Source organism: Prunus mume, linkage group LG2 (assembly GCF_029339155.1).
Source record: "Prunus mume cultivar Tortuosa linkage group LG2, ASM2933915v1, whole genome shotgun sequence".
NCBI classification, from domain to species: domain Eukaryota; kingdom Viridiplantae; phylum Streptophyta; class Magnoliopsida; order Rosales; family Rosaceae; genus Prunus; species Prunus mume.
In genome coordinates this window covers 39,009,642-39,071,677 of record NC_142699.1, presented here as the reverse complement: position 1 = coordinate 39,071,677, position 62,036 = coordinate 39,009,642, and the positions used below count along the sequence as shown (strand labels likewise).

The 62,036-nt window shown below is 35.5% G+C and overlaps 4 protein-coding genes, 1 long non-coding RNA gene and 2 pseudogenes across 6 annotated transcripts; 5 read left to right on the top strand and 2 right to left on the bottom strand.

The window, feature by feature from the left end:
• Positions 1-11,826: 11,826 nt before the first annotated feature.
• GAE6 (UDP-D-glucuronate 4-epimerase 6) lies at positions 11,827-13,872 on the top strand. The gene is given in 2 exon segments (XM_089046483.1): positions 11,827-13,114; positions 13,116-13,872. Coding segments are annotated over 2 exon segments (1,386 nt in total). The 5' UTR covers positions 11,827-12,067; the 3' UTR covers positions 13,455-13,872.
• Positions 13,873-22,978: 9,106 nt separating this feature from the next.
• Positions 22,979-25,990, bottom strand: GRP4 (glycine-rich RNA-binding protein 4). Its single transcript, XM_008224592.3, has 5 exons — positions 25,859-25,990; positions 24,678-24,833; positions 24,517-24,585; positions 23,589-23,695; positions 22,979-23,386 (listed from the first exon to the last, which is right to left on the bottom strand). The coding sequence occupies exons 2-5, from the start codon at positions 24,796-24,798 to the stop codon at positions 23,261-23,263; spliced, it is 423 nt and encodes a 140-aa protein (XP_008222814.2). The 5' UTR covers positions 24,799-24,833; positions 25,859-25,990; the 3' UTR covers positions 22,979-23,260.
• Positions 25,991-34,972: 8,982 nt separating this feature from the next.
• LOC103322711 (uncharacterized) lies at positions 34,973-44,294 on the top strand. The gene is given in 5 exon segments (XM_089045761.1): positions 34,973-35,339; positions 35,630-36,575; positions 41,812-41,839; positions 41,842-42,993; positions 43,288-44,294. Coding segments are annotated over 4 exon segments (1,746 nt in total). The 5' UTR covers positions 34,973-35,339; positions 35,630-36,497; the 3' UTR covers positions 43,776-44,294.
• Positions 44,295-47,814: 3,520 nt separating this feature from the next.
• Positions 47,815-48,633, bottom strand: LOC148920298 (peptidyl-prolyl cis-trans isomerase FKBP65-like). The gene is made up of 4 exons (XM_089044587.1): positions 48,570-48,633; positions 48,403-48,486; positions 48,211-48,276; positions 47,815-48,116 (listed from the first exon to the last, which is right to left on the bottom strand). The coding sequence occupies exons 1-4, from the start codon at positions 48,631-48,633 to the stop codon at positions 47,860-47,862; spliced, it is 471 nt and encodes a 156-aa protein (XP_088900713.1). The 3' UTR covers positions 47,815-47,859.
• A 1,383-nt stretch (positions 48,634-50,016) lies between these two features.
• LOC103322712 (putative disease resistance protein RGA3) lies at positions 50,017-54,333 on the top strand (annotated as a pseudogene). The gene is made up of 3 exons (XR_016124287.1): positions 50,017-50,168; positions 50,256-51,362; positions 52,508-54,333. The product of XR_016124287.1 is annotated as a putative disease resistance protein RGA3 (transcript).
• A 22-nt stretch (positions 54,334-54,355) lies between these two features.
• LOC148920297 (protein SUPPRESSOR OF npr1-1, CONSTITUTIVE 1-like) lies at positions 54,356-55,190 on the top strand (annotated as a pseudogene).
• A 15-nt stretch (positions 55,191-55,205) lies between these two features.
• LOC103322762 (uncharacterized) lies at positions 55,206-56,071 on the top strand. The gene is made up of 3 exons (XR_016124288.1): positions 55,206-55,399; positions 55,693-55,758; positions 55,873-56,071. It is a non-coding gene; the product is annotated as an uncharacterized LOC103322762 (long non-coding RNA).
• Positions 56,072-62,036: the final 5,965 nt, after the last annotated feature.

The window sequence follows — 62,036 nt, the reverse complement described above, 5'->3', positions numbered from 1 at the left end:
TTATGAGGCCTTAATCTACTTCAATAATTTTCCAAACGAAGTAACTATCCTCAAGTGTAAGGATTCTCTGCACCCAATGGATGATCCCCAAATATGCAAAAAGGTTGTCATGAATTCATCACAAAAGTAATCTTGTGTGTACTATCTCAAGGCCAAGATATATTTTTAAAGTGATTCACCTTCAAACGATCTAGCTCTAGAAATGTCCAACGAGTTCACTAGTCTACTACTTCTATGATTCTTCTACTGGCTGATTGGGTTTATCTATCTGGGATCAAGAAAGCTCTTCCTATCTCCTACAAAAGAAGCTATCGAGACGAAGATCCTAATTTGATTAGTCGTATATGTGTAGGTGGCTGTTAGCCGTTGATGTTATATAAGTGAGCTATTCTCTTTAGCATCGCTCGTAAATTCTATGAATTCAACCACAATAGATAAGAGGTATGCCAAAGTAGTAAACAAAAAGCAGGGCCCTATCTCTACGCGTACTAGCCTGTAGTTAAGGGAATTATAATAACCCCTCATGAGAGGCAATGGACTTAATATTGGACATAGAGGATGCTTGTTATTGGGTCACTGTTGGATGCCGTGACCTGGTATCACGACCAAAGCTGGCTTGACCGTGATGGGTTAAAATTTGTCCAAAACTAAAACTTGTGTGAAGTGAAAAAAAGTTCGAGCTTCCCCTCTTCAGCATCATTAATTGTTGCAAATTAAAGATGAGAGCTGACTGGAATTGCTCAGTTAGGCACATCTTTCGTGAACAGAACTGTGCTGCGAATGCCTTGGCTGCTAAGAGTTTTGAGTTTGATCCTGGTCTGCAGATTTTTTACAAGGTGCCAGCCTTCCTTGTGGATACTCTCGCTGCTGATGCCTGTGGTGTTTCCAGGCCCCGTTTATTTAGTGCTTAGGTGTTTTCTTTTTGTGTTTGGGCGTTAGCCCCCTTTGTTATCAAAAAATATATATCTGTTCGAGCTTAAGTCTGCTCTAGTCTATAGCTTTCTGTATAGCTTCGCTCTTGCTTACAGTATGTTTGTAAAAGAGAAAATCTAACACGCATCCGAGTGTACTATCTTTTCTTTCTATAACACTTATCACGTGACCTCGTCGTCATGTAACAAAGTACTCTAAGAAAGGAGAGATATACATACACCTCGGATATTTTTCCCTATTGATTTCTCGTAGTTGGATGTCTTGGGGTGATGACATGGCATCATCCGTTGAAAGGTGAGGAAAAAATTCATCTTGACAGTGCCCATGGAACATGTATGTCAATCAAGGAAATGAAATATTTATATATTTGTGGTTGCATAACAATAAAAAAATAAATTATCACGTGGACGGATAAGAAAAACTTTTGAAATAATAGGGCAAATAATTGAAACGTTCATAAAAAAAGGTTATAGTCTAAGAACTTCATTTTACTTTATATGTTATAGAAGAAGAAAAAAATTAATCATGTTATATCTCGGTCATGTAATAATAGTAACTCCCGTTTTTATAAAATGAGTGGACGATGAACTTATATTTTAGGATATAATATTAATAAACAAAACACGTATTATAACGTAGTAAATCAGTAACAAGACAGCCACACAAAAAGAATTAAGTCTTAATCATTCTTTTTCTTTCTGGCACTTGAATCTTAATCATTGTAAGTATATGACAGGACGCCTGATAGTAATCACGCTTACTAACCAAGACGTGTGCGAAAGTGATTAGTAACCCCAATTATATAAAGATACATACTTCCAACCGAGTGATCCAAATAGTAAACTTTGTCATCTGGTTAGATTTGTCCCCTCAAAAACACGTACACCATGTTCTTATGTGGAAATTTTCAATGTGCTCTGGTGGTGGCCCCGTGCTTTATCGTCTGAAGCTCACTAATTTCCAATTTGAATGGAAGAAAGATACAAAGTGATGAGCCTCCATGCATGTGCTGCGTGGGCCTAACCCTTTCATTTCATGGCACCTCTCTCTCTCTCTCTCTCTCTCTCTCTCTCTCAACACCATGCATGCCATGTGCCAATGTGGCTAGCTACCAACGGTGACATGTACTGAATCGTAAAGTGCAAGGGACGGTGACAAATTGAGAAAACCTAGAGATTATAAAAGCTGACACAAATTGTACGAAAGATATATTATAGGGAATATGGTTTGGTTTGTGCCTAGTTAGGTTTACCTTTCTTGTTGCAAACGAATTATAACGTTTCTGTCGTTTTTTGTTTTTTTTGAGGGTTGGGGGGTGAAAAAGTAGTATATGCGTTGTCAATTTGATTATTATTGCTTGCATTGTAAACTGATTCGTGTCATAACAAGATATTTGTGATAAATTAGTAAATCTTCTTGTTGGATTATCTCATTATTTAAGAACTATACTCGAAACATATAAAAATTTCTCATTTAATTGCAAGTTTTCTTTGTTTTGGTTACAACAAGACTATAATGCACATATATAAGTCTCATTGGACTTCATAGAAATTAGATGATAATTGGATTACATATATTTTGTGATGGCCAAAAAATGCAGTTAGAGTGATCACTCTTGGGAGCTTGTTTTTTCGTTTTTGATAAATAATGAAAATATTCACGATAATAACTAAATTTCTAAATAACTCTCGATTTTGATGAATTTTTGTATTTATATTCTTGATTGAGGATCTAAAAAGAAAAATTAGATTCGTGAAAATACATTATTTTTTTAAGAGAGAAAGTACGCTGTTAAGTGGGTTAAAATGGTTGGTTAATGAGTGCTTGAACCCATATTGTGCCTATAAATGGGACATTGTGGCAAAGCTTTTGTTTTTTTTCTTCAAAAATACAAAGGAAAAACTTACAAAGAAGATCCTCGATGGATCTTAAAACCAAAATGATCAAACCGTAATAAATGTAGAACATAATAAAGGAAGTGACTAAACCAAATACATATACAATGAAGAGTATGTTCTAAATTTACTAAAGAATCTGCGACCGTATTGGTTTCTCAAAAATTATGTCTAACGCGAACCATTTGAAAGTTGTGAAAAAGTGTCATTGAGCTCATGTATTATCTGGTCTAGCGATAAATATAAATTTCTTTAATTAAAATCTCAGATAGAGCACCGTCATTGACCAGCGGCCCCTGCCCTCCAACAAGTATTTTATTTAACCACATAATTAAACTGAGATTAAGGCCTTAACATAACAGAAGCATCAAATTAATGCAGACATGTTACCACCATGAATAATATGCATCTATATTCATTATTATTATTGTTTATTTCTTTTTCCAGTATGTCCTGAAAGTCGTACTCTAGACAAAATGATTTTTTTGTCTCGAGACAAAATGGGGAAAAAAATAATTTTGTCGGCAGCAGAGGTCGGTGTGGTAGTAGTGCTATGTATATTCAGCGGATGATAAGGAAGAAAGCATGAATAAAAAAACAAACGAGTGTAGGGCCTTTGTAGTTTTACTCCCTAAAAAACAAACAACTCTGACACAATAGATTCTAGGCTTAGAATCAACCGTGACAACTGCATAAACTTGGACTGGATGCAGGAATTATTGCACTTCCTTTTCGTAAGTAAATCTTCTCTATTTAATTCTTCTTTTGTGTAGGATGTTTTCGGAGGTGTGTCGGTTGAGATTTTAATAGATTTTAATTGAGGATTTTCATAGATTTCACTCCACATATTCTTCGGCGTAAATTCTATATGAATTTTAATGGAGTTTGTTAGATTTTTATTATCATAGACTTTAATGAATTTAAATAGACTTCCGTGGATTTTCACGAAATTTTTAATGGTCTATTTTCTTGGACACGGTGTGGGCCTTGCTGCAGGTACAATTATAACTTTCTTACTAATGGTGTTGTTGACTAGCTTTTGGCATGCAAATTCCAGAACGCTTAAGAGCTAACGCATGAGTTGGTCATCTAGCTCAAGCAATGATAACACATAGGTCCAGCTTATTTCGTTAGTGGTAGTGACCATGAACAAAGGCGACACAACCAAAGACTAAGAGCTAATTTGACACAGCATGCAAATCAAATGTTTGCCAAGAACCATATAATAGGGTTATGGGAGTCAAGTACACAATTCAGGATCCGATTAACCAAAGTAAACTGTAGATAACAAAAGCTTTGCCCTACATATATTGACGAACAGAAGTAGTATCCAGAAGCAATAAGCGAGCAACATCAAGCAGTTGGTGATGAGTGAGAGGTGTACAAGTTTGATGCATTATTCCTTGTTCCCAAAAAAAAAATTTGAGACAAGCTATGAATGACATACTCTCTGCCATTGTCAAAATGAAGAATTTTAATCTGCCCTGGAATTAGGTTTGATAACATAGAATGAAAGTCACACTACAATAGTCACCAAAAAGAGGCATTTTCGGTGACTGACTGTTGTCACTTTTTTCTGTAGTGTCACGAGCACTGGCAAAAACATCACTCTTTTGAGCCATTAAATAAACCCAAGTCATCTAGGTGTACAATTATCAATCCAAAAAAAAAACCACTTATTCCCACTAGTAGCAACTTTAGTAGGCTCCCAAAGTCACAATGAACTAGATCAAAAGGCAAGCCAACTTTTATGATTACTCAAATTGAACGAATAGCTAGCACACAATTCTCACAATAGAAGTTTGGTGTAGCGCCAGGGGTAAATAATGCAGGAAACAAATATCTGAAACAACTGAAAGACGGATGTCCTCAACGGCAATGCTATAACCTTTTTTTTTTTTTTTTTTTTTTTTTTTCAGTTTGTCTGATATTATCGCTCTGGACTTGGTAGTGTAGTAGTTGTTGGTAAAGTCAGGTCATATAACCCCTCTCCTTTTGCCTCTTGTCTTGAGATCTTGAAAAAAACACAGTAGGAAGGGTAGAAAGAAAGTGATAAACAAAGTAATGGGTCAAGAAGTTTACTAACAGATAAAATGCTAAAACAAAGGGAATGGACAAGCAATGCATTAGACAAGGACAGTACGTACCATTAGTGCTTGTGATGTAGAGTTTCGAATCTTACCACAGAGAGTATTACATATATGTTAGGGTTAAGTCATATAATCAATTGTGTTTGTATCAATGATCCGGCTGCAAGCGGAGTGAAAAGTAATGCATATAACATTAAGGTTACCAGGCTGAGCTTCATCATTATTATTGGCCATTTCTCATCTTCACTTCATTTTTTTTTTCAATTGAACTATTAGAAGAATTAAAAAAAAGTAAAGACATTATCACAACGAATTATATAAAGATATTCCAAAAATATGTTACTTAAGAAACATGTTCTATGTTTTGCCCATATCCATCGCCAAGCAAATGAGGTTGCTCACCGTATTTCTCGTTTTGCTTTACAAATTGGTTTTCTACTATTTCTTGGTTTGAGGAACTTCCTGACTTTTTATTTGTGATCTTTTATTTGAGGATTGTAATATGTAATTTTTTTACGAGTGTGATCTTAGGGGGACCAGAGGGGTACTCTATATGTGGTTAGGTTCCTGCTCTCGTTTTGCGGTTGAGCAGGTAAGGCTACTCAGTTAGTCCGACGACCAAGCCCGTATGCATATAGAAATTCACCTAATCCCTGAAGACATGACCCCATTTTCTGGGTACTATTACTTTTTCCCTATATCAATAATACTATCGCTCTTTTCTCAAAAAATGAAAATCAAACAAATGAAGAAACTAAGCATGAAATGTTGGGAGAAAATAAAATGGCGAAATAGTCTGATGAATAGGAATATATATAATGAATTGCAGTTTATTATTCTAACATTATATTGCAAACGGCTCAAAGTCCCACTACGGATATTAATAATATTGCAGTTTTTTATTTTATTTTTTAGCATTAGTAATGAATTTGATCATTTGTCAAGTAGTCTGTTATTATTTGATTCATCCAAAAGGATAAAAAGAGAACTCTGATATGACAAGTTTAGCTAGAGGAGAAGACAAGCTTTTTGTGAGAATGACAAAGCCTTAGCCAACCACAAAGCAACTCTATTGCGTTTTAGTACTTTTTTTTTTTTTTCCCTTTGGTTTAATAACAAATTTCTTTTTCTGGTAAGGAAGCACATACAGTCTTTTTAATGTTCCTTTTGAGAGATTAACTTATATTAATTACCTTGGAGTCTCTATCCATTCATGCTATTTTAGTTAATTAAAAGGACTCAAGAATGGATTAAGTCATATATTATATATAAAAAGTTTAAAGCTAGTGGAATATATATATATAGAGAGAGAGAGAGAGGAGAGGACGCACATTATACATCGATGGATTTAAGCACTTTGGAAGGCTGAGATTGCGTCCCACTTTCACATTTATTTTCTCTTTTCAATTCAATCATTTAATAACTCTCGAAAATATTAATAAATTTATTTGAGGAATCCGCCACGAGGTTCTCACTTGACATCACTGTAGTATTAGACTATTTGTCTACCGACAATATATGGAAAACAGACCAGCAGTCTCCACAATATCCAGAGAAGCCCCATTGCCAGTCCCTTTCCACTTGCTTCACCACTTTCAGTTGACTGATTGAAAAACGACTTTTGTCACCCCTTGAAAATGCCCTCACTCTCCAATTCACATGCTATGCTTTTCCTTCCCTTTTTTTGTTTTATTTTTTTATTTCCCAACTGTAAGAAATGTATTTTTGTTTTATTTTTAGGGTAAGCAATGCTGAAGATCAATTTAAATCGCCCAATCGTGAAAGGATGAAAGCATTGCAGGAGCAAGCGAGGATTTGAAATAATCTTGCGGCTGGATATCTTCTGAGCTCAGTGGGAATAAACTAATAAGGAACAAATGAGTTGATGTCGGTGGTGAAATGATTTGCCTTGAATGATATTGTCCATAATTTTGCAGCTGGGAACATTCCTTGTTGTAAGTCCTAGAGCCGGACATTTATATATATTTTTAAATGTATATTTTTTTTTATTAATAAAAGAGCGAGTATTCGAACTTGAGACTTCTTTCGTTAAGATCATGCAACTTAACCATTAAAACTATTGTAGCATTTTTAGCACGGATCCTTTATTATTTGGGCACATATATTTGTGCATTTTGAGCATTTTTTACAATGTGATTGAAAAGTCCCTCAAGCACGGTATTTTCTTTTTCCTTTCATTTACAAACAAGTGCATATCGAGTGCTCTTCAATCTGCTAGCATATTTGCCAATTTTTCCAAAACTATGCGCACCCCACTTTTCATTATATTGGGTACTTAGCAAACCCTAGATAGTGCTCAAACGCCCTCTCCAAAAAATTGCCAACATGACTATGCGGATAAGGGTAGGACTCCACAAGCACTCGAGTTGAGGATACGCCTAACATAAAAATTATTGAGGATACATCTACGAGAAAAGTTTTTCTGATACGGTGGAATGCACAATTATCTCTGTCTCACTTCTCACTTCTTAACCAAATATATTAGCAAAAATTAATTGAATTAGAAATTTGACCATAAGACACGAGTGGATGTTTTCAAAGGAAAACTGAAATAAAATCTTAATTAATATTTTTATATTGACAAAATATCAAGAAAGCCTCATCTCTGATTTTGCCTTACCTATATATATGCTTATTATTTAGTGTCGGTCGTCCACCTATGATTTGAGGAAAGGGGGGGTGGGAATAAAAATGAGAGGATAATCTATTTATGGATGTTATGTAGTTATTTAATTATTGACGTCGACTTGCATATGCTTTCAAATCATTAATTAATCAAGACAATTCCATCTTTCCTCGAAAACTTTACAAAACTTGTGAAAGTAAAACTCTAACATTGCCTGACTTTCCCCTGAAAAGGTCACATTGGAAAAGAATTTTATCATTTCTTTCACGCAATAGTGTAGTATGTACTTGTGTCAGATCAGCATTTCAGTTCCTATGTCTGCAAGTTTCAAATCCATGTGCACCATTGGGCAAGACCTAATTTTTATTTATTTATATAAGAAGTTTGTAGTTAAGCGGTTAAAAGTGTTTATCCTGCATCCGAATGTTCTATGTTCGATTTCCCGTCCTTAATATCGCTTGTATAAGAAAATGAATTACCAAATTGGTTGCAAAGTATCATTCCATAAATTTAAGTCTGGTTTGCCCGTCCATATATCAACATGAGGCCTTCAAAATGATTTCAATGCGTAATAAATATGCACTCTCTTTCCCTCTCTTGCCCCATGTGTTAAAGGGAGAGACTGACTTCTACCCTAGCAATAATGCCAGAGAGACCCTCCATTCCATTCCAAGGTACCCTACGAACCTTCCCTTATATCTTCCTACCCGGCATGTCTTCTCTAATAGAAAAGGACATTAGGAGGGTCCCAATGGTAGACGAACCTTACATCATGCCTTTGTAGTTATTTCGTATAATTAATGGGATATTATCCAATTCATTAATTTTTCACTTCATTTTTTTTATTGAGAATGACATAAATTTTTGACTTGGATGATGAACATACAGAGCTGATCGAGCATGCAGCAGCTGGATTTTCTGAGCTCAGTGGGAAAAAACTGTAAGTTAGTGATTGGCTTTGTCTTTATGCCACATTCGCTACAATTTGGCCAACAAGTCTTGGTTATTTACATAATGAACCACACTATTTTCATTTCCTTTAGAATTTCATGTATTATGGTTCTTCGTTGGCGAGCTTAAGGAGAAACATGTGAATACTTCCCTCCTTCCCTGCATTTCTGTTAATGGTAGTTTGATATGTGTATAAAAGTTTTTTCTTTTGTATTTTTTATGAAGTATTTTTGCACATTTGTCAAACCATGACTTGCAGGAAAGAGGAATATCTCCTTCTAGAAAAAGGAAGCAAGCAATATCCCACACCAAATTATTTTCAGAATGACTAAACACTTAAATTAGTTTTGCAAAACACATGTTAGGTCATTCTTCAGGAAGCACTTTCTTGATGCTTCTTTAGGAATCACTTCTAATTGCTTTTCCAATGAGCAATTGAATTTTTAATAAGAATTTTGATGTCCATTTAATAAAAATGCTCATGAGGAGAAATCTTACTGAAACAATCTCAAACCGGCCCTAAGCTAATAAGATTTTTTAGAAAATAAAAAAGAAGATAATTTGCAAAGTTAGGGTTTGTAAGTAACTTGTTGGCGATGGAAGGTTAAATACCTACCTCTTTTAGCCCTTATTTTATCTTTTTCACCGACTCAATCATTGTGTTTTCAATTTAGTCAAGGTCATAGAGTTTGTGTATATTAACCAATGCAAGATATTCTGTTGCATAGGCAAAATCATTTTTTGGGATACAACAAAGGACATCATTAGCTGCCAACCATATATTAACCTGCCATCCATTACACCCAACCGCCAACCCCAGTTTTGCATATGGGGTGGCAAAGGTTGGGTTAGGTCGGTTTTGTTCCTAATTTGTAATCAAACTTATACATAGCAGTTTATGATTTTTTGGGTCTAATACCCGCTTATTATTAGGCAAACTTGAAGGAAGTAGAGGTTCCATCTCAAAACTAATTGGCAATACAGGGAGTACCCCAAATCCTTATAAACCCAAGCTAAGTCCCTTAACATTTTAATGTGGGACAAACACTCTCAACACGTCCCCACACGTGTGGCGAACTTTCAGCCTAACACGTGAACACCATGTATTGGGTAAGGAGTAAGGGTAAAACATTCAAGCCCAATACGTGAACACCACATGTTGAGTAAGGGATAATGGTAAAGGCCCGAATTCAGTGCTTAGACAATAAACCCGCTCTGATATCATGTTAAATTGACAGGTCATTGGCCCACTATTAACAACACTGATATTGTCCCCAACTTAACCACCTACAAAGCTCGGTGGGTATGAAGTTTTATCACAAAAGGCCTCAGTAATATTAGTAATGGAACCATTCATTATATATTTTATTTTATTTAGTCAAGTTTCCAATGTGGGACTTACATTCTTCAACACGCCTCATGTGGGACCACCATATAGTGGGTCACACGTGGAGCCAAGTCCACATCAAAGTCAATTATTTAAGCCCAACACGTGAACACTAGTTATTGGGTAAGGAGTAGGGATAAATATTCAAGTCTAACATGTGAACATCACATATTGAGTAAGGATAAAAGCCAAATGATGTATATTATTATTATAATATACCACAGTATATATATGTATATACACAAATATATAATATATGTAGTATACATATATATATATATGTATATATATATATATATGTATATATATACTTTGAAAAATAAAAAAATCTAGTCCTAGTCCAAGCATACACCAAACTCAAAGTAAGTATTATTCAATTTAGACTAAGTCAAGTCAAAATAATCTCTAAGTATAGTCCATGTCAAGACAGTCCTGTGTAGCAAACGACTCCCAAGAATACAATTTTTTCACCATATGGGCCATCTTAAAACAACCGTGTAATCACATCACAAGGAAGGTCAATTTGATTTGGTGTTCTTGTATTTGGCCCTTTGTGGATGAAACTTGATGGTTTATCAAAATAAAATAAAATAAAATTTTGTCTTTCATTACAAAAAGAAGAAAATTTTAATAGGCAAAAACTAAAGATCCACATAACAATTACTTATCTCCCGACATGATAGCTATTAGAAAATAAGATTAAAGTCAGAGATTACATTTGAAATGAGTACTGAATTCATGATTGAGACATCTTAATCTTGAGATCACATGAGTAATCAATGGTCCTGCAATTTGATCATGAGACTAAGATTCCTTAAACGGTACTTTTTTATAAATAAATAAATTTTTTAAAAAGAAAGGGTTATTAAGGAATTGCCCAAACTCATTTTCCATATCACTCTCCCATAATTTTGACAACAATAAATATTAAAATCCCCTCTCAGTATTTATTTGGATTTTTTTATCACTTTCATTTCATGGATTAATTTCCATGCCATTGGTTTCTTCTCTTCCCATCAGTCCTATCCTACATGGAGGAAAATGTATAAGCGAAGATGCTGGGGAAGTGTCGCATATCCTTTGTAAATTGAATAGAGACTTGATTCCAGCTCACCAATAGAAAAAGCCATGACTTGATTATATTGAGACCACCGACTAGGACTCGTTTCCCCTATCTTTTGTCATCTCTTGTTGGCTTTGACTTCCATGGTAAATACTGAATATTACAGCACACAAAAATCCAACGTTAATTCCTGAAAATAGTTTTACTGTTAAAATAAGATCACCGTCAAAGATTATTAACACGAAACAAGTGTGTACAACGTTTCTCTCATAATAGTTTTACCGATAACAAACGTCCCAATCCGCCTTTTTCTTATTTGATTTCTTTCTCCTTTGGCTGAGACATGGATTGGGAAAACTGGGATATAAACCATAGAATTACTTTGATCCCATTGACCTTATCAAAGAAATTAAATTATTTAATAATGGAGACACATCCACGTGATTATTCTAATAATACTCTTTCCATAATTAGCACTCCTTCCTTGATCTCGAAACTAATTAATTAACAAGGGGTGAAGTGAAGGAGGAGGCATTTTCCCACTAATTCCAAATTAATTTAATTTAATTATTTGTTCAAACATAATTAAATTCTGGCTTAATTAATTTGATTTCCCTACTTTGAAACACTACACTCATCTCACAGAGACATATCAGACCAGAGCGTTCAAACCTGGAAGCGCGTGGATCACATGGTCTGGGGTTTTTTTCGTACAAATAAAGATAGCTGGCATTTTCAATTTTTCAATTTCCGTAATCAAGTGGCGTTTACGTAATAATTGTAATAACGAGGGACCATCTCGTCTCGTTGTCTAATTCTGCAGCTCTCGCTTTCTATCTGTAAACGAGTAATTAAGAAAAGATGAAGAAAGTGGTCTCCAACCAACACCAACCCCTTTCTCTCTCTTCCTCTCTCTCATCTTTATATTAATCTTTCCACACTCTTCACAGATTCAGGGCTCATTCGAAGTTCAAGCTCTGAGTCCCTTTGTCTTTTTATCTGTCTGCTCTCTCAAACCCAAGAAGCCCTTGTGTTTTTATTACACAGAAAATTGGTATATTTGGTATACTTTTGATTTGATATATTGGAATATTTGCGGCAATGGCGTCTCCTCCAGATACAAGCAAGACCATAAAGCTGGAGCGCTACAACAGCTACCTCCGCAGAGTCAACAGCACCAAGCTCCTCAACGCCTCCTCCAAGCTCCTCTTCCGAGCCACCCTCCTCGTCGCTCTCGTCCTCATCTTCTTCTTCACCATCAATTACCCTCCCCTCTCAGAACATATGGGCGGCGGGGCCCACCACGTCCACACCACCCATAATTTCCTCTCCTCTGCTTTTTACGGCGGAGGAGTGGGCGGGACCGCCTGGGAGAAGCAGGTGCGTCATTCGTCCACTCCCAAGCGGCCCAACGGTATGTCTGTTCTGGTAACAGGTGCTGCCGGGTTTGTCGGGACGCACTGCTCCCTCGCCCTGAAGAAGCGGGGAGACGGAGTTCTGGGCCTCGACAACTTCAACTCCTACTACGACCCGTCGTTGAAGCGGGCCCGGCAGGCCCTGCTGAAGAGGCACGAGGTTTTCGTCGTGGAGGGGGACCTAAACGACGAGCCGCTGCTGACGAAGCTCTTTGATGTCGTCCCTTTCACTCACATCCTACACTTGGCCGCGCAAGCGGGCGTACGGTACGCTATGCAGAACCCGCAGTCTTACGTGAGCTCCAACATTGCCGGATTCGTAAACCTTCTGGAAGTTGCGAAGAGAGCAAATCCTCAGCCGTCGATTGTCTGGGCGTCGTCCAGCTCGGTTTACGGACTCAACACAGAAAATCCATTTTCGGAGCTCCACAGAACAGACCAACCGGCCAGCCTGTACGCCGCGACAAAAAAAGCCGGTGAGGAAATTGCCCACACTTACAACCATATTTACGGCCTCGCCCTAACCGGGTTGCGGTTCTTCACCGTATACGGTCCATGGGGCCGACCCGACATGGCCTACTTCTTTTTCACCAAGGACATACTGCAAGGCAAGCCAATCGACGTGTACAAAACAGTGGACGACAAGGAAGTGGCACGTGATTTCACTTACATAGACGACGTCGTAAAGGGGTGCCTAGGGGCACTGGACACAGCGGAAAAAAGCACGGGCAGCGGGGGCCAAAAAGAAAGGGCCTGCCCAGCTGAGAATTTACAATTTGGGCAACACGTCTCCAGTGCCCGTGGGGAAATTGGTTTCAATTTTGGAGGGCCTTTTGGGTACAAAAGCTAAGAAGCACGTGATCAAGATGCCTAGAAATGGGGACGTTCCCTACACTCACGCCAATGTGAGCCTGGCTTACAAGGACTTCGGGTACAAGCCCACCACGGATTTGGCCTCCGGGTTGAGAAAGTTCGTCAAGTGGTACGTGAGTTATTACGGGATTGAGACGAGGGTAAAAAGGGAAATGGATATTAACAAGAAAAGCAGTCAGCAAACCGAAGAATCCGGTTGATTAAATCATCACCGTCAATCATCATCATCACTGATCACAAGGCCTTTCTTTCTCTCTTCCTCTTCTTAAATTTTTTGTTGAATTAAATTCTGTTTTTTTTTTTTTGGTTCTTGTAAGTTATTGTTGTGTGGTCCTTGATGTACTGGATCCAAGCTGTTCTTGATGTATCATATAGATATATAAAAAAGAAAATGTCATATAGAAGAAGAAGATAAATGTTAGGAAAGAGAAACAGAGGGAAATGGGGAAGCAGAGAGAAGGTGGTGTAGATCTGGAAACCATGGGGGGAGGAAGGGGAGGTTGTAATAATTTATGGTAGGGTCTACTAGAAAGGATGTAGATCTCAGCCGTTGGATTGGTATAAAGAAATTTGTGATTGTAACAACAAACAATGACATCAAGAATCTTCTTTGCCTTTGCTTCCTTTGTTATTTGTTTATTACTTACTATATATTTCTTTCTTGGGTCATCACAAATAATTGGGTTTTGCTTTATTGGGTTGCAAGTGGAAGAAATCTTGATTAGTTATTGCTTTTCAAGATTGAAGATATATGCTTTGATGATCATCAATAATGAAAGGGCTACAATAGTTGTTTTAAGAGTGAATTTGGGCCATGATTTCATGTGTAAAAAAGAAGAAACAAGTGGGAAAGTAAAGATTTCTAATTACCAAAAGGAATTTTGGGACATCTGAATTCAATTTGTGAAAGGTGCATAACTACTACAAAAGGCTTTTAAAAAAAGAAATTAAGACTGCTTTTTTTTTTTTTAAACGTCAAAAAAAAAATTAAACTTTTTTTATTTGAAGTAAAATTAAATTTTACAAAGGAAATTCACATTAGATTCCTAAGTTCGAAAATTAAATGAAATTTTAGAAGTGCATGTCGATAGAAGAAAAGTGTCGGTGAGGGCTCAAAATAAAAGAAAACTCAGCCACACAAGTTATATGCTTATCTCAATTTAGTTGGCCTACATAGCTACTTTATTTTGATTATCAAATTTGTCTATTTTTGGCATAAGAAGTTACTGGAAATGAACCCTCAATGCATACCATCATACAGCTCGGAGTTTTTTTATTTTTATTTTTTCTAATTGAACCCTCAATGCAAATTTTTTTTTTAATCTCACCCCATCCACAAGGCAGCATCACAATAATTGAGTTGATTTGAATACCGACCTGTAAAGTATTTATCTTTTTCTTTTTGCTTTTGATACAGAATGTATAGTTGTTATGGCTTCCGGAGAAAGTTTTGGGGTTAAAAACTAATTTGCAAGTCTCTTTTGGACTGCTGAGCAATATTATCTAGAGATGATAGTCAAGTATATTGTCCATTTTAACGTTAGAGTCATGCATATGATTGCAGAGCAGAAGTTGGGAAAAAAAAAAAAAAAAAAGTAACATTTGATAATCTTTGTGCAGCACAAACAACAGCTTTTCCTGCACATAAGGCCCGATTGTCATTTGACCGTTTACTACAGCAGTACTTTTTTGTTCCCTCTTTTGTTTTGTCTTTTCGGATTTTTCTAGGGTTTACAGTATCGGCATTCAAATCACTATACAATCGTGAAAGTGTTGATTTAACGATAATAATCATGTTTTTATTAAGGTTTTAATCGTTAGATCACGAATTTAACTACTACAACTGTGAGTATGTCGATCTAATGACTATAACTATATTTGTATTACGATTGTAATTCGTTAGATCGACGCGTTCACATTAGTAATCACAATTCATTAAACTGTATACGCATTCGTAACATGAGTCAATGAGTGGTAAGCCCCCAAATGTTAGAACCTCTACTTGTATGATCTTCTTCTTTACAATAATAACATGAGTCAATAAGTGGTAAGCCCCCAAATCTTAAAGCCTCTACTTGTATCATCTTCTTCTTTACAATAATAACATGAGTCAATGAGTGGTAAGGCCCCAAATCGCCACTTAAATAAATTTCAATTACCTTTGACATTTGCCTAGCGTTTGAAGCTTGGGACACTCCTAATTACATCCATATTTCAAGATCTCCAATTGGAGGCATGAGATGAATTGTAGGCTAGGGGAAAGAAGGATGACCAAGTAAACGGGAACCGCATAAATGGACCTGTGAGTGATCCAAGGCGATAAGTCCACGACACACAACCTATTTGATAATTAGGATGACTTTTAATTAACCATCTAATAAATGGAACCAGCTTAGAACCTCTCAAGATTTGCGATGCCAAATCTTAATTATAAATTAAGTAATTTGACTTTTGCAGTCAAGAGAATTTAGATTCCGAAGCATTAGTATATGGATCCTATGAATAAGATGATCCAATCTTGAATATTCTATACCACATTATATCTATATATATATATATATATTTGATCACTAGTCAATTATACCTTATTTTGATTTTCCATTTTGAAGGCTAATCTGTTCTTTTCCCTCCCACATTTAGTGGAACTTAATTATATTAGAATATCAAAATGATGACTATCATCCCTAAATTTGAAAAGCGACATAATTTGATTTTCTATGAAAATGGGGTTATATATATATATATATATATATATATTTTTTTTTTGTCAAACGATGGAAGGGATTTATTAAAGTCGAATTGTAATGTTTACATCAACAACAAGAGTGTCAAACAACCACTCAGGCCAAAGTTGATCCCATTTGAATTCCCCACCCACACGAGATACATGCGCTGCTACCAAATGAGCAGCTGCATTGCACCTACGGTTCACAAAAGTAAAAGAAATCTGACCCACCTGAGAAGCCAGTAACTTAATATCATGAATAATGCCATCAATAGCAGTATCCGTCTTCATGTTACCATGTAACATCGCAACAAGCTATTTAGAGTCCGTCTCCACCATCATCTTAGTAACCCTCGCCTCCAAACCTGCTGCCACCACCTCTTGTAACAATATGAAAATGGGGTTATAGAATAAAGCAGCTCTACTAACAAGGTCTAGCTCAATGGAAAACGATCTTGATTTCCGCAGGTTAATGGTCTTAAGTTCGAACTCCTATGACACTTTGTCAGTGTATGTAAGAAACCATCATCTCCTTATAGTTTAAACTATCACTTATATTAAATAATAAATAAAAAAGCAGATGTGATCCGACCAAAGAAAATTAAAATAGAAAAAAAAAAAAGCTGTGGAAATGTAACGTATTATTTCAAAAATACCTTTCACCTCTTAGAGTGTGCTGCATTAATTAACTCCTCACTCTAGAGTTTAATCTTGTACAAACGAGTATTTATTTATTTATTTTTCCCAAAAGTAGGATAGATATCCTACAATCCTTATGCATTCACCTAAGGATGTTGATGTTAAATTTTGTTACCTTCGTTACCCTAACAATTTTGTCAAATTTAACTTTTATTGAGATTATGCTACAAGTAAAAACGTAATTGCAAAAAAACATGAATGACATCGTATCTAGTCAATTTTGAAAAATGTTCGAAGTTTGAATCTTCTCTCTTTCGTGATTAAAACAAACTCAATAAGTTTGTTTTCTTTTGCCTACCGTATCTCTTCCGTGCTACATACTTGTCCTATGTAGTTTTCTTTTGCCTATCGTATCTTGCAAAGGGCTTGTAACTAACCATAACCTATGGGAGGGAGTGAAAAAAAAAACTATAAGGGAGCAATTAGAAAACCTCACAAATGCAAGCATGGTAAAATTGTTTACTGCCATTATGTTTGTTTCTCTTTTTCTTTAATAAGGGTAAAATTGGTAAATCTGCGAAATAAAATGTATATTTTTTGAAAGGTTGACAAAGACTATTTTATTAAATAATTGATGCATTTCCTAAAACACAAATATTATTTAAAAGGCCAAAATTGTGTGATCCACTCCGATTTTAAGCCCGCAAGTTGTGCAGGAATCCATGGAACCATGCCATATGTGAATAATAATAATATCTCCCAGTTCGTATCATCATTAATTTATGCTCATTTTTTCTCATTCTAAATAAACTCTAATTTTTCAACTAATATATGCCCAAGAAGTCTTATGTTTTTTTTGTCAATATATATATATATATATGAAGTCTAATGTTTAATATATTCTGATCTGAATTTGATTTAATGAAAAGTTGAAGTTGAAATTCCAAACTAAATAAATAAAGGTTGAAGAAATGGTCGGTGGCATAAAATATTTCATTTCATTTGAAGGGTACGTACATCCTTGGCTGTTGAGCTTAATGTCAACACAACCACCATCTTTTCCTCATTCCTTTCATTATTTTTTTGTCCAAAGCCAGTGCAATGATTTGTTTGAGGAAGAAAAGAAAGCACAGAACTTTCAAATTAAAAAAAATATATTGGTGCAAGGATTTCCATCATTTTCAAGAATGTCATGAATGGTGCTGCTGCGGCTGCTGGAGGAGGAATTTCCATTGATGAGAGGATGAGCTATAACAAACATGTTGACATGACCTCCCCAGTAAAGCATTGCCTTAATGATTTGGTAATTAGGGTTTTGGATTTAAATGACCAATAAGAGAGCTTGAATTAGTCAAGTTTGTTGATTAAAAAAAACAGGGAGACTGAACCAATAAGAAGTCTTTCAATTATTTTCAGTGTCTAAAAGAACTTCCATTTAAAAGAAAGGTTTGTTCTCACTGCTTTTCTACCTAATTTTGGCACTTTTAACTTCTTTGAATAGAATGGAATGGAAATTTTTTATTTTTTATTATTTATTTTTTCTAAACTTCCATTCTAAGCAATATTTCATTAAAATTACTAATAAAAGCATGATTAAGTTAGAATAGTGCGGGCATATCATGATCGTGAGCTAGCTTGTTTTTGGTTTATGCTTTCTTACCTATAATGCCTTTACTAGTATGCTTCATTTCAAAGTCAGAATATGTTTCAGATGCCTAAACATTTTCGATGCCTGCCATTGAACACTTTTCCTGCTGAAGATAGATGTCAATGCATTTACATATTGCATCGGGTCAAAATTCACACAAAGTGTCTATGGACTCCATGGAAATTCAATATTACATCGCCATAAAAAGTTAGTAAAATTTATGTTTCTTAAAGCTGCAAGTGCATTTGCATAACGTCCGTTTGGATAGAATGGTAAGGAAAATACATGAAATCTAAGACTTTATATAGGGATTATTATAGATATGTCATTTGAACTTATATCTCTGTTTCAATTTGTCACCTTCAAGAAAAATTTAAGAGAAATGTCATCTTAATTTTTCAAAATCCATGATTTGTCATCTAACTTTAAACACATCCAATTTTCTATCCATTTTAAATGGTATTTTAGTCTTTTCATTTTCAAGGAAAAAAAGGAGAGAAAAAAGAGACATATCTCTCCCTTTCTCCCCCATCTGCCCTAAAAAACACATCACAAAGGACCCCCTCCCAAAATCCTGATCCATTGAGCATGTCTGAAATTGTTCAAATACCTAATTTAAAACTACTTAAGCTTCCCACCCAAAATCTGACCCATTTCTTGTCTTCATATTTTCATTAACTTACGCCACTATGTAATTGTGTTGAAGGATCTAAAGTTTGCTTGGTCATCCATCTTTTGCATAAGCTATCGAGTTGTTGGTTTGGTAGTTGTCTTTCCACAAATTTTCAATATGCAAATGAAAAAAAATACCAAACTGAAAAATGAAGAAGAAAAAGGTGGACTAGGTTTGGGTGGGTTGAGGGAATTTGTGTGTGGATAGGTGTTCCATGGTAATTAAAGAGAGTAGGAGGAAGTGGAAGAGGGACGGGGGAATGGAGGAAAGGGATGTGAAGAGGGAATGAGAGATGGATTTCAAGGTGGGTAGGGTTGGTTGTAGCCGTCAGTGGCGAACAAGGGATGGGGGAATGTGAGAAATTATTTTTTTTCTTCAATTTTACTTGTTTAAAAGATATAGATTTTTTTATATAATGATATTTTCATTTTTAAATACGCTTAAAAATGGAAAGACTAAAATACCTTTAAAAATGGATGAAAAATTGGATGATGTTAAATTCAAATGACAAATTATGGATTTTGAAATATTAAGGTGATATTTCTCTTAAATTTTTTCTTAAGCTGACAAGTTGAAACTGATGTATAAGTTCAAGTGACATTTCTAGCATTTGAAAAAATTAGATACAATATATATCTTAAATAAATTTAGAATAACCATATGCAAAGAATTATTTCGTATATATTTCTTCTTTTCTTTTTGTCATTCACATGTACATGTGTGTGTATGTGTGTGTATGTGTGTGCACAGTTGGCAAAGATGATTGAGGAGCAACTTAATAGACTTATGAGGAGAAATAACAAAATCCATTCCCTGCAAGTTTGGGCCTCGAGCTTTTATTTGGGGTCCATAACTAGCCATTTTGAAGAAAACGAAGAGAGGAGTCAAACTTACCACTTTGCCATGACATATGAATTTATTCCAAATAACAAAGTTTGCTAGGTTAAATTAATGTTTTAAGTTTCAAGGGCAATTAGTATTCTTAGTGATTCTAGGGTTTGAGGCAGTATTAATATCAACTTTAAGATATTATGGTTGTTACCCTTATTTTTATAATATAAAAAGTTTGAGGTTTCTCTCAACTTTTTGGGTGCTCCAAGTTTTCTTATTATAAAGCTATCGTTTGATTGTCTTCCATTGTTACGTTTACTAGCAGACTCAGAAATTTTTCAGGTGAGGGGCAATGAGTCTATGAACCCATCTACATTAGTCGACAGGGATGAGAGAAACTTTGAATAAATAAACGTGAAATTTGCATATATAAAAAAATTAGATTATAATTTAAGAAACTAAAAAAGGACATATGCCAAATAAGGGGGATTAAAGTTCATGGATATTTATTAAATAGAGATACACCATTAACGGAATTTTGGGAGACAACAAGTTTATGTGAAGCATAAATCAAATTGAATATTATAAAGTCTCTTTCAGACATTTAATCGAACACATAGTGAGCACTAGCAGAGGGGAAAATTCCAACCACTCCAAAGGATTTTCCGGCAAGGGGAGATGTAGCTGCACCTCCTTGCTCATGTGTAGGTCCGCCAGTGATTATGTTGCATCACACACAGTGTGTGATGACCAGGCAAGGCACCAGCAGTGGGGGGGTAGTCGCCTGATGAGCTTTTTTTTGTTACTTTTAATCAATTTTATGATAAGGTAGCGTATTTTGAGTGTAGAATATGCTATGCAAAGATCGTCTGGTCATCCATATGTATAAATTAAATGGATAGTCCATCATGAGGATCTTAATTGCTATCATAACCGTCGAATTGTTTGATACATATGGATGTCTAAACAATCTCCAATTAGATCGATTGTATGCAAAGATGATCTTTAAATGATGATTTATGGAATGAACTATTCTGATTATGACATTTGTATGATAAAGATCATCACTAAACACCGCAATGGGTGAAGAAGGAGGTGTACCCTCCAAGGCTAGAAGTGACTTATTAAGTTTGTTATTACGTGTGATGTATGCTATTCACAGTTTATAGCCTAACAAGAGACTTGTCCTAAGTAAAACCATTATCATCAAACAAAATACAAACCACCAATTAATTATCTTCAAACCTCTCATAAAACAAAATGAATGCCAGCCGCATTAGAGCAAAGTGAATTAACATGGGATGCGTCATTATGTTTGGACAAAATCATGCACAGATTAGCATGTAATAACATAAAAAGGCAAACAAAAAAAACAAAGAGGAAAGAGAAAGGAGCTTTGTTTGTTTCCATGGAAATAACTGCATAATTTTGTGAGATAATGACCCAGCAACCAACCACCATGTTCATCGTTCACACACCCACGAATTGCATATGGACAGACCCCACATCAGCAAAATGGCTTTTTCTTTACCTTTTGTAAGCAGTGTCTTATTATTTGACCAATTTCAGAAATTAATATTCACCGACACTAAAGAAGACAAAATAGTCTCTTCTGTTCGGTTTATTTGGACGTGTATTATTTAACAAAACAAAATTACCCTCTAAGCTGCATCAACAAATGTCTTTCTGCATTTGGAATTCAAGCTTGAAAAAGGCCAGGTTCTTTTATCAAAGTTTTACAAGGGCCAAAATTCTGGACAAAGAGGAAGGCTTTGGTAGGCTCAACATTTGTGGTGGGGCTGCGGCCGTGCAAATCTTACTAATTATCTTATGGTAAAAATGAGAAAAACATGGTTATTTTATCTCGTAAAAGTACTTTTTTTATTAGTGGATTTTGTTTTGGGAGTTTCACTAAAACACCCAAAATTTGAAATTATAAAAAAACCCAAGCACTATTTAAACATATAAACACACCTAAAACCCATCATTACACACACTCAAAACTCATTTATAAACACACCCAAAAAGTTGACTTTTGGGTTGAGTTTCTATATTTAAATACTTTTTATTACATGTCTAGATTGAGTTTATTTATAAATTTGTATGTTGTTTTTTACTTTTTTTTTTCGTCAACTGAAAATCTATTTGTAAGGGAAATTTGTGGTAGAATTGGGTTGTTTTGAATGAGTATTTCGAATTATTTTTATTCATAACTAACACACAGGCATTGAAATTATTCTAATTTTCAGTTTCTCATATGTTAATAAACATGTAAGGAATTAAAAATTATGTAAGTTGCACACTAAAATCCGTAATCCAATATCTGAAAAACTCAAATATCGGATTGATTAGGGAGAGTTGTTCACTTCATTACTTCTCCTGTTCTAGATAAGTAAATATGTTTCCCTAAAAATAAATAAATATAAAAAAATGAAAAAAGATAAGTAAACATGTTTAGAGAATTCCACAATTCCACATTAGGCTCATCCAAACATAAAATTCATTTTCCAAAAGAAAGCCAAGGGCCCAATAGGAACAAGAGAGGCCCAATATACAAGAAAACAAACTCCCACCCAGGCATACAAATAAAAAAAGAAAAATTAACAATTTTTCTTAAATGTAAGATCCAATTTCAAAGTCCTCTTAGCCACGCTCAGTTTATAGTTCATCAGACTTCAAAACATGTGATCGAATTGCGCATGGCTCTCCTGTGAAATCAAATGCTTATTTCACCGGAGCCTGCTCCAAGAAAGAGCTTGTCAAATTTGGATTTGTTATGTGCTGCTGTGCTAATTTTACGAAACATAGCCAGCTTTATATGTTTCTAAATTGGACGGCCCAGTCTTGAACATTACGATGTGTGAAGGAAACCTAGACGGAGAGACATGTTAGATGATGGGTTGGAGCATTCTAATCTTTGCCACCAACCCTCATTATCCTCAAAGTGATCCAACAGAAACGGAATTTAGATAATCGAGGTCTCCAAGCCATAGTTCATGCATGGTTACGGTCATATACTCATAGCTGAAGATCATGGGAAAACCTCATCCCTACTCATTTGGGGAGATCAAAGCCCCTAACTCGATAAATCACAATATATTTGATCGCAAACACCACAATTTATGATGAAGAAACAGTCAGCAGATGGAAACCCAGAACACTCCAACGGTTGACAAAGCGTCTAAACAGCAAACAAATACAAGCATGGTTAGTTGGAACGCGAGTGACTCAGTAGAAGCATTACTAAAATCATTCACAATCATTCAGCAATGATGCTAGATAACATGCAAATGAAAAGCTTTACTGTCAAACTTCTGCAACTGACTTGCATAGCTAGATATAACCAGCACATCTACAATGCCAGAATTAATCTAATAAATCCAAGTAACAAAAACAAACCCAATTCTAGAGAAATCACGATAGAAAAGTCTATAGACAGCACTTGTGGCAACAGCTTAAAGGCCACTTTCTTTTCCTACCAAACACCCGCTTAATAGCCACTCGGTCCACTGAAACCACCATCCCCGCGGTAACCGCCACCACCACCACCATTATATGGTCGAGGACCAGTTCTCTCAGTGGCAATGCTGACGCGAATGTTTCGCCCATGCAACTCCTGAAATTCATTATGTCCAGTCACAAGATCATTATAAGACAAGATTAACAGCTCTCAGAGGGGAGCTATCACTCACAACTGCAGTGTTTAAAGACTTTAAACAAGTTTTGAATATAACTTCCACCATATGGGACCTTGAATTCTGGATAATTCAAATTTAGGCAATTCCATAACCTCTCAAAAATAGAATTCAAATTCTGACCTGACCATCCATGGCATTAAGTGCTGAACTAGCAGATTCATCACTGGCAAAGTCAACAAATCCAAACCCCCTAGACTTTCCAGTATTCCTATCCATAATAACCCTTGCTGCACACAAAAAATCAACTGTTAATACCAGTACATAGAAAACGGACCAACAACAGACCCTACAGACATCATCTCATTAAGCTTACAAACTCCCAAGGAAATTTCTTATGATAATAACATTACTGAGGAAGGAGAAAGTAAATACATAAGGCAATATCAGCATCTTGATGCAATAAATTATTTTATTCAGCATTGGAATGCCAGTTCAAATTGCTCAATGTCACTGTGAAGTAAAAAAAGAAGCAGAAAACTCCAACTCTTTTTAGTTTTTTCTAAAACAAACACAAGATCCTGCATGCAAAAGAAAATAAAGACAACTAGAAAAAGAAGTGGACCCAAGGATCCCAATAGATTTCTCCTACAGAGATGCAATAGAAAAAAACTAGATTAAGAGGCTAGAGACAACCCAAATAGCAGAAAGATACAAGGTGACAAAGTTATTGAACTACAAAAACTTACAAAATAAATACATTACTCAATACAAGTAAACCCAAAGTTTAAAACCATTTGAGAATTTGAGGCTGTTCCCTAGATACAGAGAAAGCATCAGATGGAGATCATTAACAGATGCCTAATTAAAGGCTGAGCAGAAGCAGTAATAATAGCAACAATTGAAAACCAAGATTTTTGGTCTTGGTTACCAAATTTTCATTTCGCCTAACTCCATACTGTGAAGTATATTATATAGCACATGATGCAGTATGCAAGTACCTAAACAAAGTTTTGATACGATGAAGAAATTGCAGGTATATGTACTTTATGGCAAGAAGTTAAGCTTTTCAGCAAGCCTACAATAAAAAAACACCACATTTAAAACTTACCCTCAGTCACATCACCAAAGCTAGAGAATGCTTCTTTAAGAGACTCGTCACTAGTTCCAAATGAAAGGCCTAACAAACCACAATTTAGAAACAAAATGTCAAATATAAATCTACAGGATCTCTAATTAGTCATCTTAGACACAGATTGTCCAATAATATACCTCCAATAAAAAGCTTGGAGGACATGCAGCGGGCAGCATTAAGCATAGATGCCATGGGTGCTTGTCCATTCTGGGAAATGCTATGCCTCAAGAGGCTCCCGACTTTGTTACAGAAAGCCATTTCCAAAGTTCACTGTTCTCAGGTGTTCCAAGAGCCTGCACCAGCAACAATTCTCACCATCACAACAAAAACAACAGCAGCAACAAAAAGAACACGAATAGATTGCTAGATACTACAAGAGTTACTCAAAATGAACATATATATTCCAAAGCAAATATGCAAAAAATCGTTAGAAACCACTTCCAATAAAAAACAACTTGCTCTATACTACAGACAACATATTTAAAATAAATCAATGTCACTACACAAAAGTAATTTTCATTATTTCAATTCAAACAACACAAAAGTAATTTTCATTATTTCAATTCAAACAACACAACCAGTAGCAGGAAGACTTCGAGTGTATTGACAAGAAACAAGTCATCAAAGATTGAAATTACTTTCTCCACTACAAAGCACCAAATTTAAAAATAAAAAAAAAAAAAAATACTCTTTGGTAAACAAAAGTTTATTTACAGAACCGAAAAGAAATTTGGCAAAAATATTTGACGACACTGGGTATATTTCTTTAATAAGTACATGCCAGAGACTCTGAATCTCCCACCAAGAATATGAAGAGTCTTGCACCTCCTAATACACCCCAAACAAAAACTATTTGGGTCAGACAATCTCAGTATTTTATTCCATAGAATACTGAGGAAATTAAAACAGTCTTGTTCCCCCACTGCTTCGCACACCTGACTGCTTTGATCTACTTTCTAAAATGCGAACGGATAGAAAACGCTCTCTTTAACATTTCTTCTAGTCTATTTATTCTGAAAACTACATTCTCTCTCTGTTACTACCATTTTCCTCAAGCTGATCGGTAGCTAAACAAATAACATAAAATACCCAAAAACACGGAGTCATACATCTTCCTACTTATAGAAAAACATCAAAAACCCATGATACACATATATTTACATTCCCAGAAGAACAACAAATAAGAAAAATCAGTAACAAAACAGGTCAAATAAAACATGGAAACTGATACAATCTGATAACATGCATTCAGAGAGAGAGAGAGAGAGAGAGAGAGAGAGAGAGAGAAAGAGAGGTAGGGTTTAGGAAAGAGGTTCACCTCAGAGAGAAATGAGGATGAAGAAGAAGCGGAGCGGCTAGGGTTTAAGCCGAAAATCAAAAAGCAGTGAGGTTGTGACTGAATCACTATCTTGTGGGTTTTATAGGGTAGGGCTTAAGGGGAATATTGGTTCACCTGCGGGTGTTATTTCCGCATATGCTTTTATCATTTTTCAGATGAGTTACGGAAATGCCCCCCCTAAAATTTTGTATCTCATTTTCGTATTTTTTAAATTATATATTGTGTAAATGGTGGGCCAAAGTCCAAATTAACTCTTTGATAGCCCGGATTCTTTTTGAACTATTTTTCGCATCAAATAGACTTCAGAAATACACCCAAAGCTAATTTATAACATAATAAAGAGGCTTCAAACTTCACATAAATTATAAAAATGCCATCGATTTCTTAAAATAAGCCCAATTCCAAACCTCATAAAAAAAACCAAAAACACTCAATAGGGTATCAAAGTAATTTAATAATCAAAATTAAATTTAATACGGCTATTTGTCATTTTTTAGGTTTTTTTTTTGGTTTGTTTGTAGAAAGTAAATGGTATATGATTTATCTACATCACTAGTGCTAAGAATGGGTATATGTTATTTCGTGTTCTTAACTTAAGAAAAAGAATTCATTCAAAGAATCAAAGACATACAAAGAGTGATATGATATAGTGGCCTTGTTAAAATCTTCCTAGGATAACCTTATGGGACAAATCCCAAGGGAGGAAAGAGTACCACACATGTCATGGACTAACAAGAGAGTTCAATTCATGTCACTTTGGACCATTACAATAAAAGAACAAATAAAAAACGAAAACTAACACAAAGACCTCCGACGATAATCAAAACACAATAGACCCACATGAGAAGATTGTAGAAATCCCAAATAGTAAACCCACAGGAGAGGACCGCAGAACATCCCAACTATCAAAACAAGCCTTCTATGAGCAAAATCATAGTCCTTTGGCACCCACACAAACTGCAAGTCATACCATAGAAGAAACCATGAAAGAACACGGAGGAGGAACACATAAACAACAATAAAATGACCCTTGAGAAGCACTCTACTTCAACTCAGAACCTGACAAAGAAAACCTCATATGACCAAGCATAGTTCTTCGGTTGGCCCAAAGTAGAGAAGAGAACCACATCCTAACAACTACCAACAGCGTCGCTACTGCCACCGCCGTTGAAATAGAGACAAAATATCAACTATTAGGTATCACAACTCTCCCGAGGAGAGACACAATCCAGTGTCCCTACTGTCCCCACCGCCTAGACAAAGACAACACTAGTCATCTAGAAAGTTGCAAAAACAACCAAACAAAACAAACATATAAACATACCTACATCCAAACAGATCTAGACTATCTGGGGAGTGGAAATGGAGGGGGAGAGGGGATAAGAGGAAGGGAAAAGATGGGAGAAAAAAAAAGGGAGATGAGGAGAGGAAGGGGAAGATGGGCGAAGGGGAGGCGGGGCAATGGCCACATCCCCCCCTTAGCTTTCTTGTGGCTGGTTGTCGATAAGGAGAAAGAGGACTAGGGTGCGACTAGAGTTTTTTGCCTTTCATGTTCTTAACTTAATGGAAGATGGAACTTAATAGTACTCCCATATTAAAGATGCGACTATATGAGAAAACATTAGACCTAGTCTCACTCCTAACCTGACCCTATAGGCCTCGTTTGATGGCTTGGCCTAAACTAAATTTCAATTGAGTTTAAGTCAATTCTTAAGAGTATCACCCCACTATACTGGACTTATATGACAAGTATGTTAAACTATAATCCAATTTAATAAGTTTAGCTTTAGCATTTATACCTTCATTAAATAGCAGCCACAACATTAGTCAAACCACTAGACTAGGCGCTCAATCCCCTTTTGCAAACACTAAACTACTGATACTAGAAGAATGTGACTCAAGCATATGGCAACCATACTTTGGACCCGGGGGTCGGTGGAAACCCCGTGCCCGGTGCATTAGAAATTAAAATAAAATAAAAAGAAGCCGAAACATGAGTTTAAAATAAACTTCTCTTATAAAAATATATCCAAATCTTACAACTTTACAATAAATAAATAAAGCTCTATCACTCTCATCTAATTCAACCTCAACTAATTTAGTCATTGTCTTACCCACTAATTTATCTGAAAAATTAAACAGGGTGAAGGATGAGCACTGACTGCTTAGTGAGTAGATTATGTAATATGACAGTCAAGCAATGTCGTTTTACACACTCTAGAAAATATCATGAAAAGATACATCAATACAGATCATATCACATCATCCCTTCATATCTCGGTTATCCTTCATAACATGTAACCAACCACGTGACCCCTATTGGTCTCACTGCCATATGTCCCCGTGTGGTACATCTATCCCTCAGATACCCCAACATTGAAGTTCTCAAATTCCATGAATAATACATACTTCACAAATATTCCAATCAATATATATAGTGTGAATGATTGCACCAAATAAGACATGCTTGACTTGAAATAGAGAGATATTTGTAAATAGAACAAATCCACGATAATTCATGAATTTCATATTTTATCACAAAATAAGAACTTTTAGAACACATTACATAAAACCACTCACCTCGATAATGAGAGCCCTTAAAATAAATTGGCAAGACAACCCATCTACCTATCTTCATGTACTATCACCTAAACCAAGCTCCAAGAGTTTCATCACCACTCTCTCTCATTCTTTCTAATTTCTTATGTTTTGAAACTATAAGGTTATGCTCCTATTTATAGTGTTTATAGGGATATGATAAACTTCAATATTAAAAGGATAAGAACATCCAAGTTTATCTAAAAGATAAATATCATAACAAGATAAGATCATCCAAGTTTATCCAAAAGATAAATATCTTAAAAAGATAATATTGTCCAAGTTTATTTAAAAGATAAATATCTTCTTTTATCTGTTTAAAATACGAGTCTTCACAATCTATCCTCCTCAAATGAAATTTCGTCCTCGAAATTTATAGCATCTTACCCAAGACAATTTACTCCTAAAAATCTTTGTCACTACATGAATTCAAGTTTATCTAACATAAATGTTAAACCACAATGTTCCCAAGGGCATCTAATTCCTGGGCTCTGATACCATTATGTCACGCCCTAGACCCGGGGTTGGTGGAAACCCAATGCCCGGTGCGTGAGAAAGTAAAATTAAAAATTAAAAAAAAGCTGAAACATGAGTTAAAAATAAACTTCTCTTATTAAAATAGATCCAAAATCTTACAACTTACAATATAAAGCTCTATCACTTTCATCTAATTCAGCCTCAACTGCTTTAGTCATTGTCTTGCCCACTAATTCATATGAAAAATTAAACAGGGTGAGGGATGAGCACCCACTACTCAATGAGTAGATTATGTAATATGCCAGTCAAGTAATGCCGTTTTACACACTCTTGAAAATATCTTGAAAAGATACACCAATCCAAATCATAATCACATCATCCCTTCATATCTCAGTTATCGTTCATAGCATGTAACCAACCACGTGACCCCTATTGGTCTCACTGCCATATGTCCCCGTGTGGTACATCTATCCCTCTGATACCCCAACATTGAAGTTCTTATGTTCCATGAATAATACATACTTCACAAATATTCCAATCAATATATATAGTGTGAACGGTTGCACCAAATAAGACATGCTTGACTTGAAATAGAGAGATATTTGTAAATAGAACAAATCCACAATAATTCATGATTTTCATATTTTATCACAAAATAAGAACTTTAAGAACACATTACATAAACCACTCACCTCGATAATGAGAGCCCTTAAAATAAATTGGCAAGACAACGCATCTACCCATCTTCATGTACTATCACCCAAACCAAGCTCCAAGAGTTTCATCACCATTCTCTTTCCTTCTTTCTAATTTCTCATGTTTTAAAACTATAAGGTTATGCTCCTATTTATAGTGTTTATAGAGATAGGATAAACTTCAATATTAAAAGGATAAGAACATTCAAGTTTATCCAAAAGATAAATATCCTAACAAGATAAGATCATCCAAGTTTATCCAAAAGATAAATATCTTAAAAAGATAATATTGTCCAAGTTTATCCAAAAGATAAATATATTCTTTTATCCGTTTAAAATACGGGTATTCACAAACCCATATCCAAATTGAGTCCAATTCAAGCAAGTTGGGCTAAATAAAATCCTTCATTCATAAAACCTTATGTAGCCCTCACCGCACTTAAGACAAAAGAAGGGGTGAGAACACCAATCTATGAGCTATTTGAAAACAATTTAGACTTGTTGAGGCCCAAAAATTCAGGGTTGGGCCCAAAAAAAATTTCGGCCCAGTGTGATACCTTATTAAGAAAAGACCGGTTTGGAGCATGCGAAATTCGTCATGCACGCTTGCACGAGCCACGACCACGTGCCACGCCAAATAAATATGTAATCCATCACGCTAAGAATTAAAATGAACCTATAAAATGCACTGGCTCTACAAGCCCATGCTAATTATTCCGTCAAGCATCATGTCTCTTTTCAAAGACGATAAAATTCAAGCACGCTAAGCGACATGCAATGCCAAGTAGAAAATCATTATTATTACACTTAGCTACGCTACAAGTTTAAGTGGGCCCAAGCCACGCAAAATGCCCTCGGGCTTGCTGAATGGGTTATGGTATGGATGATAACGAGCTTTCATGAGGCCTATTGATGAGCCGAGAAATGGAAGTTTTGGGTTGTTTGGGAGCTCCAAAACTAAGCTCATTTCTTGAGTCCAAATATGTGAGTAAGCATAAAGGAGAGAAATAGCCCAATACTTTAGGAAAAATTAGCCCATCATCTCAATAAAATAGCCTATCATTTTAGGAAATTAGCCCATTCCCTTAGCGGGTTAACCCATCACCCTAGGAAGGCTCAAGCAACCAAGCAAAATATCTTCAATCTCCATCACTTAGCTGGAGACAAAAACCAAAGTTGCCCATGTATGTGAACTGCTGGGAGGCTCCAATACGTGGCAAAACAAACCTCAAGGAAAATCGCTCAAAAAATCAGAGGATATTGGCGCACACAGGAGAAAAGGCAGCCTTTAGACCAACCTAAAGTTGCCTATCTCTTTCCTTTACCAGATCTTGCCATGAAATAGGGGAGGAAAGAAGGAGAGATGATAGCCAAAGATAAGAAATCACCACTGGAATGGTTGCGGGAAGACTTCTGAATTCCCAAAAATATGTTATCTATGTATTGGGCAGAGTAGGATTTCACAAAATGGGATGGGTTGAAGGGAGAGAAGAGAAATGAAAGGGGAGACTTAGCAAAATTGGAGAGAACCCATTAGGGTTTCTTGGGAAGGATGAGCTTCCAGCGGCTATGAAAGGAGGTACCTCCTACCATTAAACTCAACCAGAGCAGTCGAGCAAGCTTATTCTTTAATTGCTGGAAACATCAAGCCCAAGTGCCTCACCTTCTATCTCATTCTTCTTTATCCTAAGCAATACACATCTAGAGAGTAAGCTTCATCTCTCATCCCACCGTCAAGCTGCCAGAAACTACTCAACACACCCATTATTCCCCCATCTCCCTCTTTCTTCGAAAAACCCTCCTAGAATCCCTTCCCTTTTTCCTTAGAACCCTTGTTTCTCATAGGCTCATGACTACTTTGCTTCCATGTCACAAGCTTCTCATGCCAACTAAGAATCTATTTGTAAGCGACTGATGGTTTTGCTAGTAAAGGTAACCAAGGTGCTTCCTAAGGCTCAGCTACCCTTTCGAAGCGTTCTTGGGGTTTGATTCTTAAACTCAAACCCATGGGCAATTTTCACACATTTGGCTATTTACAGAGCCCAAGCCAGCAGTAGTTGCCGGACCAAAAAGCCCCCACAAGACTCATTAGCCATTTTAATACAAATCCCATACTTCTTCTGCCTGCAAATCTGAGCCTTTTCCAAGATCGGCTCAAATCGTTTCAGCCATTCAGTCTCATTATTTCTACGTACTCCAGCATCTCTAATTTGACCTTCCTCCTAATTACTTTATTTGTACAATTAAATTGATTTGAGTGAGTTATATATATAATATGGTTGGTACATTACCAAGACTAAGAAAAATATGTTATATATTTCATGTATGATAATATTTTGTTTTAGAAAATGGTTTTCAAAATACTAATGCCTAAGGCATATTCATTATTTATGTCATTTTCATCTCAGTACCCCAGATAAATTTCATTATTTTTTATATGAAATTATTTTCCAATCAAGCATCATACACATTCTCCAATCTTGAATACAAATTTGTTTTCTCATTTTTTGTTGTTGAAATATTTTACGAAAATGGTTTTAAAAAAACATTGACAGACCCTTATTTGTACACAACAAAATCAACCTAAACAAAATACTAAATCAAACAAAACACTAAACAAAAGAGTAGAACCTCAATAGCAGAATACATGAATTACATGTTTAATCAATAATTATTCAGATCACAACAAAATCAACATAATCGAGCTCAAAACCAACACAAAACCAATTCCTAATCAATCTCTAAAAGCGAAAGCTCAATCAAAGAATACTAAGGGTTGTACGTAACTTACTAACTAGTATTCTAGTAATATTTCTCTCAATGGATGGGATCATAAATTTAGTTTTAGGGAGCCATAATTTTAAAATAAATTGTATGTGGACTTAGATCTACAAAGAAAAGCCCAAAAAAATTATATTGATACATTGTTTTCTGGTCAATGACACATATTTCATACTTCATGAACCAAAAGAATATGCATTAACCTACATCAAGTCCAAATGAATCTTAAGAGAAATCAAGCGAAAAAAAACAGGAAAAATCTTCAAGAGGCGGTTGGAAGAAAAAGGGAGATTTTCCAATAAGGCATTTTATGTTACGGATTGGTTATATATTTCTAATATTGGGCATGAAATTGCATTCATTAATGTGTTGGTAGTCTCTTAGATGCAATCTAACGGCTGATATTAGAAGTATGTAACTAACCTTTAACTTAAATATTTATTAGAAAATCTCCCGGAAGAAAATATAATCCCAATTTATAATTACCAATGAGAGATATCAAAAAACAGAGAAATTACATGACTCCAAATTCAATTCCTTTCTTATAAACCAAACTATCACTCACTCTTATGTTGAGATAACATTTTAGGACATTGTTTCACTCTTTATGGAGCTCACCTTAGCTCATCCCACATGCATGTCTTCACAATGATTGGGGGCATCTACCTCTTCATTTGGCAACATCTTCTTTTTAGTATATTATCTTCTCTAAATGCCATTTCAATTCATTCCTTATCTAGTAACTCAATTACTTTACTCCTCCTGCTCACATGATGACCTTAGTACCTTATCTCTTAAATCATAAACAGAGATTCGAATTTCCATACACACCTATATCCAAATTCTTACCATTCCAACTCATTCAATTTCTTCTTTTACACATCCAATTTAAACAAGTTCATGATAAAAATAAAAAGTGTTACAGTCAATTGCGCCCGAGTGCATTTTGACCGTAGATGCATGTGGTTAGAATTTGCTCATGCAATCACACACGAATGAACTTAACAAAATTCCATTGAAAACTACTAGTCCTATGTTTATCTATGATTAGGATTTGCTCATGCGGTTACACACAACTGACCGTAACAAAATCAGCTTAAGGGCTACTGGGTGGGTACTGTTCCTTAAAGAGCAAAACCCTATTCCCACAAAGGCATATACCAAGTGCTTAAGCAAGTGAAAAGTCACTTGGCAAGCAAAATCTTTTGGCTTCAAAGCATGGGATTGCCCATTTGCCCATGCAGGCAAGACTGGCAAGGCATATCAAATTTGGTTGGCGTGTGCTTCATGGAAGCACTTCTTTTGCAGCAATGGACGGTAAATTATCATCTGGTGTAGGAGGGGAGTGATGGGGTGACACGTGTATGGACAGATAGAGGTGTGATAGGTTAGGGTGGTGCCACGTGGAGATCAGCAGCAGTAAACTACTGAGAGAGAGAGAGAGAGAGAGAGAGAGGAAGGTGAGGGAACCAACCGCATGTGCTTGCTGCTTAGGCAAAAATACCCAAATAACTTCTCACACTAAAACTCCTCCTTTTTGTAGCCGCGGTTTTGCTCTCCATACCCGTGTCCATAGCGCGTGCTGCGTTCACACCACACCACCATGACAAATATTCTCTACATAAAAGGTGAGAATATTTCATTAATGATTTGAATTAGCTTTTTAGAGGGTTGATAAGTTAAAAAAAGAATTAGATTAGAGGACTATTTAGACTTCACTTAGACCCCTGAGGAAATGAAGACAATATTAGACCTTAGGTTTAGCTTGTTTGTGTTAGGCTTATTAGGTTATACTTCAAAATTTACTTGTCAAAAGTATCATGTATATATACATAGGAAGAATAATTTTTAATTGATTTTTGTGTGTGTATTTCATCTTATATTTAATTGAAAAATAGATTCCCATATTTAGTCTCACTCTCCACATTATGTAAGGGAGGGAGTAATTGACGATTGTCGTTGCCTAAGTATTTTTTCGTTATAGGATAGTTCGAGTTCAACTTAAGCTCGAATTATTTGAACTTAATTCATAATACTTACAGCAATAATGAATACTTTTAACCTCTTGAGTTACAATAATTTTATTTCTTCACTACATATTTATATTTCTAATATGTATGCATATAATTTATATTATTGTTTATCATAATTTGGAGTGCAAATTTGAGTTTTTAATTCAAGGTTGGTTATATAAGTGTTGAAATTGTGCCACAAACAAAGCTAAACCAAAAAAAATTCAAGTTTGGAAAGAGGCATCCAACTTATGTACAACTCATGAAATCTTGGACTTGATTTAAGCTGGACAAATTAAATAAATCAATTCAAACTTGAGCACCTTAATACACAGCTTGGCTTGGCTTTGACTCTATTTCCAAAAACTAGTCTCCAATGCAAAAAATTTGGATCCAAACAATGCATAGAGAGCGTGGGACTTGGATTTGGATGGAGCTTCAAATATCAATTTTCTCTCTCTGGAAACCATGTGTTGTGTAGTGCCTCACCAATTTATTATATATGTGCTTGAACCTCCCTTTAGTGCCCCTTTCTTTCTCTCAATTCTCGCGTGTAACTTCCGAACGCAAATTAGCCTACTTGAGAGAGAGAAGAGAACACACAGAGAAGAAAATACAGAGAACCCCAAAACCACACAACAACAATAACAGAGAGAGAGAGAGAGAGAGAGAGGCTCAGACAGACTCAGACTCAGACACAGACAGAGAGACAGACACCACCATAAAAATACAACCACTAGAAGACTCGAGACTCTGAGAGAAACTAGAGCAAACACACAGAAGAAAACTGCTCTCTCACCTATCCCATTCTTCTTGTAAATCATTCATCTTTAGAGAGAAAGACAAAGAGAGAGATCTCCTTTGTCATTCTGCATTGCCCACTTCGTAGTGGACAAGGTAATCTCACCAGTTGTATCTCAAATACCCAGAATTTGGATTTCACAGATTTTCCCGTTAACGCTTTGAATCCGCTCTCTTTAGCCCTTTTGATCGATACCCTCTTTAAATTGGCTTCGACCCACGAAATAAAACTTAAAATTGTAAAGTGCTCGATTGTCCTTCTTTTTGTTGTTTTTTTGTTTTTTAAAATTTTGATTTTTTTCCCAGAATTTTTTGAGGAGTGGGATTAGGGTTTTTGATAGTGGGTATTTTGCTCAGAGCATGCTTTGTTTTGGTGGATATTTTAGGGTTTCGTTGGATCGCAACTGGGTACTCGTCCAATTCCGCTGTTTTGGACTAATTAGGGTTTGATCAGAGCACATTTGAGGAACTGGCAGATATTGGAATCATCGCAGCCTTTCATAGAATGAGCATAAGCTCCGATCTTTCCCCGGAACGGAATTGTGGATTTGCCAGAGCTGGGTTGAGTACATGAACTCTGAGATTGCATAGAATTATGGGAGTTATTGTTTTTCTGAGCATGGAAGAAGATTGCACATACTGAATTGGGTACATGAGTGATCAGAGACTTGTGGGATCATAATTTCGGAGCAAAAGGACTTCCGGGTTTTTGCTGTTTTTGCGTGCTTGATCTTCAGCTGGGAATGAATTTGGTTTTGGGTTACAAGGAGGAGCTGATGATTCTGTATTGGTCCAGAAGGCAACACAGAGGATTGGATTGTAGTGGACCGTTTTCGTTTCTCAAAAAACCGTTTGGCTTAACTTAGTTTGAACAAAGTTCTTGACAGAATAGCTTTTGAAGTAGTTAGTTTATCTGGGTTTTGTTGGGTTTTAGTTCAGTTTTGTGTTGCAGTTGTTTCCACTGAGCTGGTGCTTTTTGCTGAGCCTTGGTTTTTCAAGTGAATTGTGTGTGTTATTGCTTTGCCTGCCTGCACTTCTGTGTGGAAACGATTAAGGATTGGTTCAAGTGCCTGTTGGAGTGACTGAGAAGCTCATGGAGGATTTTTGATGCTGGGAATGAATGCGGGGACATGGTGCATGGACAGGAGCATAGTTGCTGGTTCGTTCCCTTTCTGGAACAGTGCTACTGGAAACTAATTCAGGAGTTTTCTTCCTTGGAAGGCACTGGTGTTTTGTATTGTGGGATTTTGTGCAATGTCGCGCTGCTTTCCATTTCCTCCACCTGGATATGAAAAAAGGGCTAGGAAGGATGATGTGGACTTGCTAAAAAAGGTTAAAATACTTTCCTTATGATCATCAATATCTTTTAATTCGTATAGCATTCATTAGGGACATAATTTATCAAAAAGATAAAAAAGGAAAAATAGAAATAATCATTTATTAGGAGCGTGCGAATGGATATGATTGCTCCCTTCTGTTAACTAGTATGGTTTACTCATCTATATGGGACGTTAGAAGTTGTAAAATTTTTGCTTTCTCCACTTTCAGTGGATATTCTAGTTAAAGATGCGAAGTGTTTGTCTGGTGTGTCTAAAGATTGTTTATTTGATGCTGTAGTTTAGGAACAAATAAAATCCAAGAATCCAGGATGAAGACTTTAAGTAAAGATTTAGGTGGCCAGTGAAAATTATGGATAGATGAACTGGCTGGGAAAACTAGTGATTTTGTCCCGCTTTCTACTCAGGTACCTTTTGTCAGATGTTTTTCTTGCCGGTGTCTTGAAGTGACCAAATTATTCGATTAACAGCTACTTGTTCAGTTTGTTGCAATGTGAAAGTTAGGAGCTAGTTGGGGAATATAAATTTTTCCACTACTAAGCGACCATTAGGTTGATTTGTTTATACTATTCATGCTCACTGGTGCCATGTTGAATTAGCAATAGTTTACATTGCTCTCTAAGCTGGATCAGCACCGAGGGATTTTTCTTTTCTAGGGTCAGGACCATCAGATTACAACCATATCTGGATAATATGTTTAGAATCTTTGATACATAAACCTGGGTTGTACTGTGTAAGTGACTACTTATTACATAATGTGTTGGTATTGCTTAGTTTTCGGGTTTAGTACCAATCACTCGCCACATGCATTCACATCATATTTGTCCAGTCCCCATTTTTATCATATAGGGCTGGATTAATGATGACGATGGAGCCAATACTTGTGACATTATTTGAGGCCTAGTCTAGCCCGAAATTGGTGCGTCATGTGCAAAAGAAACCTGGATGTATAGATCATCTATTCTTCTGTAGCACACTTACATTAAAGCTTTAGCACACAAACTGGCTTTGGAAGCTAATGTGGTTTTGATGATGTCCAAATTATGCATCTGTTTGTTGAGAAGCAATTTGTTTTTGGAGGAACACAAAAGGGCAAAAACCTTGTGGATTTTCTTTGTTAAAATATTTCTTTTATGGATATTTTTTGGATAGTGTGGGTGTAATAAATGAAAGGATTTTAAAAATTTAGGGGGAGAAATGGATTGATTGTGGGATAGGGTTTTGTTTTTGGGCTTCAATGGGCTCAAATTTCCTTGTATTTTCAGCAGAATACCTCTTGTCCTTATTCATTCGGGCTCTCTTTATCTAGCTTAGCTTTTTTGTAATTATTTTACTCAGGTTACTATTGGACGTTGTTTACTCTATGCTGTTGAATAGCTGGTTGGTTATGGGTCTTTTATGCATTCCAGTGGACAGCTTGACCACTATATTTTGTACTTCTATGACATGTTAATAACATCTCTCTGTTTCTCATAAAAAGAAGAAGAAGAGAAACCAAAGTGAGAAAATAAGAAATTGAAAGAGGTGTTACAATAATGTTTTTCCCAAAAATCTCTAGGATATTTGACTTGGGCATTAGTGTGCGTTTTAATTCAGGCATGTGGTGTTAGCCATAATAACTTCCAAAGTAGAGAAACAAGGAAGTAGATAGATATTTGTGTATGGTTGATAATACACTAATGGGCTACAATTTTTAGTTTATTTTATTTGGGTTTGTATTATTAAGAAAGAAGACCAGTTTTGGCTTAAAACAGTGATGACAATAATTGTTTTGTAAGCACAATCTTTTGTTGCTGGACATTTGCATAATCTCTTAAAGTCTTAGCAGACACAAGAGGAGAATTGTTGTTGACCGAAGTTTAGAGTGCATATTGGCAATTCAACACTTGAATTATAGCAGACACAGAGGAAAACATTTAAGGTGCCAATCGGGTTTCTTTGAATTACTGCCTGTTTCTTGTTGCTCTTCCTGAGTTACGTGCTCTGAGCTTATCCTGTCAACTTAAGCTCTTTACAACTTTTCCAATATCAATTTCAGGATTAGTAATTAACATTGTGTATGGCCTTTGCTGGTGGCCATTACCATTGCTTTACGTAATTTACTTTTAAGCAAAATGTGGAATGCTATATTTATTTTTTCTTTTCTACTTTGTGATTTGGAGCTTTTATCATGAGGGTTAGTCTCCCTTTCTTTTCTGTTTCCCATTCCCTTTTGCTTGTCTTGATTTCTTTATACTCCTTTGTTTGTCCTCTGAATTCCACCCTCTTTCTTTCTTTTATTTATTTTGGTACTGTCTCTTAATCAAATTGTTGTTATCAAAGATATGGTCTATTAGCATCCGTATATAGTCTTTATCCTGTCTTGTATAAGTTGTATCCCTGGTAAATTGCTCTAAATTCTCTACTTGTAATCATACTATGAATTATCGGCTATATTGCAGAAAAACATTTAACTGGTTAATGATCGTCACTTTTACTTAATATTCATAGAATCATAGGTGTTAGAAGCCTTACCAAATGCAGTGTCATTTTCCAACATATTTTGACCTAAAAAAAAAAAAAAAACCAAAAAAGAAAAAAGAAAAAAGAAAAAAAAAAGACTAGAACTACTTATACAAATAGTACTGCACCAATTTCTTATTTTTTTTGTTTTAATATTCAAACAATTATTTTGGTATACATTTGACAATGATTGATTAGGATGGATATCTCCTAAAGATGGCAAAAAATGAGTCACATTTTTATTATAATTGCTAAATTGGATTTATGATGTAGATTTGGTGAGCGAGGACTAGTATGGATTGGACCTTAAAATATTTATGCGGTGGTTGTAGTTTGACTGGGGTGACCCGGGTGTCTTTGTGATTTCCTGGGACAAAGGATTCATATTTTACTTATGAGAAATTCTTATTGTAAGAACTTTTGTACAATTTTTGGTTTGTTTCTCTATAAGTGGAACAAAGAAGAGACCAGAAGATAAGACCAGCTTTGTTGTTGGGGAGATAAAAAATAGAGTAAAGGTACTTAAAAGTAAATAAGAAAAGGTGTAATATTCAATACAGTTATACTGATGTCCTTGGATATGACAATTGAATGTGATGTTTAGAATGATTGCCATTTAGCTATACAATTCTTCTTTCATGAATGTATTTTTCTTGCCTGTACAGGTTTCAAAGAAACTTTGGCTTCTAATTCCTCTTTTTGGTGCTAATGATCTATTTGTTCATGATGTTCGCCTTTCTAAATAAGATGCACCAATTCATTCTAACATGCAATGTGTCTTATAATTATCATTTTCTGGTCCTGGTTCAACTTTGCTGGGAATTGTTACTTAATTTTATAAGATTATGAACCTTGTTTTAGCACTTGCAATCAAAAGATATTACATTACTCACCAAGCGCCAACAAGCGTTTCATTTGCTATGATATATCTTTGGCTTGAAGCTTTCAGAATTGAGACAGTGATAGGAAGATCAAGAATGAGGTTTCAAAGAAGAGGCGATCTTTGACCGTTTTGAAGATGGAAATTTTAACATGGAAAGTTAGAAGGAAATGGTCCAAGGTTGCACCTTGGACATATATTCAGAGTTTTCTAGCTGCATTCCTTCAAACTAAGAGAGAATATGGAACCTATTGAAGAGGGGGCTTTTGAAGTTTAAAGGCCTATAGGAGCATCTAGTTTTTTGAGTTGCGAAGTCAGAATTTCTATATCTGAAGTTTTTGGTCATGAGTGCAAAGAGACAAAACACTATTAATGGTGGAATTTGGCATTTGATTAGCATGACGTTACTCCCTCAATGTAGTGTGGGGGCAGGTGCTGAATTCTGATTAGCTCTGGCTTCTCGCATTAGAGGTGTTCCTATCAGTGTTTAATAATTTGATACTAATTTAATAGTTGCTTTCATGGGTTGAATGGCTTGGGAATATTTCACTCTCCATCTTTTTTAGAATATTTGGATCTCTTTAACTTCTTGTCATCTTTTTTTGGAGTTGACTTGGCATTATGGCATGCTACCTTGAATTTGGTTGTGACATGTTTATCTTTTCTAATGTGTTTTATCCAAGTTTACTTATAGTGGTATAAGGTAGAAAATATCTAGGTGTAATCCTCACTTTGAAATGCATACATTAAATTTAGGGTTAGAAAAAGGCATATTAACGTTGAAAATGCATTTGACAATGTAATTTAATGCCTTTGGATTGCTTGTTTTTATGCGGTAGGTATATTATGATGAGTGGGAGACTGGATGGTATGGATAATTGTTAACTGTGCTTCTGTCATTACCTTTTGGAGTATTAAGACACGGGTTTATCTTATTGTCATGCTCACCTTTGTTGTGGACGTTGCATAGGATGTTGTCTACGAAACAAATAAGTTCTATTTTGTTGTATTTCCTTCACCTTGCTGATGACGGCTTTATGATGATCTTCTTATGTTATTGAGTTGTGTTTGAAATGTTCTAATATTCTTTGTTGTTTGTTTTTCCTGATTTGCTTGTCTTGAATCTTTGTTTTGGGGTGGATTGCGTTTGTAGTTTTATGTCCTATTTCTGCTCCTTCTTATACGCGAAATTATATTTTCTTAAATGTACTCTTATTGAAGGTTGGTGGTGTGATCCTAAAGTACTTGCTTTATACTTCCATGCCTGTGAATTAATTATATTGCTTATAAAACAGGGTTGCTTTCTATTTGCCTCTTCCGTTACGTATAAAACATGGTTTTTCAAGTGAATGATGGTCTGATTAGAGATTTCACTTTGGGTGTACAATTCACAGAATGTTGTATTTCTTCAGAAACTATGCATTTGATGGCTTCAAGTGTGCAAAAACTATGTGAAATGTGCAACGTGTTGCTGTATTTTGTCCTTTTCTGGTTTTTGGGAATTTTTTAAAGAGGACTGCACGGATTTTCATGGGTTTGGTGGTACTTTTGGAGCATGGAAAGATTATTAAATTGAATTCATTGGCCAAATACTTCAGAGACATCACTAGTAGTATAGGGTCTAATGACTGAAGGAATTCACTGAGATTTAGTTATGGTCATTTTTGTTTGCCATGTCTTGCAAGGCAGTTCTTATTGATATTAATCCGTATTGATCGCCTGAAACTTGTTTTTCAGTTTTAGTTCTTGTAAATAAACTTCCAACACAATTCTCCGAGTATATATTTTTTCTGTTTCTTGAGTATTTATGCATATGTTTTATTATTCTATACATTTTCATAAATTACAGGAGAAGCACAGAGAAAAGAAGCATAAGAAGGAAAAAAGGACAAAGAGAAGAGAGAAAGTAAAGAAAAAAGTGAGAAAGACAGAAGTGATGGAAAGCATCGGGAAAAGAAAGACAAGAAGGAAAAAAACAGAGACAAGAAGAAGGATAAGGAGAAAGACAGGGACCCCGTTAAAGATAAAATTAGTCCTTCAGATGAGAAGAGAAATCTGGGGAAAACTGAGAGTTTTGGTGCAGAGAAATTCATTCCTAAAGAGTACAAAGATAACTGTGTTGACAAGAGAAATACTGGGCAAGTTGGAGGTTATCAGGCCGAGAAGCTCAGTCAAAATCGTCATCTGGCTGAGGAGAACCACAATTCTGTATTGTTGGAGTTGGGTAGGAGAACTAAAGATGAGGCCAGAGGAATTGGTAACCATGTGGTTGAGAAGATTTCTGAATCAGACCGAAAGAAGGATGAGGGGATGGTCAGATTGGTGGCTAAGGATGCTGACATTTTGGCCGAAGTCAAGGAAAAGAACAAGGACAAGAGAGTTGATGACAGAAAGACGGATGGGCAAGGCATCAGGGTTGCAGCACAAATTAGTGGGAACACAATGGTTCAGAACCCTGTTTGTATGGTTGAAACTAAAGTTGAAGGGCTTTCCAGACCATTGGGGAGCAACGTGGATAGAAAGATTGATGGAAAAGAAAAGACCAAAGAGAAGGAAGGTGATGATAAACGAAGAGAGAAACGCAAGGAGAAAGATAGAGAGAAGAAAAAACAAGGGAAAGACAAGGACAAGGATAAAGAAAAGAAAAAGGAAGCGAAAGCAAAGGAGAAAAATGAATCTAAGAATGCAGAGCCAGGTAAAGAGAAGAAAAAGGAAGAGAAAGCAAAGGAGAAAAATGAATCTAAGATCGCAGAGCTGGATAAAGAGAAGAAAAAGGAAGAGAAAGCAAAGGAGAAAAATGAATCTAAGAATGCAGAGCTGGATAAAGAGAAGAAAAAGGAAGAGAAAGCAAAGGAGACAAATGAATCTAAGAATGCAGAGCCAGATAAAATAAGAAAGAGCAATAAAGAGGATCATATAGACCCTCATTACGTTATAACCTCCCAACTTCCGAAAGACAGCAACAAAAGTGCTGGTGCTGATGGAAATCTTAAGAAACGGAAGGACTTGCAGACAAATGGAGTTTTGCATGGTGAGTTCTTTTTCATGATGTAAAGTATCATCATTGCAGCCCAATCATGCTTTATAGTTGTCTAACACAAGTTGGCCCTTTTTCCTACAACTGAGGGAGGAGGTTGTAGGTATAGTTTTTGGACCTAATGTCAGATCCTGATCTCCACTGTTTCCTTTTGATTCAAAATAATAATGTTTTTCACTTTGGTATCCGTCAATTGGCAGTGATGTTGAATCAATTTTGTCAAGCAGATTCAAACTCTGGTAATTTATTCTTAGCTGACTAATGATGTTTCCTTTTCTGATGTTACAGCCAATGACATTAGGCCCAGTAAACTGCCGCGACCCTCTTCTTCCTCTCATCCATTAACGGTAAATGGAAGAACAGTGGAACCTTGCCAAACTTCCACCCCGTATGTTTCAGATAGGCTGGGATCAGCAAATAATGTTAAGGTGGACAATAAGGACTGCAAGATAAATGGCATCATTGAATCTCCGTCATTGTCCGTCTCCCCTGCAAGGCTGACGTCTACAGCTGCACAGGCTGTTCCTGTTGCCAAAGCATCTGTGAGACCGCCCCATCCAGATTCCAGATATCTAAGCCAGGTTTATTTGGTTCCAAAGGTGGATGAAGTGCCTGATTATGACGATGAAGATTGGTTGTTTGGGTGCAGTGGTAACCAATCAAAGAAGCCCAAGGTGGAATCTTCAGGGTTTGAGGAGACACCTGAGGTATGGTCAGAGGCTCTGCGGATAGAGTCTGCTGATGTTCACATTCTACCGTATGTCATTCCATATTGATTGACTCAAATGGGCATGCTTCACCGCTTCACCTCCTAACTCTGATGCGGGCAACCCTCGATAGGACCACACTAGACCAAAGCTAGAAAGGCATCTGGCCACCTTGGACATATATTCAGAGTTTTCTAGCTGCATTCATCTGTGATTGCACTCTGTTGCAGTGAGTACGACTAATGGTCTGCTTCTCAAACAGTCTTAAATGCAAAGGTTGCAAGGGTCACTCACACATTATGGCTTGCTCCAGGACCGGGCGGGCTATTTGGATTCAAGGGCTGGTTTTCCCCAACAGCTAATTCATTCAAAACGGAAATTTTCATAAGTGCGACCAAGTGAAGGGTTGCGTAGAAAGGGAGATAGATATATAAAAGCTTGTGCAATTTTTGTTTTCATTTACTTAGGAGCTGAGAAGCTCATTCTAATTGAGCATTTAAGAGAAACTAGCCACAATTTTGATTTGTAACATAGAACTCTTATTTACAAGAAATGTAAGATAGAAGGAAAGGGAAAGTAGTTGCATTCGTTCGTTGGCCTCCTTCCATAATTGTTCGTCGCACTGTGTTTCCAAAATTGCTGTCCTTTAATTTCCATTTTCCAAATCGGGAGCGCACTTTGGCTATGATACTCAAGTATCTTTTTTAAATTTCCTTTCACCCTTGAGACAATTGCGGATTACATTTTTTTTTCTCAAGTTTTTATTTTTGGATTATTAATAGTTACCGAGTTTTACTTGTAAGTCTCTTCCAAGATGCAAGAATTGAAATCGTTTAGATGACATATTTTGGCAGGCAAAAACGACTCCCGTTGTGCTTGTGACAGCTTTCTGAATCATATGAGAAAGGAACAAAACGTGTTTATTGTTATTTTTTTTGTGAAGAAATTTTAATAGGAATTTACAGAGAGACCATTAAAGAGAAAGATGTCCCAGTTGTGAAAGATTACTTCCATTTCAGTTGGAACTTTTTAAAACAACGAATCCCTAATTGCTGGTAGTTTTGCAGTGAAGCAAACGTAAGCTCTGCTCTACCTTTTTCCTTTCTTACTTACTGCATTGTATATCTTGGCTTTTCCCAATGGGATCAATAATTATTTTGGCTTTGTTTGTAGTTTCTCAGTAGGTGAATACAATACTTATACTATAGATTTAGGACAAAGCCCTCCCAAGTTCTATAAGATCAAGTTTCGAAAGGGCGGGATAAAGATAATATTTCGGAAGAAGTTGGGGGACTATGACCCCTTGTATGTTCCTAATGTACATCATATCATAAGGGTTGTAAATGATATTCCACCATTCCACTCATGTCAATAAATTTTGAGTTAGATAGTCACATTCTAACAATTTTCAATTCAAACTTTTAATGATTTTTTATAGAGTTTAAAAGTCTCGAGGGATTCAATTAGATTTTTAAAGTATTTATAAAAGTCTAGTGGTATTCAATTGTGATTTTAAAAAGTATTTAAAAGTTTGATGGTATCCAATTGTGTCTTTTAAAAAGTCTTTAAAAGTTTGATTGGAATCACAAAAAGTATGTGATATAAGCACTATCAATCGACAATAAAATGAAAAGTTTTCACAGCATAATTTGTGCAATCGTTCAATCAGCATGTCATTGATTAAAGTCGCATTGTATGACGGCACAACAAAGTATAATGCACAATGACCCTTCACATTCTCATAAATGTTAAATAGGTTTACTGAATTAGAGAGTGAGAATGTGTTGGATGTCAACCCTTCACATTTAATCTTTTCTTCTTCATCAAAAGCCATGAAATAATAGTAGTAATTACTTGTCTTCACAACGATCTTCATCCGTTTTCTTCAGTAGAGAAAAACAATAATTATATTCATAAATTAGGCACCATGTCCATAAGCCACAAGGGCATATGGATACCACCATATGAAATTGATATGGATTGGATATAACCCCTACATGTCTAAGGGGGTGTATCCAATTCTAACTTTTAAAGACTTTTGTTGAGTTAAAAAGTCTGGAGATATTCAACTGTGATTTTTAAATAGTATTTAAAAGTTTAGTGGTATTCAATTATAACTTTTAAAAAGTAGTTAAAAGTATTTAAAAGTTTGGTGGTTTTTAAAAGTTTGATGGTATCCAAAAACTTAATGGCTTTAAAAAAACTTATTAAATGAACGACTTTTACATACTTTTAAGGCTAATTTTTAAGGCTTATTAAGTGAATTTACTAGTGACTTTTATCAATTCTATTATTTAAGAATTCGTCAACTCTATGAAATTCACTCACTTAAAAAAAAGTCTTTATAAGTATGAATTGGATACATCCCTCTAACATTAAGTGGGACATTTGGACAATTTAGGGTGACTTGACTAATGAGATTGTGGACACTAAACTTCCAAAACTAGCTACAAATGAAATTCAAGAAGATACAAAGACCATATTGTTGTAAAATAAACAAATAATGTATAATATAAAGCTGCACATGAAATAAATGAGACCAGTGCGGAACTACACTATGGGCTGCAGCCCTCCAGCCTAGTGATGTTTTGGGGAAATCTGCTAGACTGACTGTGAAATTGGTTTTTAGATTGAAGACCAGCTAATCAAGTTAGGATATTGCATCACCGCTTCACAAAATTTAATTCAAAGTGCTAGTTTATTCACGTTTCAATTGGTCAGTTTATTCAAAGTACCAGGCTATATGATTATACTTGGCCATACCAACTCCCAATATTCGGATTTTAATAGTTCATATTGTGCCACATTTATCCCAATTAAGTTTCTCCTTAATATTAATTATTTAGAAAACCCAAGAGGAAATTTTGGATTTGGACAATGGGAAAAAAAAAAAAAAAAAAAACAAAGTTTATCATTTTTGGCATCTACTCAATACCTCCATATGAGTATCCATAAAAAAAAAATCCAAATTTTTATGAACTTGGTTGCAGAAGAACAATAAAAATACACTTTAAAATAAGTATACTTGGAATTCTATTATTGAATATATTTTCATTTTGATAATATGTGTTTTGTGATTGCATTTTTAATATGTATTTGTTTTATATTAAAGCTTATTGAAAATTTAAGTGGTTTATAAGATTTAAAGCATACTTTTATTTCTAGAAAGACTATAGAAACCATAAGCAAAATAAAAATGATGATTAAATTTTAAGCTAATAACTATAGCTAGGCCACCCGCTAAGAAATTTATGGTTCCGCCCTTGAATGGGACATAATATTTAATGAGGTTCGGCAAGCCCACCTGTTAAGAAATTCCTGATTTCGCCATTGAATGAGACACAATATTTAACGAGATTAGGTCAAGTTGTGCCTGCGTTCTCTAAGAGCAGCAACAGTAACTTTTTCCACCAAACTTTTAAATACTTCTAAAAAGTCAGAATTGAATACCTCTAAACTTTTATAAAATTGTTAATAATTTTGGGGTAAATACCTTTTTGGTCACTGAGAAATTTTTTTAGCCAAATTGGTCACTATGTTTCCAAAAGTTTACAATTTATAGACGTTTCGTAATCTTCCGTTAACTTCCATTAAGTGCAGTTTTTATTTATATTTTCACAAAGCATGTTCAAGTCTTCTTCCTCTAACTCAAAGAGTTAGGTTATTGTGCTATAAGGTTTTTTAAAATGGGGGGAAATCTTGGGTTGAAATCGAAATGATGAGGTATAAGGTCACAAATTGGGTGTTATATTGAAGCATGAATCGATTGAGTGAGAGCCGTATTGTGACTTTAGATGAAAAGGAGACGTGTAATCAAGGTGATAGAGCACCAAAATATATTAGTAAGTTGGATTTCATTTTAATTAGGTTTTGCTTTTTATTTTCCTTATACCTCACAATTTTGATTTCAACCCAAGATTTCCCTCAATTTGCTAAACTCTAATAGCATAATATACCATAACTGGAGGGCTCGTTTGGGAATCTTATGCTAATAAATGATGAGTTTGTCGTTTGGATGTCACATTTAAAAGTGTACACTATATAAAACTTTTGATATTTTGTTGATAGCTAACACAGTAAAAGCACTTTTAAAAGCACTTTAAAAAAATTTAAAGAATCCCAAAATATTATAATAAACATAGGAAATAAAAATTCACAGGATCCCAACTGATCCTAGTAATATTGCTAAAATAATATGCATCTCAATAAACTTACCAGTAACACTTGCACTTTCATTAGCAACCCACGCACCTTCCCCTTCTTTCATGACCTTCTTTATTACCTTGGCATCACCAGTAACATCAATAACAGGCTTGAAAGACACCAACTCGAGATCAATGTTTAGCACAGAACTTGGAAGGACAGAATGAAATCCATTGTTTGAATCCCTCCCCTCCACACCAAAGGCATCTGCAATTATTTATCAACTTTCATCGTCAGACGATTCAATTTTTTTCCTTTTTGCCAGACATAGCAGTTTGATAACAAGGATCCAAAGACATACACTGAGGTTGAACAATTAATCTGACCTTCTCTCCCCTTTTCATTGTCTTGATTGCTTTTGGCAATGCTGAACAAAAATGGCATGAAACAGACACAAACCCCTCGTTATTCTTATTACAAATTGGTATAATCACAAAGGAATTGCCTTTCCCCATTAAAAATCACATCAGATTAAAACAAAAAAAGAAAATACCATCTTTCTTCACATAGAATTCAATTCCTTCTTCTGGTGTCTCTGCAACAACAGTACCATCAACCAACGCCACCCGATACTTGACTGCATTAACAACAAAATTCCAATAAAAACATCAAAATTGAGGTTGACAAAACTGTGATTACATGCTAACACAGAATAATAACCAATAAATAATTCAAATTGAGAGGCTCGTCTCTGTCTCTGGTCGACTCGAACATCTAATAGCATAATATACCATAACTAGATTTTAAGTTAGAGGAAGAAGACCGAAGGTAATTCCTAAAAAAAAAAATAATAAAAACATCATTCACGAAAGATAACATGATGTCTATAAATTGTAAACTTTGGGAAACAAAGTGACCAATTAGGCTAAATTTTTTTCTAAAGTGACCAAATTGAATTTGTGTGTAAAACCCTAATGACCAAAAAAGTATTTAACTCATAATTTTAAAAAGTCACAATTAAATACTATTAATATTTTATGAAATCGTTAAAAGTTTAAATTGGATAACTCCAAAATTTTAAATTCTAAAAAATCTTTAAAATTTTGAATTGGATACACCTGTTTAAACAATCACTAAAGTAGCTCACTATTTTGTCCATATTGAAGAATTTCTTTGGCTCTCTTTCTCTCTCTGGACTGGAAGTGTCGGTGAACCCATAAATTTTTCTAGCTGAAAAAATTTACTAGAAAGTGAATAATGGTAGAATGAGAAGAAAATGTATGAAGAGGTGGTGTTAAAAGTGAAGAAGGGGAGTATTTTTTTGGGAAATTTTTTCCGATTTTTTTTTCATTTTTTCATATTTATAGTTGGATTCTTGGAAGCTGAGCATCGCCACGTGGAGCCGTTGGGTGCCATTTTTATCCGTGAAGCGTTGGTGCAGTTGATCATCGTGGAATAGATCTTCCAACATGTGGGGGCATGTGGTCCACTCGTTTTGCTGCTCCTGGACCTGCCCAGGGCCCTAGGAAATTTTTTTTTTCTGGGGCCCACATGCCCTCAGCTTTGTGTTGCTGGAAACAAGACAGCCCTCCCCCCATAATGCTGAGCAAATCAAATATCAGAGGATCCAATTTTTCATCAAATTAGTTTGTGCCTGTTGTGTTAAAATATATATATTAGTCCATATTTATTTATGTCTCTCGAAATCATGTCAGATATATGTTAATTACACATGTTGTATAGAAAAATAAAATTGATTGATGATGTTCAAACTTAGGTTAAAATGGTGAGGGAAAAGAGGGACTGATGATTAAATTGGAAAAATTGAAATTACGGTGATCAAAATTGTTTTTGTACCTAACTAAACTCTAGTAACTAAAAATGCTTTTTACCGTTTTGTTTTAATGTAACATTTGATTGTTTTTTCATGAAATTGTTTGTAGTCTCATTATTCGTTGGTACCACCACCAGACAAATGCCAACAAATGCATGTGGTAATACAGTACCATGGTATAAAGTATATAGTAACAGCTGTCCAGGTGTCGTCTCATTATTCGTCCGTACCACCACCAGACAAATGCCATGGTGGTAATGCAGAACCACTTTATAAAGTAGATTGGAGGTATCTACTGATCAGTTGGTGAGAAATGCATGTGTCCACAAATATCAAAATGGTAGAGCCCAGCAAGACTTTTAAAGTCTCCTCCTGAGAGTTAAAGAAGCTCCTCTGCCTATCTCTGGTTGCTATTGCTGTCTTGTATTGCAAATCTGCATTCATCATCTCCTTCTCCTTCTACCTACGAGAGAAGCTCTGTGCCTGTGCGTCTTCATCCATCTTCAGTCTCTTCTTCTCGTTTCTTAATTAATTAACTAGCATTAATATGATCTGCTGTTTGTCATGCGCAGGGTTTACACAAGGAAAACTAAGATGGTAGTAGAAACTCTGCTTACTTTCGCGACCGACGTAATACTGACGAAGCTGACTGACCGTGCTTTTGACCAAATCAGTGTTGCCTTGGGATACGAAGCTGAACTAGGGGAGCTCAATGAATCCTTATCCATCCTTCATGATTTCTTAGGAGATGCTGCTGAGAAGGCACAAGATGGTGGCAAGGCAGTGGAACGCTGGGTGAAGAAACTTAAAGACATAGCTGATGAGGCTGATGATGTCTTTGAAGAACTCAACTATGAACGTCTCCGGGGAGAAGTAGAACCGCATAACGGTATGGGAAAACAGATTCTCAAACTTATTTTCTCCACAAAATGAAAATATGGCACATAGAATTAAAAAAATCAACGCTTCTATGGAGGAGCTCAAGAAGGATGCAGCTTTCGTCGGATTAATTGCAATTGCAAAGAAAAAAGATGCAACCCCTCAAAGAATTAGAGAGGACCGAGAGACTAACGCATTCATTGGTAAAGATGAAATCATCATTGGAAGGAAGGACGCTGTGTCAGACATAGTTACAACATTGACTAACTCCAACATGAATCAAGAAAATCTGTCGGTCATGGCGATTGCGGGAATGCCAGGACTGGGAAAGACAACTTTGGCAAAGTCAGTGTACAATGAGGGTGCTATCGATGTGTATTTCAACAAAAAATTGTGGGTGTGTGTATCAGACACTTTCAACGTCAATTCAATTTTAGCTGCAATGTTAGGAAAGGTAGCCCCGACTCAGCAAGCATTGCTTACAGACCTCCGAGAAGAGTTGAAAGAGAAAAAATACTTGCTGGTACTTGATGATGTTTGGAATGAAGAGTCTGAGAAATGGGAAAGGTTGATGAGCTGTTTGTCAAAGTTGAATTCTGCTCCAGGAAGCAAAATTATTGTCACTACCCGCAGTGGCATAGTTGCATCACTCACAGAAACACTTCCGCGGCCTAAATTGGACCTTCTATCAACAGATGAATGCTGGTCCATATTGAAACATGCAGCTTGCTCAGATGGTAGTTTAGAGAATTGGACGGGAGATTGCTAAAAAGTGTGAAGGTCTACCATTGATGGCACAGGTACACGTACATACATATATGTATTTTTTATACAAGCATTGCTTTACATCAAGCATTTTTATTTAGGCTTTAGATTATTGGATGATTTTTGGGAATTTAGGGATCATATCATGAATGAGTTATTTTGAATTGCATTAATGAATTTTCATGTAGAAAGAAATAACAAGGTCTGAAGGAAGAGAAAGAAGATTGTCGATTTCTCTTTTTGTTTCATGTCATCATGTCATGCCCATTCTCCACAATCTCTTTCTTCATAATCAATTTATTAAATAGAAATTAACAAAGATGCTTCATAAGACATTTGCACTAGTACCCTACCAGGGATATCTCCAACCTTTAATTAATCTCTCAAATTCACGAAAATATTGCTCATTGGCGTGGTGATTCGCTAAACACCTTGCTTCTAGTAATTAATTTTAATTTACCTAGCAAATATAAAATTAGAGGTTAAAAATGTTTTTCATCATTGGGTTTTGTATGAAATTTCAAAATGGTTACTCAGAAAAAAGAAAAAGAAAAATTGTAGCCAATTTTGTCACTGTGATTTACAAATTTACAATTTATAGATATTCTATCAATTTGCTATTAAAAGATATTAAACTATTAAAAAATCATCTGTCGGTCAACAACAATACAAGAGATTCTAAAACAAGTATAAAAAAGTGCTAAAAATAATAAATGAAAAAAATCCAAATCCCATCGAAACACCTTCTTTTTTTAGATTATTGTACAACAAAACATTCAATCTCGCATCCAATTTTTCATTTTTAATTTTTTTTTTAATGCATAGGCTACCTATATTGTATACAATAAAATTTTCATATGCGTTTACGGCCCGGGGACTATTAACAAAAGGGATTTAAGAAGGATTTTATTTTACTTTTTGTCTCAGAAAATAAGGGATTTAAAAGGGAGAATCTGTTCGGTGCTAAACATAAGGGGGTTATGGCATGGGATTGTTATTAAAATCATTATTAATGGATAATTTTGCCGTTCAATTCAAATTTTGGGTTTTAGTTAGAAGTATGTGGGTGTTTGTCTAGACTATTTTAGTTGCAAGGCGCTATATCTGAATGACTCTTCTTTAAATAGCTGATTATTTTATCTACTAATTATTTGATAGTAATTCTCTAATCCATTACCAGGTTTTGGGAGGCATTTTGCGCTCTAAAAAGACTCCTGCTGAATGGTCTGAAGTCAAAGACAATAGAATATGGGACTTACCAAAGACAGAAGATAGAATCATGTCAGTCTTGAAGTTGAGTTTCGATAATTTGGAATCACCAGCACTGAAGCAATGTTTTTCATATTGCTCAGCGTTCATGAAAGATGCCAAGATGGAAAGAGATGACTTGATTCAACTTTGGATGGCTCAAGGATTCCTCCATCCTTCTGAAAAAAGTAATCTAGAGATGGAGGATATAGGTAATGAATATTTTGATATTCTATTCCAAAGATCCTTATTTCAAGATGCTAGACTGGATGATGATGGCATTGTTTTTCAATGCAAGATGCACGATCTCATACATGATCTTGCAGAACGTGTATCCGAAACTGGAAGCATGATGCGAGACTTCCACAAGGATGAAGATGTTGCAACTCCCATTATAGAAAGAATTCCAGAAGGAAGTAGTGGGAAATTGAGATCACTGTTTTCGAATGCTGAAGCACTACCTGGAAACATGTTGCCATGGTTTAAAGCTTTACGTGTCTTGAAATTATATGAGGCATATATTGAGGAGCTTCCAAGTTCAATCGAAGAGCTGAAACGCTTGAGATATCTTGACATTTCCTTACAACATATCAAAAGACTCCCAAATTCTATTGGCAAGCTGTATAACCTACAGACATTAAGAGCAACAGACTGCGATCTTGAAGAATTTCCAAAAGACGTGCAAAACTTGATCAACTTGAGACATGTTTATTGTGATGAGGGAATAAAATTTCCAGCTGGAGTATTAGGGAGATTAACGCTCCTCCGAGCATTACCTTATGAGGATTATGAGGTGATGGGTAGGGAAATTGGGGAGCTGGCTGCCTTGAATCAATTGAAGGGTAAATTGAATATTTGTAAATTGGAAGATGTAAGGAATGGAGATGAGGCAAGGATAGCTAAATTAAAGGATAAGAAAAACGTACGCAGCTTGATATTTACCTGGTCAAAAACGTGCGGATGTACTAGAAGGCCTCCAGCCACATTCTGAGAATAATAATGAAGAGGATGTACTAGAAGGCCTCCAGCCGCATTCTGAGTTGGAAAGGCTAGAGATTAAATATTTCATGGGTACTAAATTTCCATCATGGATGATTAAGCTTCGCAATTTAAAGCAGATTGAGCTTAAGTACAGATGTGAAAAAGTCCCAACAGCCATCTACCTCATCTTACAGGGATTATAGGACTGGATAATCATGACATATTTGCACTGAAAAAATTGAATGGATGGAAGCACCAGAACAAGTCATGGCGTTTCCTCGGTTGGAGAAGCTGGAGATCAAGGATTGTCCCAAATTGAGAAAAGCTCCCAGTCATCTTCCATCTCTTCGAAAGTTGGTTGTATACAGTTGCCTTAGTCTACAATTTATTCCAGATTTGCATAGCTTCACATCTCTTCGTGAATTGATTTTTATAGATTGTGAGAGATTAGAAAGTTTGGTGAGCAGTGGGCCCGTCTCTGTTGTGGAGTTGCTGACTATAGAAGGTTGTAGTGGTCTACAATCTATTCCAGATTTGAACCTCTTCCCATCCCTCCGTGAATTGAGCATTGAATCTTGTGAGAGATTAGAGAGTTTGGTGAGCAGTGGGCCAGTCTCATTGTGGAGTTGCTGACTATAAAAGGTTGTAGTGGTCTACAATCTATTCCAGATTTGAACCTCTTCCCATCCCTTTGTAAATTGAGTATTGAATCTTGTGAGAGATTAGAGAGTTTGTTGAGAAGTGGGCCCGTCTCTATTGTGGAGTTTATAATAAGAAATGCCCCTAATTTAGAGAGAGTATGTTTGGACAACCTCACATCTATCTCTGTGTTGGAAATTCGTAATTGTGGGAAATTAAAATATCTGCCCACTGGGCTACTAAGAAACTACGCCAATTTCAAGAAATTGGAACTTGGTGGGTTATGGGAGGAGCTTGATTCCTTCCCTGGTTTCCATCTTGAACCTGGTCTGCAATCTATTCCAGCTTTAAGCTACCTCACATCCCTCCGTCAACTGATCATTGAAGATTGTGGGAGATTACGAAGTTTGGGGAGTAGTGGCCCACAACTGCCAGCCTCTCTTGTGGAGTTTGAGAAGCAAGTTTAGCTAATTTATGCCCCTAATTTAGAGTCTTCCAAGTTTAGACAACCTCACATCTCTCTCTGAGTTGGTGATTGTTAATTGTGGGAAATTAAAATATCTGCCCACAGGGCTACACTGCTGCGCTAGCTTGAAGAGATTGCAACTTGGTGAGTTCTGGGAGGAGCTCGATTCCTTCCCTTATTTCCATCTTGGAACTGGATCATCACAACTTCAAACATTAGAGTTGACCGGGTGGCCCAAGCTCAAGTCTCTGCCTCAACAAATTCAAGACTTCACTTCTCTAACATATTTGGATATGTTTCGATGGAGTGGAGGCTCTTGAGGATTGGCTGGGTAACCTTACATCCCTTACGTGGTTGGATATTCGGTATTGCAAGAAGCTGATGTATCTACCTAGTGTCGAAGCTATGCAACGCCTCACCAAATTACAATAGAAATTTACGGCAATGTCCCCTTCTGAAGGAAAGATGCACCAAGGACAGCGGCCCAGAGTGGCCCAAGATTTCTCACATCCCAAATATCAGACAGTAATTTCTTCTTCTCCTGAAATCAAAATTCCTTTTCATTCTTCACCTTTCGGTTTAACTAGAGTTTATTCATTCTGAATAATTTCTGAAAGGAATGAGACTTGTTTATCCTTTTCCTTTTTCTTGTCATCAGTTGTGTGACCAGACAGCAGACAGATTGACTCTATGCGTACAATGAATTCGTAATAGCTCCAACTTTGACAGTGAAGAAATGTAAGCTTTTCAAACTCCCACTCCCACTTGTCTTCTAATGGGCTCGTCTCTTATTTCCAATATAATCTTCTCTTTTATGGGGAAAGACTTCAAAGGAAGCCGTAAGATGTTTTTTAATTGCTGATTTTATAAAGAATTGCGGAAAGTATCAAGGATATATTCAAAATACTCTGTTAGTGGGAGAGTGAAATTACAATTCAGCTCTAGCATGATTTCTATACTATGTTTGATTAGAATTACAATTATAGGTATTTATAAATATTTTCTTAGGCATGTTGTTTGTCATTGAGCAGGTACCCTTTCATTGCAAGGCAATGCTTCTCGGTATTTGTGGATTCTTTATCACCACTTGTTTAGAGGTAATGTGTCTAGCCTGAGTAAATATTCTTGTGCATTGTTAATTTCAGTATTTCTGTTATATGAAGTTGATAAGGCTGAGCATTTTCGCTTTTTTTTGTTTTTTTTTGTTTCAGGGCCTGAGGGGGTGGTTAGAGAGAGATTGATATAGAGCAGATTTTATTTGCATCGTAACAACAATTGAAACAGAACAAGGAAATGAATATGTTGATGCAAACATGCAGGACTTTTCAGATTTTGAACCTACGGTTTTTAGCATATTCATCATCTCCGAGGACAAAAAATGAAGTGGAGTGGAGTTCATTGTTTCACAAATATTAACATCTTAAGCATCAGTTTCAGTACCAATATTGTTATGACATACCATGTTCTCTAATGCCGGGATGTGTGTATAACTTTTGTTGGTTTGGCATGTCAACCTATTTCTTGTCTGTAATTGATATAACCTTCAAGTAATTTGAAACATACTGGATTTAATGTGGGATCATGGAGATTTTCTTGATTAGTAGTGTGGGATTTAATGTGAATCTTGAAATTGTTGAACCGTTGTCGTTTTTCTTGTTCGATTACAGCAGAGAGTCCCCTTCCCCTGTTCCTAGAGTATTTACCAAGTCTTTCTTAATGGACCGTTGAGTAGCTGCAGTATCACAGGAATCAGGTAAAACAATCTTCTGTTACAATTTATAGATGATAGTTGCAAGCTTTGTTGTACTATGATTGTTATATTTTTGACCTATAGTTGTTTTGCAGTGTTATTATATTTTTTTGGGATTCAGGTAGAAACTCATGCCTGCGTCGTGCCATACACCTTCATGTTTCCATCTCAACAAATCTTGCTTTGAATCCTGTGGCCCGAATCTAGTACTTTTCAACTGTTGCGGTCTGGAATTTCAAGTACTTTCTGCATGAACAAATGTTATGTTCGTTTTTTACTTTTTCTAGAATTGAAAGTGGTATTTTTGTTTTTTGTTTTTGGGGTTTTGAGGCGAGCTGATAGAGTGAGAAGGGCATGGATGAGAGAGACGAAGTTATGATATGGATTGAATATGCCTAGGTGCCGGGAAATGTGCTAACTTCTTTTTTTGTGGGCAAGGGGAAATGTACTAACTTTCAAAGGCAAATTGGAAAACTTTTAAGGAGAGCAACCTACCTCATCTCGTCTAGCAAATGGATTTGGTAACTCTAATTCAAAATAGGGAACAAAAAACAAAAATTCAAATAGTAGGCTTTGTGTTCCAGTTTAATTTTAAATTTCGTAAAATAAAGAAAGAAGAACAGACTAATTTTTATTTATTTTGTCAATTGAATTTATTTTTAACTCAATAGATTTATACTTGAAATCTTTTCCAATATTAATTTAGGGGGAGAAATGGATAGTGTGGGTGTAATAAATAAAACGATTTTAAAAATTTAGGGGGAGAAATGGATTGATTATGGGATAGGGTTTCGTTTTTGGGCTTCAATGGGCTCAAATTTCCTTGTATTTTCAGCAGAATACCTTTTGTCCTTATTCATTCAGGCTCTCTTTATCTAGCTTAGCTTTTTGGTAATTATTTTAATCAGGTTACTATTGGACGTTGTTTACTCTGCTGTTGAGTAGCTGGTTGGTTGTGGGTCTTTTATGCATTCCACTATATTTTGTACTTCTATGACATGTTAATAGCATATCTCTGTTTCTCATAAAAGAAAAAGAAGAAGAGAAACCAAAGTGAGAAAAGAAGAAATTGAAAGAGGTGTTACAATAATGTTTTTCCCAAAAATCTTTAGGATATGTGACATAGGCATTAGTGTGTGTTTTAAATCAGGCATGTGGTGTTAGCCATAATAACTTCCAAACTAGGGAAACAAGGAAGTAGATAGATATTTGTGTATGGTTGATAATACACAAATGGGCAACAATTTTTAGTTTATTTTATTTGTGTTTGTATTATTAAGAAAGAAGACCAGTTTTGGCTTAAAACAGTGATGACAATAATTGTTTGGTAAGCACAATCTTTTGTTGCTGGACATTTGCATAACCTGTTAAAGTCTTAGCAGACACAAGAGGAGAATTGTTGTTCACCGAAGTTTAGAGTGCATATTGGCAATTCAACACTTGTATTATAGCAGACAGAGTAAAACATTGAAGATGGAAATTTTAACATGGAAAGTTAGAAGGAAATGGTCCAAGGTGGCACCTTGGACATATATTCAGAGTTTTCTAGCTGCATTCCTTCAAACTAAGAGAGAATATGGAACCTATTGAAGAGGGAGCTTTTGAAGTTTAAAGGCCTATAGGAGCATCTAGTTTTTTGAGTTGCGAAGTCAGAATTTCTATATCTGAAATTTTTGGTCATGAGTGCAAAGAGAAAAAACACCATTAATGGTGGAATTTGGCATTTGATTAGCATGACATTACTCCCTCAATGTAATGTGGGGGAAGGTGCTGAATTCTGATTAGCTCTGGCTTCTCGCATTAGAGGTGTTCCTACTAGTGTTTGATAGTTTGATACTAATTTAATAGTTGCTTTCATAGGTTGAATGACTTGGGAATATTTCACTCTCCATCTTTTTTAGAATATATGGATCTCTTTAACTTCTTGTTATCTGTTTTTTGGAGTTGACACTACTACAAAAATCGAAATAGACGACGGGAAACCACCGTCGTGTAAAAGGTTTTCGCCCAATCGTGAAATCGACTGCCGTCTATTTGGGTTTCAAACTACGACGGCTTTTCACCGTCGTTGTTTATCAGTAAAGATGACGGTTTTTAAAGAAAATCGTCGTTGTTTAGAGGTAAAGATCGTTAATTATAGGAGGAAAGACGACTGTTTTTAATAAAACCGTGGTGTATTGTATGTAAAAATGACGATTTTTTTATGAAAACCGTTGTGGATTGTTTATAAAGACGTCATCTTTACATACAATAGACAACGGTTTTTATAAAAAGCGTCATCTTTACATACAATACACGACGCTTTTTTATCAAAAGCGTCATCTTTACGTACAATAGACGACGGTTTTTATAAAAAGCGTCCTCTTTACATACAATAGACGACGGTTTTTATAAAAAAGTGTCATCTTTACGTACAATATTGCTTTTTGATTTCCTATGATGCTATACAACGATTTTAACTACAAAACCAACCATAATGCTTTATAAAAAATAGTTTCTTTCATAAAACTTGAAGATTCAATAGTTATTACATAGTTAACCAATCTTTATTCTACAACAAACATAATTCCTAACAAGACCTACGTACTCCTAATCCAAGCATTCCTCATCCAAACATACAAATGATGCACAACTGAAGTCTCCTCCATCATCCCTGTAAATAAATCAAAATGACAAAGAGAGAAAAAAAAAAGCTAAGATTATAAACATAAAAAATTAGGTGGAAGAGAAATTTTACCATTGGTCCATATTTCCATAGAAAACTTGTAAAATGAGCATAAAAAAGACCATCGAGAACCTGCAAATTTTCAACAACAAAAAAACATACGACTCACATAGAAAACCTGCAAAAGAAAAAGTTATAAATCTGCAAGCTTCCTCCTCATCTCCTGATAACCAAATCAGAAAATCTAAAAATAAACCAGAAATTTTAAAAAAATGTAAACAAATCAAACAAATCAAGAGAGACAAAATCTGAAATTAAGGATACAAAGAACATACCAAAAACGCAAAGAGACTAATCCAGAATTCACTAGCAAGATATAGAAGGGTATTAAGAGATTAGGTGACTTTCAAATCAAACCTTTCAACCAGCTTTGATTCTCAAATACAGAACATCCCTCTACATCTTATGGATTTGCTAAGACCTCAATCTCTCAACTCCTTCATTGATATCGATCTTTTGATGATTTTGTAGAGAGTTTCATGAGGGTGTTTTAGAGAGTGCAGGAGGGTTTCAAGGAGGGAGAGATAAGGTTTTCAGAGACGGGGGAAAATCTGAAAATTTGACAAGCGCGAATTCACTTAAGTAGACTTTTTTTAGCGTGTTTTAAAAGACGATGCTTGTTAATGAGAGATAAGATTTTCAAAGACGGGTGAAAATTTGAAAATTTATCGAGCGCGAATTCACTTAAGCGGCCATTTTTTAGCGTATTTTAAAAGACGACACTTTTTTAAAAAAATTTGTCATCTTTACATATAATATATGACGGTTTTTTTTATAAAAAGCGTCATCTTTACATATAATAGACGACGGTTTTTATAAAAAGCGTCATCCTTACATACAATAGACGACGGTTTTTTATAAAAAGCGTCATTTTTACGTACAATAGACGACGGTTTTATAAAAAGCGTCATCTTTACGCATACAATAGACGACGGTTTTTATAAAAAGCGTCATCTTTACATACAATAGACGTTTTTTTCCACTACACTCCTTGACCCTATATGAATACAATGACTGAATTTGATCTTCAATTTAAAATATTTACACTAGTGGATAACACAAAATCTTATGTTATATTTAACGAAAGTATAAATAAACTCTTAATTGTTAGTGAATTTTTTTTTTATGGCATACGCATTTTAAGAAACTAGTTTCAACGATCCAACCGTCAAACTTGTTTGTTTATACTTCGAGATCATCTACACCAAAACTCGAAAAAAATAAACATTCAGAGATAAAGTAACGGGACAAAAAATTTCGATGGTTATAAATGAAAAATCATGATTTAACGGTTATTTTAACTCCGATTTTGATGATTTTTTACCGCTACACTCCTTGACCCAATATGAATACAATGATTGAATTTAATCTTCAATTTAAAATATTTACACTAGTGGATACCACAAAATCTTATGTCATATTTAATGAAAGTATAAATAAACTCTTCATTGTTAGTGAATATATTGTTTTGATGGCATACGCATTCTAAGAAACTAGTTTCAATGATCCAACCGTCAAACGTGTTTGTTTATACTTCGAGATCATATACGCCAAAAATCGGAAAAAATAAACGTTCAGAGATCAAGTAACGGGACAAAAAATTTCGACAGTTATATATGAAAAATCATGATTTAATGGTTATTTTAACTCCGATTTTGATGATGTTTTACCACTACACTCCTTGACCCTATATGAATACAATGACTGAATTTGATCTTCAATTTAAAATATTTACACTAGTGGATACCACAAAATCTTATGTTATATTTAACGAAAGTATAAATAAACTCTTAATTGTTAGTGAATATATTGTTTTGATGGTATACGCATTCTAAGAAACTAGTTTCAACGATCCAACCATCAAACTTGTTTGTTTATACTTTGAGATCATCTACACCAAAAATCGAAAAAAATAAACATTCAGAGATAAAGTAACGGGACAAAAAATTTCGACGGTTATAAATGAAGAATCATGATTTAACGGTTATTATAACAAACCATCATCTTTACATATAATAGACGACCATTTTTTATAAAAAGCGTCATCTTTATATATAATAGACGACCCTTTAAAAAAAAAAATCGTCATCTTTACATATAATAGACGACGGTTTTTATAAAAAGCGTCATCTTTACATATAATAGACGACGGTTTTTTTATAAAAAGCGTCATCTTTACATATAATAGACGACGGTTTTTTCGGTTTTTATAAAAAGCATCATCTTTACATATAATAGACGACGGTTTTATAAAATCGTCATCTTTACATATAATAGACGACGGTTTTTAAAAAAATAGTAAGGTTCCCGTAAAACCTGTTACTAACAGAGGAATGATTTCAGACTGTCGCAAATCATGATTAGTGATATAACTATTAGCTACCATGGACGTATGGGTTAATTTATTCATTATTTCTTATTCAGATAAACCATCTATATTCCATTCATATAATTTATCAGAAGAAACAGAAAATTGGCTTATATTATGTCTTTCTTCAAATTGGATATCAGGTGGTGTAGGCTTAGGGTACCAATGAGTCTCGAAATGATATCATTCATGCAATAAAACTTAATGAAGAATGTCTTCCTTTGTTTGATGAGAATATAGGTCGGGGTATAGAAGACGGTGTCAATACTCTCCTTTATACAATCGTTGAACATTTTATAGGAACACCAAGTCATACTCAGTCCAGAATACATGATCAATTGAGTAATTTAAAATGCCCACAATTAAGTGATTTTAGATGGTATAAAGATGTTTTTATTTCCCAAGTCATGTTAAGAGAAGATAGTAACCAAGCCTTTTGGAAAGAAAAATTTATTAATGGACTACCTAATTTATTTGCCCATAAAATACGCACCGTACTAAGCAATGAATTAGGCCATATAGACTATGATAA

Bases quoted from the DNA above. Each gene is read 5' to 3' on its own strand.
- GRP4 (XM_008224592.3), bottom strand. From the start codon at position 24,798: ATGGCTTTCTGTAACAAAGTCGGGAGCCTCTTGAGGCATAGCATTTCC. The intron at 23,696-24,516 runs GTAAGTTTTAAA...TTTTGTGTGCAG, and splicing joins CTTTGGTGATGTGACTGAGG to CAAGGGTTATTATGGATAGG. The intron at 23,387-23,588 runs GTCAGAATTTGA...AATGAATTTCAG, and splicing joins TTAATGCCATGGATGGTCAG to GAGTTGCATGGGCGAAACAT.
- LOC148920298 (XM_089044587.1), bottom strand. From the start codon at position 48,633: ATGCTATTAGATGTTCGAGTCGACCAGAGACAGAGACGAGCCTCTCAA. The intron at 48,487-48,569 runs GTTATTATTCTG...TTGTTAATGCAG, and splicing joins TCAATTTGAATTATTTATTG to TCAAGTATCGGGTGGCGTTG. The intron at 48,117-48,210 runs GTATGTCTTTGG...AAATAATTGCAG, and splicing joins ATTAATTGTTCAACCTCAGT to ATGCCTTTGGTGTGGAGGGG.